The following is a 72,089-nucleotide window of genomic DNA, read 5'->3' as shown; positions in this document are numbered from 1 at the left end:
TGCGCGATAGAAAGATGCCCCGAGAGAAATCGAGATAGACCATGCACATGTTTGTGATGGAGACTAAGATTAGCTAGTCATATGCATATAGGGGGGACTGCGTGTTCCTACAATTGAGTGAGAGACCATCATACTTGGCTAGCTGGGCATGAGATTGTGTGTGTGTGTGCGTGTGAGATGGAGAGAGAACGAGGGGGAGAGATAGAGTTTTAGATGGGCCTATCAAGTGCGAGTGAGATATGCACGTGTATGTGTGACCCAGGTGGATGGAGAGTTTGAGAGAGGAGGGAAGAGCTCCGAGACGACATAGTGGTGCGTGAGAGAGTTACGGGCAAAGAGCCAAGGAATTTGTGTGCGTACGATGAGTGCACCCAAGATATCTAGCTTGGACTAGCTAGAGTATCATACATAGTGTGAGAGAGAGACCTATAGATGGTGTATATATGAATGCGAACAAGAAAGACCCCCCACACACACACAAAGAGAGGGAGAGAGAGAGAGAGAGAGAGAGAGAGAGAGAGAGAGCGAGAGAGAGAGATATGGAGAGAAAGGGAGAGGGACCAACAAGGTTTTTGTGTCGGATGCGTGCGACGGAATTGAAGATTGTCGGCAAGAGAGAGTGAGAGAGAGAGAGAGAACAGGAGTCCGGGAGAGGGGGAGGTCGCGTTTTATGCATCAAAGACTGATATAAACCATGTTTCGATATAAACTTGCATTCAAATATTTAAATTGGAGAACATATTGTTTGCAATCCACACATGAACGGATATATGCATATATCAAACAAGTTAATTAATTTGACTTTCAACATGTTCATGGAGTACTATAATATTGTACAACATGCTACTCGATTGAGGTGCTCAATTTTGGATTTAGTTCACTATTTTGACCTATTGAACGAGCTAGTTCATTGAATCGAGATATTTCATTTTGGGTTTGATTCGTGTTTTTGAGTGGGTCAACTATTTGTCATATAGTAAATCGCTAGCAACGAGCATGTAAAAACACATTACTCCCGAGCATCATCTCTCCATCTAAAAAAGAAGTGGCAAGCTAATATTTCAAATTTTGATTTGAATCGACTTGGTAAGGTAGACGTGGATGCTCATTCTCCCAAAATTGGAACGAACCGTTAAACATCCTCTCTGCTCGGTGGAATTCGCCCGAGCAAATAAATGGGAGACGCGAAATTACCGTCCTATGTGGGACACACATCAATTGGCCCGTTGTACATCGAGGGTAGGTTCATAACTTCATCCAAGTGCGCCTTCTCCTTGGCCGAAATGACATGTGCCGAATAATTCATAAACCATGGTCGGCAAAACACGCTCTCCTCGCCTGAAATAGCTCGCACCCACTATTTCAAAAACGCTCTCCTTGCCCGAAATTGCTCGCGCCCACTATAGTTCAAAACATGCCCTCCTCGCCCGAAATCGCTCCCGCCCACTATTTGGGGAGAAGCAAAGTTACTCTACTATCCCCGACCCTCAGTACACAGACCAAAGCCGAGAAACCTATAGGCAAGGGTAGAACTATAACTCCTCCTCACATTTCAGACAAATGCGTCCGTAAGACATGGTTCCACTTCATACCTCGTGGGCGCCAAATCACATTCTCCCCGGGAAGCTCCCTTATCCCGAGCCGAGAAACCTCAGCCCCACCTCCATGGTGCCCCCACCGCACCAATTTCACAGCCGCCCTCCTCCCTAATGCCGGAGACGTTGTCCAATTGCCATCGTGCACGGGGCCGTGTGCCTCTTACTCCGTGTTGCTGGTGCTGCTTCGACGACGGCCGCGTGAACCGTACCGGAGCTGACTCACCCCCACCGTTGTTCACGGCGCCGGAGCGGCTCCAACTTCGGATCTGTCCAGAGTCCTGGCGCTGCTTCTGCGTAGCCGTCGACCGTCGCGACATCGCTCTTTCCCTGCCGCCGATCGCCACCGCAACCGCGCTGGCCTCACCGACTCGGCAGCTGAACCTGCCTACTTCACCATGCCGCCAGATAGGTCGCACCCTCATCTCAAATCACTTTATTTAGGCGTCAGTTGTCTGAATTTTTATTCTGGGCCAATCGATTCCCAATGGGAAGCAGCACCCCTCGAGGCGGCGGAGCTCCTAGGCTGCTAGTTGGCTGGTGTCTAACGTAAGGGTGCGGGGCCGCAAGTTCGCCGCGGAAGCAGCTCTTAGATGGCTATCTTTTAGAGTTGCGTGGGTTGAAGGTACTGCCGCCGCCGGATCTGGATGACGGGAGTCTTTGTGGATTGGCCCGGGGGCGGCGCAACCACGGCAGTGCGGTGGGGCGGGGAGTGGGGTTTTTGCCGGGGCCACAGATGGTGGAGGCAGGCTGCTCTGCCGTTGGTCGTTGGCTCTTCGGGGAAGATTCCGAACAGTGTCAGCCGAGAGGCACAAGACGACCATCAAGCCATCCGGTATAGATCGGACAATACCAAAATAAAATAAAATCGTGTGACCCCAATTTAGTCTTCAGTCAACAGACGTGTGACCACTCTCATACCTTGCTGTTGATCTCTTAGTGTATTTCTTCAGATCAAAGAGATATGTCGTTCTTAGCATTATGCATTATCTGCATCTTCAGACACACCGTCTTACGACTCACCGCAGCTACTCCAACAAGGGAAGCATACACCAGAAGGGAGCTACAGTCCCCACTCAACAGTTCCCTGCATCGAATGCGCGTGCCCGACATGGACAGCCACAACAACTGCAGGGCCATCGACAAGTCAGCACATGATGCTCACTCCTATGGATGGCAGCCAGATAGGTTGTACCCTCATCTTACTTGTGTGCAACATTTATGGCTTTGTTATTCATCTAAGCACGGAAAATAGATCATCACATTTCAGTGTATATTCATGTTGATCGCTTACGAGTCTTGTTCAGGAATTCACGTTGTTCCATAGTTCAGCTAAGATACTTGTTCTTTAGGTAACGCTGTTCCATAGTTATCATCCATCAGCCAATGCTATCTCACAGGCTGGTGGTTATAGTATTATACCACTTCTAGCATTAGCTATGTTGTTCTTTAATACTTTTGTGTGCCATCTAGTTAATCTCAAGTACAAACGATACATATTCTGTAGCTTTCATCTGTGTTATCCCTTTAGTTTATGAGACCTGTTGTTGCTAGTTAACCCCAGTCCTACTATTTATGTCGTCTCCTACAGGCACTCATTTACATAAATCTAACTACTAGTTGTCTTCCATGCATGTCAGATATAATTGCACACACTGATATATCCACAAGAACCTCACGGAGCAATGTAAAGGCCAATAAACTTGATGTCAATGATACCCAATATGATGGAACATGTAAAGGCAGTTCTTCAGAAGACTTGCAGAAAGATGATGAATCCTCTTCACCCCACAAGGTCCTTTCTCTAACTTGGCCTGTGATATGGGTACAACATGCATATAATGTCCTGGAGTGTATCTACTCTGTTGCAATGCCATGTGCTTAGCATGCTGATCATGCATGTAAATATGTCATGCCTTCCTGTTTTTCAGTACCTATTCCATTCATGATAACATGTTTTCAAATTCAAGTACTGTCATTCTACTCTATGGCAATGCCATCTGCTTAATTTGGACATCATGCTTCTGAATATCTTATGCATTGTTATTCATCAGTATGTACTTCATCTGTCTGCCATACCATGTTTTTTTACATTGAAGTGATGTTCTAGTGCTCTGTTGCAATGTCATCTTATTTTCCCAATCATACACGTGTATGTTGCCTTAGTTATTTCTATACATATTTTGCTAGCATATAGTTTTACATTAAACTAGTGTTTTTTTTTGCTGTGTTGTCCTGTCGTATCCCTAGCTCTTACACCATACTCCCTCCATCCGGATTACATGTTGCCGAAATGGATAAAAAAGGATGTATCTAGAACTGAAATACGCCTAGACCCATCCATTTTTTTCCGGATGGAGGGAATACATGTCAATATGTCATGCCTTTCTATTCTTCAGTACCTATTCCATCTATCTGCTGTCGCATGTTTTATAATTAAAGCACCATTCTTCTACAAGGCATGCAAGGGGAAGACGACTATGTTAGAATCTGAAGGGTTACAAACAAGGCCTTTGCAAAAGATCCAAACGCCAGGAGATAATAAACCAACTCCAGTTTTTATAGATACTGCTCTAGCACAGAGACTCCTACTGATAATAAGCAGATTCCACTGGCCAAAGAACTAGTCCTCTCCAGTCCAGCAAAAATATGTCAACTCAATTCTAAGAAGCGTGTGCGTATCCTTGCATCATGAAATTTTATAGCATGCTGATCATATTTTCTACATGTTTCTTACCCATCTCTCTTTTAGAAAATAAGCTTAACAGATAGAAGAATTTCTGCAATGGTATCATTTATGAGGAAAGATTCTTGCAGGAATTCTCTGTGCTCCAATGTAGATGTAAGTACCTGTTGTATATCACTATATTTTTACATCAGCATGTATTTTGTTAATCGGCGTGAATCCAACCTTTATCCGATTTAAATTTAGTTGTAGCAAAATGTATGATTAAAGGCCACAATGTTAATTTTTGTAAGGAAAACTGTCTGGTAGTTTTGCATGATGAGCTGCATGAGTGTACTATCTCATATCAGTGGGTTTGAATACTTTGGTTCTGCAGTGGGTTTTTCAGTGTTTTTTTACTGTGTTCTCCTGTCGTATCCCTAGCTCTTACATCATACTCCCTCCGTCCGGATTAAATGTCGTAGAAATGGATAAAATTGGATGTATCTAGAACTGAAATACGCCTAGACCCGTCCATTTATTTCCGGATGGAGGGAATACATGTCAATATGTCATGCCTTTCTATTCTTCAGTACCTATTCCATCTCTGCTGTAGCATGTTTTATAACGGAATCACCATTCTTCTATATAAGGCATGCAAGGGGAAGACGGCTATGTTAGAATCTGAAGGGTTACAAACCAGGTCTTTGCAAAAGATCCAAACGCCAGGAGATAATAAACCAACTACATTTTTCATAGATACTGCTCCAGCACAGAGAAACCCAACTCCCACTGATAATAAGCATATTCCAGTGGCCAAAGAACTAGTCCGCTCCAGTCCAGCAAAAGAATGTCAACTCCATTCTAAGAAGCGTGTGCGTATTCTTGCATCATGAAATTTTATAGCATTCTGATCATATTTTCTACATGTTTCTTACCCATCTCTCTTTTCGAAAATAAGGTTAAACGATAGAAGACTTCCTCCATTGGGATCGTATTCGAGGAAAATATCTTGCGGGAATTCTCTGTGCTCCAATGCTGATGTAAGTACCTATTGTATATCACTATATTTTTACATCAACATGTATTTTGTTAATCAGCGTGAATCTAACCTTTATTTGATCTAAAATTAGTTGTAGCAAAATGTTAAAGGCGCCAATGTTGATTTTTGTAAGGAAAACTGCCTGGTAGTTTTGCATACTGAGTTGCATGAATGTACTATCTCATATCACGCACATTACTGAATTGTAGTGCTTCCCTGGTTGCCCATTCATTCATTGTGTCAATGTTGCTTTTGTGCTACCTTACCTGGCTGATGATAGCTGTGCCATATTGTGTTAATTTTGTGTAGGCTAGTTGCCCAAACGTTCATTGTGTCAATGTTGCTTTCCTATTATCTGACTTGGCCAATGATAGCAATGCTAGTGTGTTAATTTTGTGCAGGCTGCTGAAGATAAGAAGACAAACTCTGAAAACAGGAAGGCAACCCCATTGTTTCTTTCCAGTAAATCTAGTCCAGGTAATATGGCAATAACTCATGATTAATCTGTTTGGTTCCCGTCCTAATTTATGTTATGATGCAGTGGTCGAGACACTCTCCACTATCAATAATACAAGCCTGCCAAAATCACCATATGAATCTGTTCAGTATCCTCTGTCTCGAATGCAACGGAATAAATGTATGTTTGTGAACCAATTAATGGCTGAAGCAATGATGGAAATGGTGGATGAATCAGAGGTGCAGAGTCGTGCGACACAACAGCTGATCAATGTTTTCACAGACAGTGTAGCAAAGCAGAAAGAACATGCCCACATGCTTATGGGCGTCATCTGTGCTGAGGTTGCAGATTGTGACGTTGTAGATGGTTAAGTTTTGCTCATTTATTTGCACTGGCATCAATCATTGATTGCCCAGTGGATGTAATTTCCTGTAATATATGCTGGATGTGCAACGTTATTCCCTGTATGTCGTACCTTTGCTTGATCGGTTTTGGTCCTGTGCATAATTGCTCGTCGTAATGGGCTCAAATTATCTAATTTGGCCTAAAGACATGTACGAACTTTAGTGGGCCCATTAAGTTAATGGGTCGTTACTAGGCCGAAAGTTAATGGTCGGCCCTCTTACCTCCCGGGTCGTTAACAAGCCAACATCGAAGTGGGCAACAGGTGGCCCCAATTTATTTCACGGGCCGTTAACACGCCATTACTAAGTTTGGGCTACATATGGCCCAACTATACTGTAGGCCTTTAGTAGGCCGAAAGAGATAGCGGGCTTGTACTGGACCATGAAGACCATGGGCCGCTAAGAGGCCGAAAGTCAGGTCGTATTGTAAATGGCCCAACTGTGTTGTGGGCCTTTAGCAAGCCGAAATAGAAACCGGGCTGGTATTGGACCATGAAGGGCATGGGCCGTTAAAAGGCCAAAAGTAAGGTCCGACTGCAAATGGTCCAACTCATTTATGGTCCGTTAACAGGCCGAAAGGCACACAGGGCCAGGAATTGGCCCAACACTTAAATGGGTCACTAAAAGGCCAAAACTCAGGTCCGACTACAAATGGCCCAATTGATTTATGGGCCGTCAACAGGTTTGAAAGTGACACCGGGCCAGAAATTGGCCCAACACTTAAATGGGCCGCTAAAAGGCCGAAACTCATGTCCGACAACAAATGGCCCATCAGATTTATGGGCCGTCAATAGGCTGAAAGACACACCGGGCCAAAAATTAGCCCAACATTTAAATGGGTTGCTAAAAGGCCGAAAGATGTACATCCTGAAAATTGGCCCATCCATTAAATGGGCCGTTAACAGGCCGAATCTCATCGGGCCGATATTGAGCCCAAATATATAGCAGGCTGTTAACGGGCTCGAACTGACGATGGGCTGCAATGATGTCAAATCTTTAACGGGCCATTGACGGGCCGAATTGGCACATCTCGTATGGGCCGTGGGCTTAAATGGACCTAACACAAGTAGGCCTTATATGGGCTGGCCTGCTAATTTTTACTGGGCCGGCCTTTTCACAGGAATGGACCTCTGTTGGACCGTGTCACGTCTCAACGTATCATAGGCGCCTTCCGTCCAATGAGTGGATGACATCTATCCCAACGATGAGCTGACACGTGTTTCCTCCAGCCAATGATGATTTTACACGTGGAAAATCCCCATTTGTCGGGGCTGTTAACGGGTTATCGGATTCAAAACCCGACCCGATAGCTTAACGGCGTTCCGTTACGGTGGATGCCACGTGTCGGTCACCCTTGACGAAAGCACTTCTGTGACGCGCGATTTATCATCATGGAAGTGGACACTTCCGTGATGATAATTTTGGTAATGTCATGGAACACTTCTACGACAACACAGGTATGACTATCTTGATTCTGTCATGGATGTACATGCATGACAAAAAACGCGACCTACTATGACAAACACGTATCATCACGGAAGTGTATTTTTTTGTAGTGATGCTTGGCCTCGGTCAGCCGGTTTCTAAGCCGGCTGAGCGAGAGGGTGCTACCCCTGTACCAGCTGATGAAGAAGACGAAGTCATTCGAGTGGAACGACCAGGTAGACAAGACCTTCCAAGACCTCAAGCGTATGCTCTCCACCGCACCAGTCCTGGCCGCGTCGACCGACAAGGAGCCGCTGTTGCTCTACATAGCCACGACCTCGTGGGCGGTCAGCAAGGTGCTGGTGGTTGAGCGACCGTAGAAGGGCAAGATCCAAGCTGTCCAGCGCTCGGTCTACTACCTGAGCAAAGTGCTCTCCAACTCCAAGCAGAACTACCCGCATTACCAGAAGATGTGTTACGGCATGTACTTTACGGCTCCTATCAGAGAAATCATCGGGTGCCGGGATGCCTCTGGCCGGGTCACCAAGTGGGCTCTCCAGCTAGCCGGCCACACCATCCTCTACGAGCCCCACGCAACGATCAAGTCTCAGGCTCTGGCCGACTGCCTCGTCGATTGGACCAAGACCCAGTACTTGCCACCGCCCCGGCCACGACTCGACGCATTGGCGCGTGCATTTCGACGGACCCAAGATGCGACTCGGCATGGGGGCCGGCATCGTGCTGTCGTCCCCGAAGGGCGACCGACTCCGCTACGCGCTCCAAATCCACTTCGCCGCCTCCAACAGCGTCGCCGAGTACGAAGCCCTTGTGCACGGCCTCCGGCTTGCCAAGGAACTCGGCATCCAGCGCATCCTGTGCTATGGAGACTCGGACCTGGTGGTGCAGCAGTGCTCCGGCGAGTGGGACGCCCGCGACTCCAACATGGCAAGCTACCGCTTCCTCGTCCAGAAGCTGTCCGGGTCCTTTGAGGGCTGCGAGTTCCTCCATGTCCCGCGCACAGAGAACGAAGCGGCCGACACGCTCGCCAAGATCGCCTCGTCTCGATAGTCCATCCCGTTCGGCGTCTCCCTCGCGCACCTGCACAAGCCGTCCGTTAAGCCATCGCCGGACTCCGAGTCCATCCGCGTTCCAGACGACCCTGTCGCATCTCAACCCAGCCTGGGAACTGATGAACCCGGCCCGGGGGCTGCTGAACCCGGCCCGGGGGCTGCTCAGCTCAACCCGGCCGCCATCGCCCCAGACCCGGCCGTCGCCATCCCTGACCCGGGGGCTGCTCAACCCGGCTCGGGGGCTGCCGACTCGGAACCCGCCCTAGTGGCCATCTTCGTCGTGGTGATGGCTCCGCCCTGGAGAACGGGGTTCTCCCCATGGATGAGATCGAAGCCCGGCAATTGCAGCGCCGGGCGTCCGCCTATAGCATCATCAACAATGAGCTCGTCAAACGTAGCTCCACCGGCATGTTCCAGCGCTGCGTCGAGCAGGAACAGGGCATCGACATCCTCCTCAACATACACCAGGCCGAATCCGGGCACCACGCCGCGTCGCGATCCCTGGTGGCCAAGGCATTCCGCCATGGTTTCTACTGGCCCACGTCCCTCCAAGATGTCGAGTCGCTCATTCTCAAGTGTGAGGGATGCCAGCGCTTCAGCAAGCGCAGCCACCAGCCGGCGTTAGCACTCCGCACCATTCCGATCGCCTGGCCCTTCGCGGTCTTGGGACTCGACATGATGGGACCCTTCAAAACCGCTCGAGGTGGCATGACACACTTACTGGTGGCGGTGGACAAGTTCACCAAGTGGATTGAAGCACGGCCAATCAAGAAATTGGACGGGCCAACAGCCATCCGGTTCATCAAGGACATAGCGGTTCGCTACGGCATGCCGAACAGCATCATCATGGACAATGGCACCAACTTCGCCAAGGGCGCGCTCGAACAATACTGCTCCATCTCTGGCATCCGCCTCGACCTGGCCTCTATTGCACATCCGCAGTCCAACGGGCAGGTCGAGCGGGCCAACGGACTCATCCTGTCCGGCATCAAGCCACAACTTGTTGAGCCATGTCATCCGCTCACTCGGCAGCTGGTTTGATGAGTTGCCGGCCGTTCTCTGGAGCCTCCGAACCACGCCGAATTGGTCGACCGGGTTCACCCCATTCTTCCTCGTCTATGGAGCCGAAGCCATCATCTTGATCGACGTCGAGTTCGACTCGCCGTGCGTCACGATGTACATCAAAGCCGAAGCTAGAGAAGCCTGCGAAGACGGCGTCGACCTACTCAAAGAAGCCCGCCTCCTGGCCCTCAGCCGTTCGGCCATCGACTAGCAAGGCCTGAGGCACTACCACAGCAAGAATATCAAGCCCCTCGCGTTCCACGAGGATGACCTCGTCCTCCGACTGTTCCAAGAGCAAGCCGGCCAGCACAAGTTGTCTCCTCCATGGGAGGGCCCATTCATCGTGAGCAGGGCCTTGCGCGATCACAATGCCTACTACCTCATCGACGCACGCAAGTCAAACAAGCGCAAGAGAGACACCGGCGGTGAAGAAACGACCCGGCCGTGGAACGCGGAACTCCTGCCAGAAAAGCGAACAATATCAGGAAAAAGACAACAAGGACGAAAGGCCGGATCCCGACCCGGCAAAACACAAGAAAAGCACTTACTGGAGAAGGACTCTTCCAGGTGCTGAGCTTCGAGCAACGTACCATGCCGCTCCCGGTCAATGGAGCGCCTTCTCCAGATCGACCGTCTTGGCAAGGACTGCCTTCAACTCGGCGTCCTTGTCATCGACCGCCTTCTCGGCCGCCTTGAGATGACGGGCCTCGTCCTGATGGGCCCCCTCAGCCGTGGCAGCCTGCCCCCGCAGGTGCTCCACCTCGGCCTAGAGCTGGCCCTTGTCGTCGGCCAGCCTGCCGCGCTGCTGGTCCGCCTCAACCAGGGCCTGCTGCGCCTCCACCACCTTGGTGGCCACCTCCTTAAGGAGCTCCACCTCGGCCTTGAGGCGGCTCTTGTGACCCGCCAGCTGCTCCTGCAGCTGGTTGGCCTTGTCAAGCGACCGCCGGGCCGCGGCTGCCTCCGCCCTCGCCTGCGCCACCTCGGCGCCAAGACGGTCGGTGTCGGCGACAAGCCGGTCATAGTGATGACCAGCCCGGAGCAACCGGGTCTGCCGGGACAGCACCTCGGCTACAAAAAATAAGATTCAGGGAAGAAGAAAGCAAGACTTAAGATTTGGCCCAACTGTTACACAGTTGGCCCGAATCTCGGGGGCTACACCCAGTGGGTGCGCTAGCGCGCCCCCACTAGAAAAGAGCATGAACATACCTGCTGCAATGCAGAGCTCCTCCTCCTTGGTGGCGAGCTGCTCCTTGAGCTCCCGGTATTTGCCCAGGAGATGGTTGAAGGTGCCGACCCGGTAGGTGCCGACCCGGTAGGCGCCGAGTTACTGAAGAAAGTAGAAATCAGGAAAAAGAAGCATTCTAAAGATTCGACCCAACTACTACATAGTTGGCCCGAACCTCGGGGGCTACACCCAGTGGGTGCGCTGGCGCGCCCCCACAAAGAAGAAGTTGCAGAAAGAAGCACACCAACACGGCGTGCTCCAGGTCCCGCATCCGCTCCACCTCGGCCTGGGCGAAGGCCTCGAGCCGGTCCGTCCGGCTGCGCAGACGGCGGCTGACGGCGTCCATCGATGCCTCCTCCTGGGTCTGAGGTCCGAAGACCACGGCGCCCCCGCTCCGCGCCGGCTACGGCGCGGTGGCCCGACGCCCTCCCTGCCGGGGCACCAAGGCATGCTCCTCGCTGACCGCTCCTGACGCGGCCAGCACCTCCTCCAACGCCCTCTCCAGTGCCGTCGACGACCCGGATGCCAGGACGTCCTACATCGCTGCCACCGGTCCGGACATCAGGACGGCCTGCTGTGCCACCACCGGCCCTGCTACCGGGGCGGCCTCCGGCACCGCTGCCCGTGGTGCCTCCTCCAACACCGGCGGCATCTCGCATGCCGCCGCTCGCAGCTCCGCCTCCAAGACGGCGCCACCACTGCCCCCATGGGCCCCCGCCCGCTCAACAACGTCGACCCGTGGCGGGTTATCGTCCTCCACCTCCACGACCTCCTGGTCGAGGATCACCACCTCAGCATGGCCTTGACGGCCGCGCTCCCTCACCAATGATGGCTCGAAGACCGTCGCCTCCACCACCGAGCCCTCCGGCATCTCGCGCCAGGCCGGCTCCGCACCGGCTCGCGCCCATGCCACGGCCGCATCGGTCCAAGCCCGTATCGACGCCGCCTCCAGCTCCGCCTTGGCCTTATTCCTGTCCCGCCAAGCCAGGCCCTCGGCGTCGGTCGGGTCCAGGCCGAGGTCCGGGTCGACCCGCCCCTCCTCCTCGACCCGGTTGACAGGGTCGGACCGGCTCCTACGGAACGTGGCCCCCTCGGCGGTCGCGGCGTCCACCGCCGCCGCCCTTGCCAGCATGATCGGCGACCTGAAGAAGAAGAAGACAGAATGAGCAAAAAACAAGGCTAGCTCGACAGTCCGGACGCATCCAGGAGAACAAGCTTACCCTGTCAGGACCGGGACGGGGGCTGGCCTCCCATGCCCAGCGCCACGCTTCTTCTTGGCCGGCCTCCCGCTCCCGGTCGGGACTGCCGCGCGCTTCGGGGCCTGAGGCCGTGGCACGACGCTGTCTTTTCCGTGCTGGCGGCTCGGCGCCGCCCCACGCGACGACCTGGCTTCGCCCGCGTCGCCGCCTCCATCGCCCAACGCCACTACACCACCAACTGGCGTCAGCACCACCCGTGTCGTGCCGCGGTTAACAATTCAAGAAACACAAAGAGAAAGACAAGACTTACCCGCGCGACACCCAGCGCTGGCGTCGGCCTCAGCTTCCTCCTCCCTGCCGTGGGCCGCGGGCCCCTCCGGAGCCACCGGCACCACCTGCGATGGAGCCCGGGCGTAAGGATGCCGGATCGCATTCAGAAGCACCTCCCACGTTGCATCAGGACGGGCAAGGAGATGCGCAGCAGCAAAGTAAGGCGACCAGACACTCACCTGTGGCGCCGGATTTGACTCGCTGTACGGCACCTTGCCGAACCGCCAATCCTCCCCAAGATTGGCCTTGGAGATGTCGTTCACTCGGCGCGCGATCTGCTCCGCCGTCAAGCGCGTTGCTCACATGCGGTTAGGATCTTGAAGACCGTCCATCTCGCCGATGAGGCAGGAGCGCCTCTGTAGCGGGAGAACCCGGCGCATGATGAACACAGCGATGAGGTCATTGTTGGTGAGACCCTCCCATGTCCTCATCACTATCACCCGCTCGCAGAGGTTGAGTATCTCCTGCGATGTGCGCCTGCGGGAGTAGCCCCGGTTCATCTTCGCCCGCGATGGCGTGATGGCGAAGGCCGGAAGATTGATGCGGTCCGCACCCAAGTTGCAGATGTAGAAGAAGGAGTTCTGCCATTTCTTGACGGAATCCTCCAGCGGGATCTTGGGGCAGTCTGCCCCCGACCGCTTCGAGATGACGGCGGCGCCGCAGTCGGCGAACTCTCCAGCCGTCGGGCCCTACTGCTTCAGGGAGAAGAAGCGTGCCCAGAGGTCGATTGTAGGCTCGACCCCCAGATACCCCTCGTAGAGGGCGACGAAGCCCGAGAGCTGGACGACGGCGCCGGCGCTGAGATGGTGCGGCTGGAGCCCAAAGAACTCCAGGAACATGCGGAAGAAGGTGCTCGCCGGCAGCCCAAATCCACGCTCAAAGTGCGTGAGGAATACCACACGCTCCGACTCCTCGGGTTGTGGCCTCTGCTCGCCGTGCCGCAGACGGACGGCGACATCTGTCTCCTGCGGCAAGCGCCGCGACGCGTGAAGATGAGCGATGTCCTCGATGGTGACATTCGAGCCCATCCAAGAGCCCGACGGCAGCGCCATCGATGAAAGCAGGAAAGGGAGAAAGAAGATGGACGACGACGAAGTTCTGCTCGGGGCAACGGGCGTCGCAGTGCGTCGGTTGCAAGAAGCAGAGCAAGAGCAAAGGGGCAGGAGGGCGCGAGCGAGAATAATGTCCGCCGCCCCCCTTGCTCCCAATTTATAACCTCGGTTTGAATGTGGGGGAGTGGGATCATCTGCACTCCCCCTTTCCACTACCCCGCAATAAGTGCGCACATACACACGCAATAACTGCCCGGGGAAGAGCAATTGACCCTCGGAGGCTGCAATAAATCTGCGCGCGTGGGCCAAGGGCGCGCGGCAGCGGGCCCCAGCACGTCGTCCAGTCCCGTCATGCGCGTGGCCTTTCAGGCCCCTCCAACTTCCGGGCACCACGTGGCGCCCGTGCGAAGCCCGAGGGATCGCCCCAAAGATTCGATGGACTCCTCGGTTCCCGCCCCCGCCGGGACGCTGCGATCCGGTTTCTGAAAAAACCGGCACACAGTGGGTGTTGCCAGAACCGGCGCTCGCAGAACCCGCCTTGCTTAAGGGGAAAATTGCGAAGGCCCACTCATTCGAAGACGGCGGACCTTCACAGCTTCGGGGGCTGCTGTCGGGGGGATGAACCCCGGGCAGGCAACGGAACCCGGATCCTTTTCAAAAACAACGGGGCCAGCATCGCCCCTCAAGCCGGCACATGCTTGGCTGGGTCGCTCGACCCGGCCAAACCCCGCAACCCGACCGAGCTCTCCGACCCGGCAAGACGCGTCGACTCGGCCTCAACAACTAGCACAAGACAGCCGAACCCGGCACAACCAAGGCTTCCTCAACAAGCCGGCTCCACCTGTGGCGTGCTCCGCAATCCAGCCACGGGCCAGCTCCCGTCCCATCCAGGTCGTACAATGGGACGAGTCTTCAGCCACTGATGACCAAGACAGTGCCCCGCCCATGCCTCTGGCCAGCCGAAGCGTGGCCACAGTGCCCCTCACCTACCCGCTGACCAGGGCTGGCGTGGCTACAGTGCCCCCGCCATCACCGCTGATGACAGCAAGCGGCGACCTGACGGAGCGCCACTGTACACGACTCGACTCGGCCACGCCCTAATGATCGACAAGACGGCGCACAGTCCCCCTAGGCACACGGGGCCCGCACCTAGGGGAACCCGGTGAACCACAGGCCACCAGCGGTCCCAGCCTGGGTCCCCGAACATCGACAACCCAGACCCACTAGCTTGTTACATTACCATTGTACCCCTGGGGGGTTGGCCTATAAAACCCCCCAGGAGCCCACGCATACACGGGCAAGTGAAGTAGAGAGCGAGAGACAAATAACGTAGACAGCAACATCCACCCGGGGAGAAGGAGCAGCCTAAGCCTTGGCCAGCTTTCCTTCCTCCTCCACACAGCTCTAGGAGCAACCTTGTACTATCAAACATCAAACTACACTCGGTAGGACTAGGGGTGTTATCTCTCTGGAGAGACCCGAACATGGGTATGTCTGGCGTCCCGCGCTCGCTCATACCAACCCCGCCTCTGGAGCCCACCAGTGCCCTCGAGCCTCCTCCTCTCTTTAGCCATCCCATGGCATCTGCCGTGCGCCCACCACAACACTTCTTATACCTTTAATGTCCTTGGGACACGACATCTTTTCAATAGAATCAACCTTAGCTTTATCAACTTCAATACCTCTTTCAGAAATTTTATGCCCCAAGACAATACCTTCATTAACCATAAAGTGGCACTTCTCCCAATTCAAGACGAGACTAGTATCTTCACATCTCTGCAAAACTCGCTCAAGGTTGCTCAAGCAATCATCAAAAGAAGACCCATAAATGGAGAAATCATCCATGGAAACCTCACAAATCTTTTCACAAAATTCAGATAATATAGCCATCATGCATCTTTGAAAGGTAGCAGGTGCATTACATAAACCAAAAGGCATACATCTATAAGAAAAAGTACCGAAAGGGCAAGTAAAAGTGGTCTTTTCTTGATCCTCTGCTGACACAGGTATTTGAGAAAAACCAGAGTAACCATCTAGAAAGCAAAAATGTGTATGTTTAGATAATCTTTCTAGCATTTGATCAATAAAAGGTAGAGGGTAATGATCCTTTTTAGTAGCTTTATTTAACTTACGGAAATCAATTACCATCCTATAACCTGTAATAATTCTTTGCAGGGTCAATTCATCTTTATCATTAGGAACAACAGTAATACCTCGCTTCTTAGGGACACAATCGACAGGGCTTACCCACTGACTATCAGCAACGGGATATATTATACTTGCCTCCAGGAGCTTTAGTATTTCCTTTCTTACCACTTCTTTCATCTTAGGATTTCACCGTCGTTGGTGATCAATAACTGGTTTGACATCTTTCTCCAAATTTATCTTGTGTTGACATAAAGTGGGACTAATGCCCTTAAGATCATCAAGAGTATATCCAATAGCAACATGGTGCTTCTTCAGAGTTTTCAATAATCTTTCCATTTACTGCTCTGAAAGGTTAGCACTAATAATAACAGGATATATCTTCTTTTCATCAAGATAAGCATATTTGAGAGTATCAGGTAATGGTTTAAGCTCAAACACGGGATCGCCCTTGGGTGGAGGAGGATCCCCTAGAATTTCAACATGCAAGTTGTGTTTCAAAATAGGTCCCTGTTTAAAGAATACTTCATCTATCTCCCTTCTTTCATTCATAAACATATCATTTTCATGGTCTAGCAAATATTGTTCTAAAGGATCATTAGGAGGCACAGCAATAGAAGCAAGACCAATAATTTCATCCTTACTAGGCAATTCTTTATCATGGGGTTGTCTATGAAATTTAGCAAAATTAAACTCATGAGACATATCCCCTAAGCCAATCATAACAACATCCTTTTCGCAGTCTATCTTAGCATTAACAGTGTTCAAGAAGGGTCTACCAAATATAATGGGACAAAAGTCATCTTGTGGGGAACCAAGAACAAGAAAATCAGCAGGATATTAAACTTCCCCACATAATACTTCAATATCTCTAACAATCCCAATTGGTGAAATAGTATCACTATTGGCAAGCTTAATTGTAACATCTATTTCTTCTATCTCAGCAGGTGCAATATCATGCATAATTTCTTTGTATAAGGAATGAGGTATTGCACTAGCACTAGCACCCATATCACATAAGCCATGATAACAATGATCTCCTATTTTTACAAAAATCACAGGCATGCCTACAACAGGTCTATGTTTCTTAGCATCGGGTCTAGCAATTCTAGCAGCTGCATCACAGAAATAAATAACATGCCCATCAATATTATCAGCCAAGATATCTTTAACCATAGCAATACTAGGTTTAACTTTAATTTGCTCAGGTGGTGTATATGTTCTAGTATTACTCTTACGAACCACAGTTGAAGCCTTAGCATGATCCTTTATCCTAACATGGAAAGGTGGTTTCTCAATATAAGTAGTAGGAATAATGAGATCATTATAAGTGATAGTCTTTTATTCAACTTTAATAGGTGCTACTACTTTTACTTCAGTGGGAGGATTATATTTAAACCACTTCTCCTTACGGAAGTCAACATGAGTAGCAAATGATTCACAGAAGGAAGCTACTATCTCAGAGTCAAGTCCATATTTAGTGCTAAATCCATGAAAATCATCGGTATCCATAAAAGATTTAACACAATCAAACTTAGGTGTCATACCTGACTCCTTACCTTCGTCGATATCCCAATCTTCAGAGTTGCATTTAATTCTTTCCAATAAATCCCATTTGAATTCAATAGTCTTCATCATAAAAGAACCAACACAAGAAGTATCTAGCATGGAGCGATTGTTGAGAGAAAACCGAGCATAAAATTTTTGAATAATCGTTTCTCTTGAGAGATCATGATTGGGGCATGAATATAACATTGAATTAAGCCTCCCCCAAGCTTGAGCGATGCTTTCTCCTTCGCGAGGCCAAAAATTATATATATAATTACGATCACGATGAACAAGATGCATAGGATAAAACTTCTGATGAAATTCCAATTTCAATCGTTTATAGTTCCATGATCCCATATCATCACATTGCCTATACCATGTCAATGCCTCTCCCTTCAAAGATAAAGGGAAGACCTTCTTCTTGATAACATCATCGGGCATACCTGCAAGCTTAAATAATCCACAAACTTCATCCACATAGATTAGGTGTAAATCGGGATGCAATGTTCCATCTCCTATAAAGGGATTAGCTAGCAGTTTCTCTACCATACCCGAAGGAATTTCAAAGTAAACATTTTCAATAGGTTCAATAGGTTGAGGAGCAACTCTTTGCTCTTTTGGTCGGGGTGAAGATACCCCAAACAAGCCCCTAAAAGGGTTATGTTCCATACTAACAAGTGACAGTAAATTTCAGCACACTACATAAATTTTTCCTTACCAAGTTCCACTTACCAAAGGCGCTTCACTCCCCGGCAACGGCGCCAGAAAAGAGTCCTGATGACCCAAAAGTGTAGGGGATCTATCGTAGTCCTTTCGATAAGTAAGAGTGTCGAACCCAACAAGGAGCAGAAGGAAATGACAAGCGGTTTTCAGTAAGGTATTCTCTGCAAGCACTGAAATTATCGGTAATAGATAGTTTTGTGATAAGGTAATTTGTAACGGGTAATAAGCAATGAAAGTAAATAAGGTGCAGCAAGATGGCCCAATACTTTTTGTAGCAAAGGACAAGCCTGGAGAAGTTCTTATATAGAGAAAAGCGCTCCCAAGGACACATGGGAATTATCGTCAAACTAGTTTTCATCACGTTCATATGATTTGCGTTCGTTACTTTGATAATTTGATATGTGGGTGGACCGGTGCTTGGGTACTGCCCTTTCTTGGACAAGCATCCCACTTATGATTAACCCCTATTACGAGCATCTGCAACTACAAAATAAGTATTAAGGTAAACCTAGCCATAGCATGAAACATATGGATCCAAATCAGCCCCTTACGGAGCAACACATAAACTAGGGTTTAAGCTTCTGTCACTCTAGCAACCCATCATCTACTTATTACTTTCCAATGCCTTCCTCTAGGCCCAAATAATGGTGAAGTGTCATGTAGTTGACATTCACATAACACCACCAGAGGAGAGACAACATACATCTCATCAAAATACCGAACGAATACCAAATTCACATGACTACTTATAGCAAGACTTCACCCATGTCCTCAGGAACAAACATAACTACTCACAAAGCATATTCATGTTCATGATCAGAGGGGTATTAATATGCATTAAGGATCTGAACAAATGATCTTCCACGGAATAAACCAACTAGCATCAACTACAAGGAGTAATCAACACTACTAGCAACCCACAGGTACCAATCTGAGGTTTGGGGACAAAGATTAGATACAAGAGATGAAGTAGGGTTTGAGAGGAGATGGTGCTGGTGAAGATGTTGATGGAGCTTGACCCCCTCCCGATGAGAGGATCGTTGGTGATGACGATGGCGATGATTTCCCCCTCCCGGAGGGAAGTTTCCCCGGCAGAACAGCTCCGCCGGAGCCCTAGATTGGTTCTGCCAAGGTTCTGCCTCGTGGCTATGGAGTTTCGTCCCGAAAGCTTGCTTATGATTTTTTCCAGGGTAAAAGACTTCATATAGCAGAAGATGGGTACCGGAGGGCTGCAGGTGTCCCACGAGGCAGGGGGGCGCCCAGGGGGTAGGGCACGCCCCCACCCTCGTGGCCAGGGTGTGGGCCCCCTTTGGTATTTCTTCCACTCAGTATTTTTTATTAAATCCAAAAATAACTTTCGTGGAGTTTCAGGACTTTTGGAGCTGTGCAGAATAGGTCTCTAATATTTGCTCCTTTTCCAGCCTAGAATCCCAGCTGCCGGCATTCTCCCTCTTCATGTAAACCTTGTAAAATAAGAGAGAATAGCCATAAGTATTGTGACATAGCGTGTAATAACAGCCCATAATGCAATAAATATCGATATAAAAGCATGATGCAAAATGGACGTATCACTCCCCCCCCCCCACCGGGAGCCTTGTCCCCCAAGGCAAAGGGGGTATCTGCCCTAGGGGAGCGCCCCCACCCCTTCTGGTTACGTGGGAAAGGGTGCTGGGAGCGCACAACCCCTTAGTAGGATGGTTGCCCCCTCCCCTTGGCCCATGGGGCCCCCCAACACTTGTCGGGGCCCCCCGAAACCCCTTTCGGTGATGCTGGTCATCATCCGGTACCACCGGAACAATTTCGGACTCCAATAGCCTTCATCCAATATATCAATCTTCACCTCCGGACCATTTTGAAGTTCCTCGTCACGTCCGAGATCTCATCCGGGACTCCAAACAACCTTCGGTAACCACCATAACGATTGAACTATACTTATATCGTCACCAAACGTTAAGTGTGTAGACCCTGCGGGTTCGAGAACTATGCAGACATGGCCGAGACACCTCTACGGCCAATAACCAATAGCGGGACATGGATGCCCATAGTGGTTCCTACATATTCTACGAAGATCTTATCGGACGAACCTCGATGTCAAGGATTCACCTAATCCTGTATGTAGTTCCCTTTGTCTATCGGTATGTTACTTGTCCGAGATTCTATCGTCGGTATCCCCATACCTAGTTCAATCTCGTTACAGGAAAGTCTCTTTACTCATCCGTAATGTAAGATCTTGTGGCTAACCCATTAGTCACATTGCTTGCAAGCTTACTATGATGTTGTATTACCTGTTGGGTTCTATGGTAGGGTGCGTCGACTGCAAATTAAAATTTCCTACGCGCAGAACAACCAAGAACATGCTACGGGAGATGGATCACAGATTGGTACCACTAGACGCGCAGTGCCGTGCAGCGGAAGTAGAGTTGAGGCAGCACGTTTCCGGAGTCACCTCGCGTCCTTAGAGTCGTCTCCTCCTTGCCGGTCTCCCACGTAGCAGAACGGATCCCGTGAACAGGTTCGCCGGAGCGGCGCAAGTGCACCGCCTCTAACGGTATCCGCGCGTGCAGGAGGAACATTGTGCAGCGGATTGCTAGGTCCGATCACACAACCGGCAGCGAGTGGAGGTGGCTATTCACAACACATGCAAACCCTAGTGACAGCGTTGAAGCGATCAACCTCATGAGTGTGCTGCACCTCCACTTTATATAGGCATCCGTCGTGGGCTCAACACTTGGGCCTCGCATGGACCCTAAAGCCCACAAGTCTACTCGGCTACAATCCGAATACAGCTCGGATCACATCCGACCAGTGTCCTTGGATCCAACCTCGTAGGTTCCTTCCCTTAAGCGCGCGACCCCTTAGGTTCAAGTCGGCTTGGTCGTAGTTCGGATCACCTCCGAACTGCACAGTTGGTAGCGGCCTCTAGCAAGGCATGCCGAACACCAAGCAGACTATGAAGCTAGTCAGGCAAACCTGTACAACATGTCACACTTCTGTTCCTTTGCCTCATGATATATGTTGTCGGGCTCAAGGCGAGATTGTCATCCTTGTGCTAGCCTGACCTCTTTCTCGTTCCAGTGATTCCGACCACAAACCGGATTATCTCATAATCCTTACCGCATGGCCATGCTTATCCTGGTCAGATCACATGAGGGGCCTAGAGTATATCTCTCCTTATCGGAGGGGCAAATCCCATCTTGATCGACCACGTCTCGCAGCATGGGACTGGACAAACCCGAAACCTACCTTTGTAACTACCCAGTCATGGAGTAGCATTTGGTTGGCCCAAAGCAAGTCTGTCACCATCTCGAGTACATGCGCCAGCTCAGGTCTTAGGACATTGAACGTATGTTGTACTAGAGACTCACAGATGACATATCGCTGCGTCTCATAGTTGGGTCTGTCCGACTCGGACCTTATCTCGACTCGGATTCGACTACGTCGAATCTGACCAGATCCTTCCGAGTCCATATTATCCGGTAAGCATCCAATGCTCCATGGCTAGTGATACCGAGCCATCCACTGTGTCATATGCTAGTCTAGTCCGACGTGTGCCCACACGTCACTTGCGACTAGGGACAATTTAGGATGTATCATACAAAACAAGTTCTCACAGACAAGTCACGTACTTGCCAACAAGTATCATTGATTACATCCAAGGACTATCTTTATTCATAAACACATAGGAAATATCATCATACATGATTGCCTCTAGGGCGTATCTCCAACATTACTGAGTGGGCCCTGCGATACCTCTCCATCATACGGAGTGACAAATGCCAGTCTTGATCCATGCCAACTCAACAGACACCCTCGGAGATACCTATAGAGCACCTTTATAGTCACCCAGTTACATTGCCATGTTTGGTACACACAAGGTATTCCTCCGGTGTCAGTAAGTTGCATGATCTCATGGTCATAGGAACATATACTTGACATGCATAAAACGATAGCAATAAACTTGGCATGATCATATGCTACGTTTATAGTTTGGGCCTCGTCCATCACATCATTCTCCTAATGATGTGATCCCGTTATCAAATGAAAACTCATGTCTATGGTTAGGAAACCTTAACCATCTTTGATCAACGAGCTAGTCTAGTAGAGGCTCACTAGGGACACAGTGTTGTCTATGTATCTATACATGTATCTGAGTTTCCGATCAATACAATTCTAGCATGGGTATCATGAATAGGGAAATATGATAATAACCAATTTATTATTGCCTCTAGGGCATATTTCCAACAGGATCAACACGAGTACATGGACGCCCGGCCTCCTGCACGATGATGGAGACAAGAGGCGCACCGCGTACAATAATGACCGAATGACACAAGAATCACACTTGGCAGCGAAGGGCGGGTGGTTGGGTCCCAGTGAGGCCTCCCTACTAGTTCCGCCAACTAGAATGCTCGATGTCTCGTCCTGACCCACCACCGACTTACTTCAGTGAAGACGTGGCAGGTTGTTGGATTGCCCTATGTGGGTTCTTGGCGGCTCCCACGACTTTATTTCTGCAGGCTACGTCCAAACACTTGGACGCCTTGGGGCAGCTGGCTGGCCTTTTAGATGGGCTCTTTGCAGCCTTGGCGACCTTGTTGATACCCGCGAGCATGCTCTGATTTGCTCCTCGTATACACATCATGTTTGATTGCATGGTGATGACCATGTCAAGACTCTAAACGTGTACAACTATGAGGCGAGATGATCTAGCTTACAACAGTGTCTTCTTCATTGAAAGTGGGAGCGGCGGTACATGATGACTCAAGTTTGGTGGTGCTATTCGGCACAAGGTCTCGAACTCCGGAGTGAAAACTCAAGGTCTGACCTGCATAGGTTTTAGTTGTCAATGGTGGTGCTATACATCATACCCTTGTTGGAGGCATTGGTTGGAGCTTGCTGAGACTCTCGGGGTGAAAACCCAAGATCTAACCTTCATGGGTGGATATGGCGACAACGACACTTGTGTGTCGTTTCCTTCCTGAAGGCGTCGTTTTTGAAGCACTATTCTCAAAGTTCAGGTGATGTCATCGGTGGTGGTTGATGTTGATGGTGGTGGTGTATGCGTAAGTTTGCTTCGATAGGACTTTTAAGGGTTGTGTTTTTTTGTCTTTGTGTGTGCGTGTGTTGGTGTTGGCTGTATGCATCCTAGTCATGCAGAGGCCGGGCATGTGCTCATAGTGGTTGTATTCTCTTGATGCAACATTATAAGTCAATAAAATCCGCTCTTTATCAGGAAAAAAATCAAAAATCAGAATCCCACATTGACCTTTGATAAATTTCAAGTGAAAAGAACATGTATTACAAGATAAGGCAATGACTCTTGTGAATAAAACTGGGCCAGATTGGAGTCCAATCTGAGTCACAGAAACCTCCATATGGCATCACACATGTCATTATCCATCCATCGCTCCTTCTCCATCAACCGAGAGGAGAAGAAAAAATAGAGACGAGTGAGGCAGGAAAACAACCCCTGACCTCCATTCTTTATGCAGAAGGAGATGTAGCTAGCGTTCACACTCTGTTGGAAATATGAGCAATTTACCGAGTGATTTTACTAACAGAAATACTAGATAAAGCATGACTAGTGTAGCAGTGATAGAACAAGCCATGCGATTTGACAAAGAGAAGGTAAACAACATCTTCATATATGAACCGTAACCAAACATATCTTGAGCAGACAGTATAGCAAGTTGCATATATGAAATAGAGTCTAACATATCTAGGGAAAATACTAGAACAAGAAACTGTAGCAGAACCTCCAATAGAAAGGGGAGAAACACGTACGTGACAGCAGCAGGAGCAGAGGCACTGGACTTGGGGTCGGTGTCCTCCATGTCGTCGAGGAGGTTGTCGACGTCGGGGAAGTAGTCGTCGGAGTCCGGGGCGTCCGTGACGTAGAAGTCAGTAGTCGCGCAGAGCGCTCCCCAAAAACCTTATCACCCTTCTCCCATATAGGACTCAAAAGGTGCGGTTTCGGAGGCGTACTGTCCCGACTCGCGGTGCACGCCGCAAGCCGGGATGAGGAAGACAGCAGCAGCGCAAAGATTGGAACCGGTGGCAAGAGGAAGGAGAAGTTCTGGTGCGTCTCTCTGAGAGGAGCGACGTCCCTTTTATAGGCGCAAGAGAAGGAGGGGAGAGGCTGCGCTGGGAGCTGAAGAGAACAAGGGAGATGAAACGAACAGGCAGCAGGCGAAGAGGTGCGTCGTTTGTATTTAATCTCCACTACAGCAAAACGTTTCAGCTTTCGTGTGACCTTTCGTATACCCGTAGTGCGTGGCAAAAATTTGCATCGGCTCGGATCATTCCCGCAACCCGCGGCATGTCATGACGAGGCGTGGCGTGGCGAGGCGGGCGACGGAGGAGGAGCGCGCGTGGATGTCCCTCTTGTTCTCATGCTCATACAAGTGGGGAAGGAGCCTCCCTTATAAAGAGGTCCAACTCCCTCTAAACTAGCAATGTGGGACTAAACTTTAGTTCCACCTCTTGCCTTGCACGAATGGGCTGTGTGGGCCTCTAGGATTTATTAGGAATTTCTGAAACTGCTATTGGGCTAGGCCCAAAATAGACAAAATTCCAGCAATCCCCCACCAGATCCCAGAGGCACACAAAATTTGCCTTTGGTTCCAAAACACTGTTTTATATACCGGTACTGCAGTGGAGACTGTTAAGTTGAACTTCCAACTAGAACTCTATGCTACACTAGTAAGCAACTTGAACAGTGGACTGGGCCTTGAACTGCAAGTTTTTTGCGAATCTAGCTTCACATAAAGCCTTGACCGATACGTGGCTACAATGGGTCTTCCCCGCGGGTGGAGCTTATGCGTCATACTCCGAGACCTTTCATGAGTTTACTAGAGAGAACCCTACTCACATAGATTGCGACGTTTAACAATCAGACTCATATAAGTGCGTTCTTCAAAAGATGTTCTGCAGGACAACATCTCTGCTTCAAAGAGCCACTTAGAACACATTAAGATATACATCAACCTGCCATGCAGATTAGGAGAGTATTGCATCTTCATGGAGTGGTATTTTTAATAGTAAGGGTACTCTCCTCTCAGTTGACCAACAACTTGTCTTCCACATCTAATTCACGGGATCTCCAATCACAAAGAATAGGTTACCACTGTGAACAACTCATATTGTGGGTCTCATACCCATCTCCCTCGATGCATTATCTATCACATTACGTGATAGACCCTTAGTGAAAGGATCTGCCAGATTTTTAGATGTTTGGATATAATCCAATGCAATAACTCCGGAGTTTCTCATTTTTCTGACAGACTTTAACCTTCTCTAAATATGTCTTGATGACTTCATGTTATCCTTTGAGCTGTTCACTTTCGTGATCACAGTTTGATTGTCGCAGTTCATAAGGATACCCGGTACAGGTTTCTCAACAACCGGCAAGTCATTCAAGAGCCGGCGAAGCCAATCTGCTTTGACCGTAGCTGTATCTAGTGCTGTGAGTTTTGCTTCCATTGTTGACCTCGTTAAGATGGTCTGCTTGCAAGACTTCCAAGAAACAGCGCCACCTCCATGAGTGAATACATATCCGCTCGTGCCCTTTATCTCATCAGCATCTGAGATCCAGTTTGAGTCACTATACCCTTCAAGCACCTTTGGGTGCCCGATGTAGTGAATTCCATAATTCGCAGTGCCTTTCAAATAACGCAAAACTCTCTCTAGAGCTTTCCAATGCACATCTCCTGGTTTTGAGACAAACCGACTCAGTTTGCTAACAGCAAAAGAGATGTCAGGTCTTGTGGCACTGGCTAAGTACATAAGCGAGCCAATAATCTGAGAGTACTTTAATTGATCTCTAGCAATTCTTCGATTCTTTCGAAGCAGCACGCTAGCATCATATGGTGTTGGAGAGGGCTTGCAGTCACTATAGCCAAAGCGACTCAAGATCTTTTCCACATAGTGAGATTGAAGCAATGTAATCCCACCATCATCATCTCTCAACAACTTGATGTTCAGAATGACATCAGCCACTCCTAAATCCTTCATCTCAAAGCAGCGAGATAAGAAATCCTTGACCTCCTTAATAACATTCAGATTTGTTTCGAAAATCAGTATGTCATCAACATACAAGCAAAGCATAACTCCCTCACCCCCACCATGGCGATAGTACACACATTTGATTCACTATTGTTGCAAATATGATTAACAACTTTATTGCAAACGTCTGATAAGGATAAACGAAATAGGCCTCCTGACTCATAGCCTTTACCAACAAAGGTTCCATACTTGGAGATTACAAATGTACTCGACTCAAAGACAAGCTTGTAGCCATCTCTACACAGAAGAGATCCGCTAACAAGATTTTTATTGACGGAGGGGACATAATGCACGTTCTTCAGCCGCACGATCTTCCCCGAAGTAAACTTCAGATCGACCGTGCCAACACCACGAACAGAAGCACTTGAACCGTTTCCCATCAGCACGGTTGAAGTCCCTGCGGTCTGACAAGACGAAAACATGGAAATATCACCGCATACATGCACATTAGCACCCGTGTTAATCAACCAATCAGGAGAATGACATACTGAAAGAATAGTGGGAAATATACCATACCCAGCATCCTTCATGCCAGTGTCTCCAATGACAACATTAGCGGTCTTGCCGCCTTTCCGAGGATGATGCTTGTCATAGCGATTGGGGCAACTAGGAACCCAATGATCAGGATCTCCACACACATGACAAGCACCTTTCTTCTTATCACTCTTCTTCTTGAAGTTCATGTGTTGTACAGCCTTGTTCTTCCCATCAAACTTTGCTTTACCATCAAGCTTGCCCTTGTTCTTGAACTTGTGGGACTGAAAGTTTTTCTTCTGTACCAGATTGGCACTAGATCCTCCCTCAATACCTCGAGCACGTGTATCCTTTGCTCTCGCCTTTTCTTCCACATCAAGAGTACCAATGAGATCCGGAATGGAAAACTCCTGTCTCTTATGCTTCAGTAAGGTAGCAAAGTTCCTCCATGAAGGAGGAAGCTTAGTGATGATACCCCCGGCAACAAACTTGTCCGGTAGAATGCAATTGAAGTGCTCAAGTTCTCTAGCAAATGATTGTATCTCATGAGCCTGCTCAACCACGGAGCGCTCTTCAGTCATCCTATAATCATAGAATTGCTCCATGATGTACAGCTCAGTGCCGGCATCCGAGACCCCAAACTTGGCCTCAAGTGCGTCCCACATATCTTTTCCATTGTCAATTGACGCATAAGCATCAACTATGTTCTCACCAAGAACACTCAAGAGAGCAGCCTTAAACAAGGTATCCATTTTCTGAAAAGCTTGTGCCTGTTGGGCATCTTGCTCTCCTTCAGGTTTGCCAAGGGTGGCCTCATAGCAGCTCATGGTCTGAAACCATAAGACTGCTCTCACGCACCACCTCTTATACTGGATACCCTCAAACATAGGAGGTCTCATGGAAGCAACAAAACCACTTGGGGTAAATTGCCTATAATAAGGTTTTTGGATTGTTGGAAATATGAGCAATTTACCGAGTGATTTTACTAACAGAAATACTAGATAAAGCATGACTAGTGTAGCAGTGATAGAACAAGCCATGCGATTTGACAAAGAGAAGGTAAACAACATCTTCATATATGAACCGTAACCAAACATATCTTGAGCAGACAGTATAGCAAGTTGCATATATGAAATAGAGTCTAACATATCTAGGGCAAATACTAGAACAAGGAACTGTAGCAGAACCTCCAATAGAAAGGGGAGAAACACGTACGTGACAGCAGCAGGAGCAGAGGCACTGGACTTGGGGTCGGTGTCCTCCATGTCATCGAGGAGGTTGTCGACGTCGGGGAAGTAGTCGTCGGAGTCCGGGGCGTCCGTGACGTAGAAGTCAGTAGTCGCGCAGAGCGCTCCCCAAAAATCTTATCACCCTTCTCCCGTACAGGACTCAAGGTGCGGTTTTGGAGGCCTACTGTCCCGACTCGCGGTGCAGGCCGCAAGCCGGGATGAGGAAGACAGCAGCAGCGCAGAGATTGGAACCGGTGGCAAGAGGAAGGAGAAGTTCCGGTGCGTCTCTTTGAGAGGAGCGACCTTCCTTTTATAGGCGCAAGAGAAGGAGGCGAGAGGCTGCACTGGGAGCTGAAGAGAACGAGGGAGACGAAACGAACAGGCAGCAGACGAAGAGGTGCGTCGTTCGTATTCAATTTCCACTACAACAAAACATTTTAGCTTTCGCGTGACCTTTCGTATACCCGTAGTGCGTGACAAAAATTTACATCGGCTCATTCCCGCAACCCGCGGTGCGCGTCGTGGCGAGGTGAGGCGGGCGACGGAGGAGGAGCGTGTGTGGATGTCCCTCTTGTTCTCATGCTCATACAAGTGGGGGAAGAGCCTCCCTTATAAAGAGGTCCAACTTCCTCTAAACTAGCAATGTGAGACTAAACTTTAGTTACACCTCTTGCCTTGCACGAATGGGCTGCGTGGGCCTCTAGGATTTATTAGGAATTTCTGAAACTGCTATTGGGCTAGGCCCAAAATAGACAAAATTCCAGCACACTCACCAGCCTCTCTCAACTTTGTATAGATAATTGCACGTTGTGTGATTCACATAGAGTTTTCTTTGTTGGAAGATTATGTAGGCTAAAGTGGAATGTATTATGCAGTACTACATGCTCTTCTTTCACTTGGGCCCTCACAAGTTGCATAGTTGTTGAGTTGTTTCTTGTGGCTGAAACCAAAAGGTGCACCCGGTGCAAAAAAGTAATTTCCCTTACAACACAAAATTCTAAAACATATTCGGTATGTAAACATCTGAATCATGTATATTTTTCTGGAGAAGGGAAAAAATTTGCACCCTTTGTAAGAAGCCAAAAATTGCACTTTTTTAGAGCAGTGGAATTTACATTTCCTCTGTGGGCATAAAATTGTTCTTCTACAAAAGCTTGCAAACTCAGAGTAGACACGAACATTTATATGTGTACTTTTGTTTGGAAGTTTTGTACTCCCTCCGATCCATATTAATTTTCGCTGATTTAGTATAAAATGGATTAGAGGGGGTATCTTTTTATGTACTCCAAATTGAGCATGGGTGTACAGGTCTCTCAACATGGGCCAGATGCACTCCAAATTCGTTGAACAAGTGAGTAACTCTATTAGAGCATCTTTAGCAGATTAACCACGGTGCCGCAAATTTCATTTACAGGATACTGTAAACCGAATTAGCGATACCGCGGACAGCACGAAAGATCAGATCCGGTAAACATATACCACATAATTTAAACTACTAATTCGCGCCACATACATTGCCGGAGTTCAACAGGGTTCATACGACAAACTTAAAACATACATACTAGCTCAATAAAAACCCTAAATATACTCATCATCAGCACCCTTCTTGACGTGGAGGTGGTACTCCATCAAGGAGTTGGAGAGGACGAGCGCCAGGTCGTACTCCTTCATCGCCTCCACCCACGCCGTGGCACCTTCTTCTCCGGCGCTGGCCCCCTCCTTCGCCTCGTACCACGTGCGCTCCGCCTCCCGGAGGCGCTTGAGCGCGGGACAGAAGATCTTGTCGAGGCGGTCGAAGTTGCGCCACACCCGCGAGCCACCATTGCGGGAGTGCGCCCGCGCTCCCGCACCTACACTTTGTGCCACTCCTCCACCGGCGGGCGGTGGGAGGAGCTCCCGCGTCATCGTCATGGCGGCGCTTGTGCGGCGGCGAGCCGCCACGGCCCCCTCTACCAACCCTCCAGCGACCAACGCTCGACATTGGGGCGAGCTTTGGGTGCCTGTGCACGCGGCAAACTGCGGCCGAAGGAAGGAGGATTTCTCGCCGGAGCTAACGATTTGCGCCTGAGGGGGAAAGGGGAAATAGCGGATGGGAACTCTAAATCGCGTCTGCTTTGGTATATATAGCGAAAATGCGGGCGTTTTACGGACCCCGCATAAAGCGGGTCGGGCTGTTTTTTGGGTATCTGAACGGGCCGGTTTTTTCACGCGTCCTGTATATCCGTCGGATTAACGGGCCGGTGAGCTTTTAAGGGATCTGCTAGAGATGTTCTTAGTTATGTATGTTAATAAACTAGCCTCATAAAAAAATTATGCCCCCTGTTTAGCCAAGAAGGTACTTAAGCCTAACTGGCGAGCTCTTTGCAGTTTGCACTCGGGAGCCTACACAATGGATTCGTAGTTAATATATCTAAGATAATTCTTGAATTGTTTATCCCAGCCAGTCAATCCAGTGATTATCGTTGGATGTTTTCATTCTAGTGTTTTTTCCTTGGATATTTTACCCCACATAGACAAAATGCAGTGATATTTTTCCTGGGATTACTGTCTTTTTCTTCTTCAAAAGAGGGCATGGCCTGTTGAGAGAAGAAAATGGTATGACTTGTTCCTTTTTCGCAAGTTGCATAGTTGTTGAGTTGTTTCTTGTGGCTGAAACCAATAGGTGCACTCGGTGCAAAAAGTGATTTCCCTTATGACACAAAATTGTAAAACATATTCGGTATGTAAATATCTGAATCATGTATATTTTCTTGGAGAAGGGATAAATTTTGCACCCTTTGCAAAAAGCCAAAATTTGCACTTTTTTAGAGCAGTGGAATTTACTTTTCCTCTGTGGGCATAAAAATGTTCTTCCGTTTATATGTGTACTTTTGTTTGGAAGTTTGTACTCCCTCACTGTTCATCACTGGGGTGGGTCACTTCTTTCGTAGTCTTAAATACTTAGGAACATATGATCTCTACGTAATTTTTACAAAAAGTGGATTCATTCCATTTTTGCTGTTGTTCTTAACTAATAGGGGCAGGCCCCAAATTGAGCATGCGTGTACGGGTCTCTCAACATGGGTGAGATGCATTCCAAATTTGTTGTGCATAAGTGAGTAAATAGATAACTCTATTAGTCAAGTATGTTGATAAACTAGCCACATAAAAAGGTTTGTGCCCCCTGTTTAGCCAAGAAGGTACTTAAGCCTATCTGGTGAGCTCTTTGTAGTTTGCACCCTGGTAACCTAGTAGTCACACAATCGACTCATAGTTAATATATCTGAAATAATTATTGAGTTATTAGCCCAGCCAGTCAATCCAGTGATCATCGTTGGATGTTTTCATTTTAGTGTTTTTTCCTTGGATTTTTTAGCCCACATAGTCGATATATATTTTTCCTGGGAAGACTGTTCTTTTCTTCATCAAAGGAAGGCATGGCCTGTTGAGAGATGAAAATGGTATGACTTTGGCATGCAGTCATACTACTCCAGATGAAGAAAAATATATTTCATACTGTTACTTTGCAACTTCTCCAGATTATTTCACATGTTGACCCAAGTAAGAACAGTTTGTAAACACCTTTTCGCCGTGGTGAATTTCTGTACTTTGTACTACTCCCTCCGTTCCTAAATATTTGTCTTTTTAAAAGATTTCAAATGGACTATCACATACGGATGTACATAGACATATTTTAGAGTATAGATTCACTCATTTTGCTCCGTATGTACTTCCTCCGTTCCAAATTACTTGTCGCACGTATGGATGTATCTAGATGTATTTTAGTTTTAGATACATCCATTTCAGCGACGAGTAATTTGGAACGGAGGGAGTAGTTACTTGTTGAAATCTCTAGAAAGACAAATATTTAGGAACGGAGAAAGTACTAACTAGCCTTTTGCAACACCCAATATGGAAAATGCTACAGCTAAAGCCATCACTGTTCACCAAAGACTTTGACCAGGTGAGCAGAAGAGAACTAGTGAAGTGTTGAACTTTCAAAATTCCATGCGATGTAATAAAAGTATACAAGAGATCCCACGGTATGGTATGTCGGCAATAGACTACTACCAGTATGTATGCATCGACCAAACGTTAAGAAATATTCTATTCACACTACATTGGTTGGTGATGGTCGCGAATCATTTTTTGGGGGCCAAATGAGGATTAATCACTACTCTTCTGGATGATATTGCACCTTTTCCCCCTCTTTCTTAGCGCATTCCTGTCCACACACCCGTTGCACATAACAATTCTACGCACAAAATGTCATTTCATTCATGATAATGCTATTCAATTAAGAACTCACAACCCATGTTGGCCGGTATCTACCGGAAATATATATATTTTGAAGCGGCCAGCATTGCCTGCATTTCATTGATTTAAGCAGAAGGAGAGTGACAAGGGTGATCAAGTGATCAAGAAGGGGAAAATTACAACTGCCCCGCAAGTGGAAGGGGACTGCTGGGCCAAGGTCGTAGGGCAATATTTTCACGTCACTTTCCCGAAGGGTAGCTCAATGCACTTTGCCCCAGCCATTCTCCATTGCTCCATGTCGCGCTTGCAGGCTTCAATGACGTGCTTTGCGTTTGGCTGCTTCCCTCTGAAAGTGCAAGCATTGCGTTCTAATCATATGTGCCAGGATATGAGTGCTACAACAGTTTTTACACCCTTCCTGTGGCCTGGGGCGGCTGCCGCTATAATCCTTTGTACTCGGTCCGCTGTTGTTGTTCCATTGCGCGAGAAGGCCTGATTCAGAGAGGCACAGCCGTTCCAGGTTGCCCCCGCTTGCCAGACTTGCAACGCAACCAGGCACTCCCAGCATAGATGAACTGAGGTCTCGAGGCTGCGCATGCACATCGGGCAAAAGTATCCATTGTCCCAACCTCTCCTTTGCAGACGATCATTGCACCATAGTCTATCCAGGTGCAGCAACCAGAGGAATATCTTGATCTTGCCTGGCGCCCAGACTTTCGAGATGATGGATTTGAAGGAGGTAACCTGTCTATTGCTGAATTGGGCATTGTACGCTGAGCTTGTTGTGTAGCAGCCTGAGGCGCTGAGCTTCCAGGTAATAGAGTCTTGGGTGCCTAGGGTTTGCGTGAGGGCAGCCTGCCTGATCTCCCTCGCATGCTGCACCACCTGCAGTGCAATGGCATTCGGGTCACCTCGCCTCAAGTCCAGGATCCACCTATCGTCGTGCAGCACGTCCTTGACCAAACGGTTCTTCCTGGTTGATCTTGCAAAAAGAGTGGGGAAGGCTTGGCAGAGTTGTCGTCCACCTAGCCATGAGCAGAACCAGAAGGACGCCGTCGCTCCGTCGCGATGGTCACCACTATGGATGCAGCAAACAGGGCCCTGTCCGAGGCATCACAGGGCGTGCCCATTCCGACCCAGGGCCTTTCTGGGTTCTTCCAGGATTGCCATAGCCAGCGCAGATGTAGAGCCCTGGCGAAACTAGGAAGATCGTGAATGCCGAGACCATCATACTGCTCCGGCGTGGTCACCATGCTCCAGACCACCTTGCACTTTCCACCGGACACCTCCTCATCTCCCGCCCAGAGGAAACACCGTCGTGATTTGTCTACATCTTTATAAAATTTCTTTGGCACTCGAAGGGCAGTGAGTGCAAAGGTGGGCATGGCCAAAAGTACGCAATGTACTAGTACCCGCCGACCAGTCAACGGCATTAGTTTGCCTTTCCAGCCGGCGAGGCGAGCTCGGATCCTGTCCAGAATGGCCTGAACATGTGCTAGTCTAATACGCCCCGTCGTGATTGGGAGGCCTAGATATCTAGTCGGGAACGCCATCGTAATGCCACCAAAGTTTTGAAGAACATCAGCGATGTCTATGTCTTCGCACCTAATGGGGGCCGCGAGAGATTTTGCAAGGTTGACCCGGAGTCCCGCAGCGTCGCCAAAAACCCCAGCAGCTCAACAAGACTATCTACTTCTTGACGCGCAGGGTTGATGAAGATGACGGCGTCGTCAGCGTATAAGCTCGTGCGCATCCTTGCCGCCGTACCCGGGATGGGATTCAGCACGCCCGCCCTAGTGGCCGCATTCAGGAGGCGATGAAGTGGATCTATGCAAAGGATGAAGAGAAGCGGCGAGAGGGGATCCCCCTGTCGGAGCCCACAAAGATGGACGACAATGTCACCTAGGTCGCTATTGAGAATGCAGGACAAGGTGGAGGAAGATAGCAGCAGGGCGATCCAATCCCTCCATCGGGCCGAGAAACCCAGCCTCTGAAGCAGTTCTAACAGGTATTCCCATGATATGCTATCGAAGGCCCTAGCTACGTCTAGCTTAAGAAGGAGTGCTGGGGTTTTGTTTCTATGAAGAGATCAGACAGAATTCTGCACGTAAAGGTAGCTGTCGTGGATGCATCGCCCGCGCTGAAAGGCCGTTTGGGAAGGCGAGATAATCTTGTCCATGACAGCTGCCAGTCCCATGGATAGCACTTTAGTGATCAGCTTGGCAATGGAGTGTATCAGGCTTATCGGTTTGTAGTCGTTCATTCTAGTGGCCCCGTCCTTCTTGGGAATGAGGGCGATCATTCCTGAGTTGATTTCAGCAAAATTGCCATCAACTAGGTTATAGAAGTGATCGAAAACTTCCATGACGTCATTCTTTATGGTGCCCCAGCAAGCTCTGAAGAAGGTTCCTAAGAAACCGTCGGGGTCTGGCGCTTTCTCTGATGGAGATGCCATGATAGCAGCCCAAATTTCAGGTTCCGAGAAAGGATTGTCCAGCCCCTCGTTTTGTATACTTGGCATATCCAACTCCTCCCAGTTGATGGAGCAACACCTTTCCTCATTTTTCCCCAGCAGATTTGCAAAGTGAACGTGGGCAATTGCTTTCTTCTCCTCGTGTGCAGTGGCTGTCCTCGTTTCTGTTTGCAAGGAGTGTATAAAGTTCTTCCTCCTTCTGGAATTGATCCTTGCTTGGAAAAAGGCCGTTCTTGCATCTCCCGCCTTGAGCCAGGTTATCCTTGATGCCTGTCTTTTCCTTGATCTTTCCACTGCACTAGTCCAAGGGTACGAAGTTTCAGTTGCTTCCTTAGCCAGAATTCCTGTTGTGTCAGGCCTCTTTTTTCTTGAGCTATATCAAGTCTCAAGATTACTTCACACGCCAGGTGGAACTGAACCATTGCATCGCTAAAAAGAGTCTTTGCCCAAATTTTGAGATCATGCGCTGTCCTCTGCATCTTCTTCTTGATCCTGATGATTGGGTAGGTGTGGTTAACTGGGCGCTGCTAAGCTCTTTCAACTGTTTCCTAAAAGTGAGGGAAACGTGGCCAAAAAGACTCAAAGCGGAATGTTGCTCTCTTGCGTGGTGCCGCAGTGTTTGCAAGTAGCAGTGGGCAGTGATCTGAACATGCTGTTGCCGTGGCCATCAGCATGAACGAAGGGAAGAGGACGTCCCATTCGGAGTTGCAGAACACTTTGTCAATGCTGATCATCGTTGGGTTTTGGCTCTCATTTGTCCATGTGAACCTTCTATTTTTGCATTTGATCTCTCTTAAGCCTGCTTTGCCGATCGCTGTTCTGAACATGCCCATGGTCCTTCTGTTCAGATTGAGATTGTTTTTGTCACGGGCTTCATATATGATGTTGAAATCTCCATTTAACAGCCAGGGTTCTCCTTGTGGTGGTGCAGCATGAGCCATTTCAGCAAGGAAGTCATCTTTTCTCGTGTCGTCCACTGGCCCATAGACAGTTGTGAGCCAGAAATCAAGTATGTCCAGGATCAGGGACACTTTTCCGGTGATTGAGAAATTTCCGACTGCGTGTGTCACAAAACTGACCGTACTCTTGTCCCAAAGAACAACAATGCCTCCTCTAGTGCCAATCGCTGGTAGGACGGTACACCCTTCCAATTTGGTTCCTCCCAGCTCTCTAACAACACTAGGCGTCCAAGATTCTAGCTTAGTCTCCTGCAGACAGAGAATGCTTGCCCGCTGCGCTTCTGCTATCTGTCGCACAGCAGTTCGCCTGGCTGGCATGTTCAGACCCTTGATGTTCCAACTTAAAATTGCACAGTTTGTACTACCCATCAGGAACATATAACATCTCTAGGAATAGCAGCACCATCGACGAGTTCCGACAGCTAAACTCATTAAGAGGAATGGAGATACAACTGATACACAACCATTCTAGCTTGGGGGCATCGTCGACCACCAATATGCCCCGAATTTCGACGACGAAAGCTAAACCACCTACCACTACTGATACAGAGATGGACTAAACCCAGCTTGAGCCGGCCTATTGCCGGCCGTTGTCGAAGACTACTACAGAGGAAGAGGAGTGACACTCCAGCCTTCTCGGTTTTAGCTTCACGCCCAGCCATGCCCACAGCCACGCGCAACGCCTCCTTGTTGAGCCTGGTGAGCTTGGCGATGACATTGATGTCATCGTCGGAGAGCGGTTCGTCGAACCTGCGGATGAGGGCTTCAGCCGCCTTGGCAATCATCTTCTCCTTTGGACCCAGCAGACCTAGTCCCTTCACCAGGCGTAGCGTGGCACGCTCGGCAACAGGTGTGGTGTTGTTCTGAGCAGCCTGACGAGCACTCTGGCGCGGGGGCAGCATGGAAGTTGCTCTGGACTTGGCCGGGACCGAGTATCTCCTGGACGATGGCAGCGGTAGCAGGGTTGGTGCGAGGCTGGTGAAGAGATCTCGAGCAGCAGAGCCAGGGTCTTGAATCTCCATGTGGCACACTTGCTCGGTTATTTCTCTGAGCTACATCTGAACTGTTGTTGCAGCTGTGGCTGTTTTGCAGTTGAAGCTTGCAGGGTTGTGGGATGGCCCGGACAACGTTGGCCCGAAATGATCTGGACCATCCCTCTAGGCTTCTTCATGCTGCTCTTCTTCTTTGTCAGCGAACTCCAGCGGCGCGGCCAACACCGCTTCAATCTCTGCCTCGAGGTGGGCAGAGTCAGCCTTGGCCGGTTCCATGGCGATGATCGGCTTCTTTGCTTGGGCGAAGAACTACTCTAGGTCGTCGTTGAGGGCTTCGGAGCTGAGGTGAGCGGGTGGAGCCGGGGCGGCCGTGGGCACGTCCTGTCTTGCACTCTTCTTGGGCCCGTGGCTGCTGGTCTTGCGCCCGTAGCCGTTGGTCTTGCGGCCCTGTCCCTTGGAACTACTATTGCGGTGACGCGTCGACGGCGAGCGACTGCGGACACGGTGCTCCCTGGACGAGACCTCAGCCTGAGCTTGGTGGCCGCGCCCGTGGCCCAGAAGCGTGTCCTTCCAGGACCTTCTGCCGGCCCCGTCGTTGTCGGGGTCACGCCTAGAGCCGCTGAGGGGCAGGCCCCAGCATCCGGTGTCCACCACCGGGGCACGGGCCTGGCGCCTGTGCGGCTCCTCGTGCTGGCCATCCTCGACGTGCATGGTCCAGGTGCCGGGGAAGGTGCACGGCAGCGCGTCGTCGTTGTTGGTGCCGAAGGATGGCAGCCCGCTCTGCGCGGAGTGGGAGGAGCGAGGGGAGCGTGACGACCAGTCTTCGATGAGGTCTACGCAGATGAGGAGGTCGAACCGCGTCGCGCCCGAAGGAGGCGCCACCCTGCGGTCTGGCGGCGAGAAACCAACCATCTCCTCCACCCGACCGGCGCCCCGCGGAAGCTTCCAGTAGGTGTGCCTGGTGGGGATGAAGGACATGTCCCACACCCAGACCCAGCAGGCAAAGGTCTTGGTGTGGGCGCGCTCCAGCGTGCGGCTATCGAGCCGGTCGACGCACACCTTGTCGCCAAACACCTCCTGCGCCCCCTCGATGGACCAGTACTACATGGGCATGTGCTCGATGACGCAACGGACATGCAGGTTGAAGGTGGCGAAGCCTGCATGATCGTCCTCGCGCCATGGCTGGATGGCGAGGTTGATGCCGTCGACGCGCAGAGTGCCATGACGCACTGTGTTGGCATGGTGCGCCGGCTGGGTGAAGACGACGAGGAAGTCTTCAGGCTGGTGAGCTGTGACCCGCAGCTGATGGGGCGGGACACAGAGCTGGGCCTCGAAGGCCCTCCTGACGGCCATCGAGGATGTGGTCGCCACCCCGTCCAAAGCGCGCTGCATGACCGCATGCTGCGTGAGGAAGAAGACGGCCCGCTCCACTTCCACCGAGGATACCCCCACCTTGTGGCTGGTGCGGGGGCGGCGTGCAGGGTCAGCCAGGCTCAGCTCAGCCATCGCAGAAACGGGCGGATGTGCGAGGGGCGGCTGGCGCGGTCACGGAGGCGAGGGAGGTGGTGGTGGCAGAGGGGGAAAGTGAAGGCGGGAGTGCACCGGGGGACGAGGAGCAAGCGGACCTAGCCTAGCAGAAGCAGGGCCACCCGGGCCATTGCGAGGATTTTGTGGACACTCACGACCAAAATGCCCCGGGCGCTCGCAGATGATGCAATGGGGCGGATCTCTACAGTCTTTCCGGCGGTGGAGTTTGCACTTTGGCTCATAGGTGTATATGCACACATTGTCTAAATACATATTTTAAATAGTTAAAAAAATCAAGAAAAAACCCCGCATGTAAATCTGGACATTATATGTGTGCACACCAAGTTTCGATGAAAAACGACATTTTTTATGGTTTGTGTAAAAAGACAATTTTCGATGTTTGATTATAGCTATTCACGAGGCATTTTTTTCTTTTTATATGTGCCACAAAAAATATCCCTTTTCGCTGAAATTTTCTGTGCGGACATAGGATGACTGGATGTATACGCGGGATTTTTTTCTCATTTTTTTACCATTTTGAAATGTGTTTTTTATACATATTTCATAATAGGTGTATGTACACCTAGGAGCCAAAACGCCACTCTCGATATCTACGTACATAATAATCGATAGCAGTTAACTTCGACCAGACAAAAGTGGCACTAATACAGTGATAGAGACGCGCTCCCCAGCTCGCTCCCGCGGGCGGCCAGGGAGCGAACCCTAGCCGCTGCTGCTCAGTCTCGGCTGTCCACCCCTCCCCTTGCCGCTGCCGGCGGATGTCACCGGGCAAAGCCCGCGCGGCTCGGCGGCGGCGGGGTCTTCCCCACCTCCAGCTTGGGCGGGGGCGGCGCGGGCCATCTGCTTCGGCAGGAGCTCGACGCAGAGCTCGCGCGGATCTGGCGGGGGTGGCCGCGGTCGGGGGTGACGCGGTGTGGACGCGCAAGGCTCGGCGTGCGGCGGGGTTCTTCTCCTCGTCTGGCGGCAGCCGCTCGAGGTGGGGGAGGCTCGATCCCCTTTCTGCTGCATCTCGGCGGCTCCAGGTGGGACGGTGGCCTCGGCTGCAGCGCCGGTAGGCCTTTGGGGCACGTCCCCGTGGCTCTTCTCCGGTTTGTCGGCCTGTAGCAGCGTCTCTCGCGGGTGGCAGTCGCGGTTTGCTTCGTCGGTGGGCTCTGGTTCTTCGGCCGGACGCCCATCTCCGGCGAGTCAGGGCGGGCGCGTCCCTCCCCTTCCTGCTATAAGGGGCTTGTCTTCGCAATGGGTGGCAGCGTGCCGGCCTTTGAAGGTCTCTGTGGTGTTGCAGCGGCGGTGGGATGCCAGATCTGGCCATTTTCTGCTGGATCGGGCTCGGCTGCGTCTTTCTGCCCGTCGGCGAGGTATGTGGTGGCTTCTACTTAGTCATGGCGCAATGGCTTCGTGGAGGCGTGCGGGTGAGTGGTGCAGTGCTTCGCGTGCGGGTGTGGTGTTGGAAGGTGCTTCGGGCGAAAGCTTATCGGATCTTGCCGCCTAGCGGTGTCGGCGTCCGCGGACGTCGTGTCACCTCCTTGGAGGCGCCGCCATGGAGTCCACCCCCTGCACACCCTCGGTTCCAGCTCTTCGGGTGGAAGCCTAAGGCCGAGTCAGGTCAGATGACGGCGTCGACATCGTCGCTTCCTTCTTTGGGGCGTCGTCTTGAAGAGCTTTGGATCCCATCTGCGCGCTCCATGGGCTGGACGCTTGCGGCATTGCGGCCGGCAAGTGTGCGTCCAACAATGGTGTTGTGGCGCGACTTCTTTTGTGGCAATGATGGCGGCTTCGGGTGGAGTTGGGCTGCTGCTGAGCTTTGGTAGTCGGTCTCATCCGGCGTGTTCGAGGGGTTGCCGAGCCTCACTTGTCTTCCTAAAGTCGGAGCTGCAGAGGAAGTGCTTCCGCAGTGATGATGACACGAGACAGGTGGTCGGTTTCGGCGCTGGCTCGATGCAAGTCCAGCGCTTTCCCCTTGTAATGCTCGTCGCCAGAGTCGGAGCTGCTTGGTCTTCGGCGCGTGCGGTGGACTGTTTGGCGTTGTCCGGCGCAGGCCTCGACGCTAGTTTATGGAGGGGGCTTGTTCGGTGGTCATTGATGGCGGACTCAAAGTCGCCCTGGCGATGGTGTGATGACGATGACACCGGATTGCTACCTCGACGATGCTTCCCTCCTCGATGGCGTGTGTGCGTTCTTGTGTGGGTTGCCAGGTCGCCCTATGTGTCCTGCGTGGGCATGTTGTAACGGTTTTCATCCAGTTTTTCATTAATAACTGGGCAATTATCTTCTTCTTTATTAATGAGATGAGGCAAAACTTTTGCCTTCGTTTGAAAAAAATAAAATAATCGATAGCAGTTAGAGCAACTCCAACGCGCCGACCCAAACGGACGGTGCTTTTGTCCGTTTGGGTCGGCCATCCGCTCGGCGTCCGCCCTCTTTAAAATTTAGGTCGGCAGTACACCCAACGCGTCGTCTCATATTTGCCGGCGTGGCCGGCTGACGCCCTTTCTAAAAACATGCACGCATTTTTACATTATTTCACAAGCAAACATATAGTTTCATGACCAAATACATAGCATACTTTCACAAACAAATAAATTAGGCATAGCTTTACAAGCCGAATAAAAATAAAATAGTCTCACATAGTTTTGAAAGCCGAATAAAAAAGATACATCCATTGGTTGCCAGCATGAGCCCACATATGCTCAACCAAATCATTTTGCAATTGCATGTGAATTTTCCAATCACGCATGTCATGATGAAATTGGGTGAACCGTTGAAACTTTGCCGCTCCTCCATGCTCAGACACAATGTTTCTGGCCCTGAAATTAAAACCCTTGATCATAGATACGTTTCGGGCGCTCATCTTCTACGATCATATTGCGCATGATCACACAAGCAGTCATCACCTCCCACAACTTCTTCGTGCTCCAAGTCCTAGTAGGATACCGAACGATGCCCCATTGAGATTGCAAAACACCAAAGGCACGCTCGACGTCCTTCCTAGCACTCTCTTACTCTTGGGAAAATCTTTTCCTCTTCTCTCCGACAGAGTTGGGGATTGTCTTCACAATAATGGTCCACTGAGGATAGATACCATCACTTAGGTAGTATCCTTTGTCGTAGTTGTGGCCGTTGATGGTAACATTCACCGGTGGGATGTTGCCTTCGGCAAGCCTAGCAAATACCGACGAGTTTTGAAGCACATTGATATCATTATGTGATCCGGCCATGCCAAAGAAAGAGTGCCAGATCCAGAGATCTTGTGAGGCCGCGGCCTCAAGTATGACAGTGCAAGCCCTGACATGGCCCTTATACTGCCCTTGCCAAGCAGAAGGGTAGTTCTTCCACTACCAGTGCATGCAGACCATGCTGCCAAGCATCCCTGGGAAGCCTCTGCTGGCATTCATCGCCAACAAGCGGGGCTGTATCTTCAGTAGTTGGCTCTCTCAAGTACTCAGGGCCAAACACAACAATCATAGCCTTGTAGAACTTGTACATGGAGTCTAGACATGTAGACTCGCTCATACAGACGTACTCATCAACGAGATCATCGGGCACTCCGTATGCAAGCATTCGGACGGCTGCAATGCATTTCTGATAAGATGATAAGCCAATCTTTCCAACGGCATCCTCTTTGCACTCAAAATAGTCATCTTATCCGACTACCCCCTCTCTAATAAGGTTGAAAAGATGCCTACTTATACGGAAACGCCTCTGAAACTTCTGATGGTTGAACAGCGGGTTGGCTGAGTCAAAATAGTCCTTCCAAAGAAGAAAATGGCCGCTCTCTCGGTTGTGATTCAACGCCGGAAGGTGCCCTGGGATGGATCCACGGAACAACGACCACTGACTATTAAGGTGGTGATGGACCAACACGGCAGCCAAGATCTCCTCCTCATCATCGGGCGAGAAATCGTTGGAGTCGCAAAAGAAATTGTGAAAAAAGAACTCGTCGACGGAGTGCATTTTGTACCTTCGAACAGCTTGTGGGCATCGACGAAGAAGCCGACCAGAAGAGGCGCCCGCCTCCCTTATACCTGGTGGCTGGCCTGCCGGTGTCCGACGAGTGTGCCTTAAACATTGAATAAAGCAGCAACGTTCCCCTCAAAAAAAAAAATGCACAATCTGTTTCCAGCTATCCACAACCCACTTATGGCAAGCCAAGCATAGAAAAATGGTGGGAAAGAACAAGAAAGGGAAAAATGAGAGAGAGAGGGGACCGAACACTAAAAAAGACTTGGCCTTTTCTATTCCAAGTCTCTCTTCCCCCATCTCTGCTTCTCTTCTTCTCCTGCACAGTCCACACTGTTCATCTCCTCTTCGATCCCCAAATCCCAAGCTGACCAACCAAGACCCCGCCCCGCATGGAGTGGACGGCCCCGAAGTCCACCCCGCTCTCCCCGCCCCACCTCCTCTGGGACTGGGGCGACGCCGCCGCGCCGGGCTCCTCCGGCGAGGCGGCGGGGAGGCGCGGGAAGGAGAAGCGGGCCAGGGGGGAGGGGGCCGGCGGAGGAGGAGGAGGAGGAGGAGGGGGCGTGAGGTGCCAGGTGGAGGGCTGCGGGGTCGAGCTCCGCGACGCGAAGGAGTACCACCGGAAGCACCGGGTCTGCGAGGCCCACACCAAGTCCCCCCGCGTCGTCGTCGCCGGCCAGGAGCGCCGCTTCTGCCAGCAGTGCAGCCGGTGGGTGTTTCTTGACCCTCCCAGATTGTTCGCCCGAGTTTTGTTCTTGCACCCTGTTTGCTCGCCCGAGCCGTGCTTTTCTTTGACTTCTGCGATTGCTCTCTGCAGAGCTGCAAGCTCGACCTTTCTGCGATTGCTTTTTTCTTTTCTTTTCTTTTTCTGCGATTGCTCTTACTCTACTCCCTGCTCGTTATTCGTTCTTGGAACTCCGGGAAGCAGGAGATTCAACGGGCCCCGTCTTTCCGACTGCGAACTCTGCACTTCCTTAGAGCACGTTGCGTCGCGCCGCGCTATAATTCCGTTCGTCGTCAGTTGATTAATCCGGGAGCCTTGTGTGCCCGGAAACTGTGGTTATCCTGTGCGAGTACGGCTTGTTTCCCGATTTGGGAGGCGAAGATGCCTTTTCCCCACAATTATAGTACTGTCGACCTGTGGAGAATCGTGCTGCATGGCATGGCTGAACGGCTGTGCAATACCACCTGTTTCCAGTTTTGGACTTTTGGCAGGGCACTTGTCCCTGTGCTGTGTATGTGCACTTTTGGGCTGAAATTCTGTTGTGATGTGGCTACTGTGATTCAGTTACTGTGTCGAGATTTCTCTTCTGTGTATGCATACTCTTAGATCTTAGTTGGTACATACTCTCCATAAGTAGTCTATATATGTAGTACTGTCTGTGGTTTTGCTGATTACCTGGCTTTTGGTGATCAAGGTTCCATGGGCTGTCGGAGTTCGACCAGAAGAAGAGGAGCTGCCGGAGGCGACTGTCCGATCACAATGCTCGGCGCCGGAAGCCACAGCCGGACGCATTCTCCTTTGCACCGGCAAGGCTCCCGTCGTCATTGATGTTTGGTAATATGTCCATACTTTAAGTGGGTAATTATGCAGGATTTATATTCTCCCTTGCTCTCCACACCACATTGTACTGAAACTACTGCTCTTAAGCTTATAATTGGCTAGTTGTGAGTTGAACTTCTTCAGTAAATTGTGTTTGAGCTAGGTATGAGTTTCAGCTTTCGCTAATGCCATGATTGGTCAGAAATTATCTTCAATAGTTGATATATGAGATGATAGCTAGTCGGTTGATTTTTTTTTACTTTCTTATGGTACCTTTGTACCGATAATAAATGCTTTTGCCATTGATGTTACAGATGATAGACGGCAAATAAGTTTTGTCTGGAATAAAGATCCACTTAGTCATGGAAGGCCTTTCCCATGTTCTCCATGGGACAGCCCATCTGACTTCAAGCTCCCGCAAGTGAAGGAAATAAGAGAAGTATCAATCAATGGGCAAGTTCATTTTGATAAATCTCATCTACCCAATGCTGTTCCAGCACTGAGTCATGACATACCTGAGCTGCTACCAATGAAAGGTATGATTTGTCAGTCATTTTGTATCCATCGCAGTTCACATTGATGAAAAAAAAAGCTGCATGCTATCTTCTTTCCTAGGTGGTCTGGCACATTTATTACGGGCAAAAAATGTTACATCTTTGTAATGTAGGCCTCTTTGATTCGTGGGATTCCAAAAACATCAGAGCAGGGAAAAGTTGGATTGTAATACCATGCCATCTTGAATCCCACAGGATTGAAAGATTTTTGGTTGTACATAGAAAATAATACCTTTTCAATTGTTATTTTCAAAAACATAGAAAATAATAATATAGGAATCATCCCAACTGGTTTGAGTCAATTGATTATTTTAGTCAATTGATTATTTTAGAATGGAGTACAGAAGACCTGTAGGAAAAATTCCTACTGGTTACAATCCTACAAATTGAACAACCAGCATGGGAAAAAATCTTGAGGATGACAAACGTATAAAAATTCCTATGAAAATCCTTGAATCGGAGAGAGCAAAGTCTGGTTCTCTGTTCGGAAAAGTCGGCACTGTAAAAATGTGGTTCCACTTCCACTCCACCCACTCAGACTGAGGGGGATGCTTTTTTGGCCTTCACTCAATCTCTAACATATGTGAATCTTACACTACAAAGCTTACTTTGAACTAGCTAGGCGCTGTTTAGGTTTCCGCCCGGTTTTCCTTGATAAGCCGAGCAGCCCGCGTTTTCACTTCTTTTTTGGAATCGCCTTTATGCGGTGCATTCCTCCTGGCATGTTCTTGTAAGGCCCCTTTCTAATCGATAGATTTGGCAGCTCTCCTGCCAACATTCAATTTTTTTTTACTTTGAACTCCTGCTGTTCACAAGCATTTATAGTTCCCAACAAGTGGAAATGTTTCCCCATGAAAAAAATTGTCATCATTGATGTATATACTCCCTCTGTTCGCAAATGTAAAACGTTTTGGCAGTTTAAACTGCAAAAATGTCTTACATCTGTGAACAGAGGGAGTAGTTGTTAGTCTTTGCTCTTTGGTTCCAAAGCCCTGATGGCTCTACATTTAGGAATCAGGAAAAAAAAATCGTTGTAGATTAAATGAACTGGACTGTTAGAGAAAAAGGAGGTTTTATGCTAGATTGTGTGGCAAAATTTATGTTTTGTGTAGTTTTTCAGCCTGAGGTGATTTGACTCAAGTTGTTTTTCAGTATTGAGATATATGACTAGTTTTCCTGCACCTACATAGAAACGCTAGTATGCAACACTTGGATATATGTAGTTATTATCAAATGTTCTACTTACAACATGATTAATCAGTTAATCACTGCTATGAATTTCCGTTGGAACAGCTTGCACCTACATTGCACTGGATTAATTGGGCTTCAGGTATAGCTGAAATAGCAATTATAATGATACCAAGTTTTGATAAAAACCAACATCACACATTTAGAACTACAATCAATAGTGATCTTGTGGTTAGAATGGTGTCATGGCAATGCTTTTGGTAATATGCATAAGTAAGCTTATTAGGAACTCCCAATTCACTTTGGTATGTCCATTCATTAAAGTCCTTAATAGTGAATAATAGACTGTTGAGTTTCATGCCTCAAAACAGTTAAAACCAAAAGGTTAAGCGGACGAGGAGAGGTGGGCAATATACTCATAATTCAACATGAAGGACTAGTTATATATAACCAGATATACTGCAGTTTGCTTGTCAGCAATACTGCTCAATTGTTTTTGATCGGAATATATCTCGAATGCATATGAGCCACATGATGTTCATTCACCTTTGCAGATATCTCTGCTCCCAACACTTTGGATGTTCTTGAGTGTCCATACTTTGGTGAGGGAATCCTTTTGATTGACCGATTGATGAACTCCTGTAGGTCCTGACGCATCTGTAACCGCTTCGAAATTAGGTGGAGCACCGGATCTTCAGCGTGCTCTCTCTCTTCTGTCAGCTAGTTCTTGTGGATTACCTGATCCTGTACAGCAAGCATCTTGTCTCGTCCAATTCACTGGTGCTAGCCAAAACAGCCGGGGCCCTTCACCACATGGAGGTAGCCCTCCGTCGGTGTCCTGTGCCGAAGGACAGCCCATGGCGCCATCGCCTCAGTTTGTCCGTTTCACCATGGACGGCGCCAGCAGTGGCTATGAATCCACTTTCTTCGGCGTAAACCGGATGAATTGATGCGCGAGACACACAAGCTTCTGTACGATTTTGGATCTACAGCCAGGAAGAGCTTATGCAAGAACTGCTCCTGTCAAGAAAATCTCACTGTTCATGTTACCTACATACTCATTGGTCACCTTGTTATTTTTCCATTGTACAACCCTGCTGCCATTTGTTGGCTCTTTTGAAACCATTGTTGATGAATCTGGACATGATTTGTTTCATGAAGTGATGACTTGTATATTTCTTCTCCCTGACAAGCCATTGCACTAGTAATCTCCATTACTGATTCGCGGCGATCTTTTTTACCATTTGCTACACCAGAAGAGGGGTATTATAGACGATATGATTTCATATTTGTTATGCAGATAACACTAATTTGTTTCATTGCGCAGGCAGAAGGGAACAGTCTAATTTGACTTGTCCACAATTTAAATTATAATTTTGTTCTGTAGAACGTGCACACACATACATCAAAGAACAGACTATAATCATATAATTCCAGGTAAAGAAAGCGATCCTGTCTCCTCAAAGCAAACCATCCAAACAGCTCGCGTTAGGACACACAAGATGTAGAACCGGGTCACCATCACGGCTGTCTTCAATATAATTCAGCCTGAATCAGGCCAGTATGTGGCTGATACTGAGGCAGAACAGCCACTAAAATATACAGCTCAACAAGTTGTGATTTTCAAAATGAAATCACCAGCTGGATTGTTCATATGTTGAAGTGTCACCATGATTAGCATAACCTTTGGATCAAGTGACAGTGATTGATCCAATTGACAGGTTACCAACCAAGCAAGAATTGGTGCAAAAAAAAGCAAACATATTATGAACCGCAATATAGTGTCCAGGCAACCGACACCACAGAAATCAACATAATGATGAACAAGAGCACGCAAATGCGAAGCACAAACTTGCACAAGTACAAGAGCAAGCGGATATTATTAACACGGAAAAGCTCCATTAGGTCCTTGTTAGCATACAAGGCAACATCTATACGACATTACTTTTACTTGAGGTGTGCAACTTACACAAGACAGAATGCGCACTGGTAAAGGCACACAGACCCCACGCACCGACAACGATGAACACAATGGCATTGCCTCTTTTCTTCATCCTTACCTGTTTTCTTCCCTAATGCCCGCTGCGATAGTCTAACCTGCTTTAGTTTCAGTCGGTGGTCATGGGTTCAGCGACGCAGCAGCGGAAGCGTGCTTTACGGACATGGCTCACGACCTCCATCTCGGCGTTCTCAAGCATGCAGACGATCTCGGTGAATGGTGGGCGAACTTCAGGGTTTGCATCCCAACAGCGCGTCATGATGTGGGTTAGGGAAGGCAGGCAGTCATGTGGGATTGCTGGACGAGCACCCTTATTTACAACAGCAAAAGCCGCCTGAACAGCTGTCATGTTTGTGAAAGGAAGCATGCCAGTTATAAGCTCCCACAAAACGATCCCGAAGCTATAGACATCAACTTTATGATCATAAGGCCTGTGCTGGATCATTTCCCTGCACACACAAAAAGACCAACCACTACATCATCAATTATATACAAAGCATAACGCTGAAATTTTGGCGAGAGAGGAACAAATAGAAGCAGCTTGTTACTATGTGACAATCGAAGTGAAACGCTTCTCTACCATTTCTCCATGTATGCAAAGAGAATTTAATATATGCAAACAGAAAAGGGAACATTATCTGTTAGTTATGTTACTGGTATAATAGCCCGCCAGTACCCTACTACTCTACTGTTGAGAAAATAGTTGCCAACTCTGCAATATTTCAATTTGGATTACGATGGACCATGCTTTGTATGGACAAAAAGTTGGAACTGTGGTATAATAGACTTGCTTCGTTAATAATTATAAGGTTAGTCCAACCTTCAATCGTTTCAGGGGTGCAGCAGAAGGCTGTTAATCAGATGCAAAATTAAGATGGCACTAGGTGGATGATACTTCTGTCTAACACAAGGCAACAACATGTACAGTTTGAGTTATATGCGAACCTGGTGCATACAATCTCTATGTACAGTTTGTAAATAACACTCTACAGTAATAGATTACTGACAAGCAGTTGAATTTTCTACGGTGAAGGTTTGGCAACTGTATGAGCGGATACAGGATTTGGCATGTGCAAATAAATTAAATGACAAACACCATAGATTTCAAATGTTGAAGATAGCTATCTACATACAAAACCAAACATCAATTGAACTTACGGTGCCATCCAGCGGTAGGTTCCTGTCTCTGGTGTCATCCCCTCTGTTTTCACTTCAATTCGAGCAACACCAAAGTCAGCAATCTTAATGGATCTGTCTGCTGCAATTAGAAGATTATCCGACTTCAGGTCCCTGTGGATAAATCCCAAAGCATGCACATACGCCATTCCCCTCGCTACATCCAATGCTTGTTTGACAGCCAGCCTCAAAGGTACCGACTTGTTCTGCCTTTTTGCCAGGAACTGCCTGACTGAGCCACCTTTTGCATACTCAGTAATAATGCACCACACAATTGACTTCCTGCAAGCCCCTATAAATCTTACTATATTTGGGTGCCTTAGGGTAGATAACATCATAACTTCTTGCACAAACTGCTGTTCCAACGATTGTGCTCTCTCCATATCATTCTCAGGCTTCTCCAGCAGCTTAATGGCAACATCTTCTCCAATATATGTTCCCCGGTACAGCTTCCCAAAGGCTCCCTGTGCAAAGGGAACCCCCATATCCAACCTCCCCAGATCAATGGCCCACTGCTGGTACTTGCTAAGTATCTCTGTTGGATGATTCGGGTCCATCAGAACCCTGGCCAATGCATCTTCATTTAGGGTGTGCGCAGCCACACGGTTGGGACGAAAGACACTGTTGCCAACCGAATAGCTTGCGGTTGGGGCATCACGGAGGCCCGGGTGCTTTAGTATGACGGTACGGGACTCGTTCGAGCCCACGCTGCTGTTGTCCACTGACATGGTAACGGAGCCACCGGCGAGGTTGTAGTTGTCAGTGCTGTCGACAGACATGTGGGAGCCCTCCCCAATTTTCTGATAGTAGGGCATGCTGAAGAAGCCATTGAACTCGTTCTCTTGCATCCCCTTGCCGCCACCGCCAACCATGCCATGAAACCTTGCCCCTTCAGCCATGTCAGAAGAACCAAATGCTACAATTCGAGCTGCTGCAGATTAACTGTACATCCTCAACTAAGAAATGCCCTCTTCCGTACACCCACCAGACCTACAGTTATAGCAAGCTGAACATTAGAAATGAGCTATCAAGCATACACAACACGTAATTTTAGTTTGAAAATACCAAAATTGCTTATCTTACAACCAAGAACATTTTCTGTAAATGACAGACATAATTTTTTTGTGCTCATTTTCTGTAAATACCAAAATTACATCTATACTACACGTCTACACACGAACTTTAAGCCCCTCAACCTAGAAAACAAGAAAAAAAAAATCTCCAGACCCTTCCCAGCTCAATCGTCCATCCCTCCAAAATCCGTCAACCAGGCGCAACAACCCAGCAGACGGTGACGCGCAGACGACCCATCCGCCTCCAAATCGCGCGAAAAAACAGCAATCGATCACCCGAAAAACCAACAACCGCGCGATTGGGGACCGAATTAGGCGTGAGGAGAGGCGGAACTTCTTACCCCGGCAGGAAGCAGGCCGATCGGGCAGGCGGCGAGGGGCGGGATCGCGGGGCTGGAGGGGAGGAGAAGGATTCCGAATTGGCGTGTGGGGCTTGCTGCTCGGCGCTGGCTTTGCTTTTCTCCGGAGACCGGAGCAGAGACGACGACTCCAGAGTGGGAAAGTGGGGGGAGGGGTGGAGAGAGAGGGGGCGGAGGAAGGAAGTCGTTAGTGTGGCTGCCGTTTATGGTTTACACCCCGAGCTTCCGGGTTTTCTTGGTTCAGTCCTTCCCTCACCCCCTTTGCTGCAAAATAGAAAAAAAAAAGAATAGAACGTAGGCCGTTGGATCTGGGATGGATAACCTGGATTTGTCATGTGGGAGCCACCGGAAGGGCCTGCTTTCAATATAGGTGTTAGCCAGGCGGCTTTCGACAAAACGATCGAAACTGTTCGACTGCTCTCCCGCCCGAATCTGGTTCATCCGTCCGAGATCCGATGGTCCATGTTGATTTTTTTCTGCTTTTGCACCCTAAGAGATGCTTGTATTGTAGTATCCTCCTTTGTTCTTCAACTCAATGGCGCGAAAAGTTAAATTTGCACCAATATACGACATGACGAAACTTAGAGCAAGAATGGCGATGTATTGGTGGGAGGTTCCTCTTCTTTCTTCTTCTGGAATACACGAGCGTTTCACTCATCGTTTTGTAGTTGCATGGATGGTATGTTCACCCTTTCTTAGAATACACCGGCTGTGGTGTTTGAAGTTGCATTGATGGTATGTTCATCTTTTTCCCCTTGGAGAATGCAGGAGCTTCGTGTGTCCTATCGTTAAGAAATGTAGAATCGATTATAAGAAAGCGTGATTGGGGGTGACCATCCGCAGTCCGCGCCACATTGCCATCGAAGACCGACACGGACTACTCGCACTTGGCTGTTAGACTCCCTACCCTACATGTTTATTGCCACACCACAAGCCTTAGTGTCCACTCATGACAAATGTGCTTGATAACCGTGAAAGTCGATGAAGTGACGTTGTTGAAGGTGTGTTGACTCCATTCCCGCCAAATGAAGTTCATGGTGAGGATGGTGAGAGAATTTAGCTCTTTATGCTTCATACCACCAGCGGAGGCGCTAACGACTATCCATCTATTGACCAAGTTCATCAAAGGAGTGGGCTATTTCTTCCAATCCATGCGGTTGAAGAACCTAAGAATAGACCGTCGGTGAGAAAGAACACTCGACCATGAGTTGGTTAGTATATTTCGGCTTATGAAGGCAAATCTAGCAGGTCGATTGGTGTAGCATACACCCCATGCTTGGAGACCATTTAAAGTCCAACCCTGATTTTTGAGGAACAACCAATCAAATAAATTCAATCTAGGAGGTACCCGAGAAGACTATAGTTCTCTGCACCTAACATCCACATCGATCTCAGAGAGAAGGCATAATCTATCGACTCCATTATGTATTGCGTAGGTCCGTTTGAATCCGTCTGAGGAGCGAGGGATGGACTACCGTTGAGCGCCCACAACCATCAATGGCATGGATAACTTGTGAGTAGGAATTTGCTAAACAACACATTTTACTTGTAGTGGCATTGTGTGGTTCGTTTCATCATTATTTTTGTCGGAATATGTAAGAGCTCGATGCGCCATTTTGTACTTACATTGAGACCCGTTCATTGTGTCTTCCCTAGAATAAGCAAGATCTTTGTTGGCATTGGTAGATGCAGATATGATCCATTCACCCTTTCATCGGATACACAAGGGCTTTGTGCAACGTTCATTAGGAAATGCATAATTAGTTACAAAAAACAATGATTAGGGGGTGACTACTCTAGTCTATGCCACATTGCCACCAGAGAACCACTTGGACTACTCACGCTCGTCTAGTAGAGAACCTACCCTATGTTTTTGTTGCCACACCACAAGCCATAGTCTCCACTTATTACAAAGACGACTGGTAACCATGAAGGTTGACGAATATATGTTCTTGAATGTGCATTGATTCCATTCATGCCAAATGCAATTCATTGTGAAAATGGTGAGAGGATTTAGCTCTTTGCACTTCACGCCACCAGTCAAGGTGATGATGTGTGTCCACCAGTCTCAACATGTTCCCCAATCCAAGTGGTTGAAGACCTGAAACCATATTGTCCTTGAGCACTGGACAATGAGGCGGTGAATGCATTTGGGCTCCTAAAGGCAAAGCGAGTAGGCCCGTGGTGCGACATTCCCCATGATTGAAGACGATATGAAGTCCAACACCGAAATGTGAGGACTAGCCAACCGAAGAACATCAGTCTGGGAACTGCCCAAGAAGACCATAGTTGCTCCGCACCTGACAACCGCATTGATCTTGCAAAGAGAGAAAGATATTTGGGCGACGGAATCAGACCATGCTAGGAATGGCACGCAGCATGCTCAAGGCCAACCCGATGTCGAGCACGTATTGGGGGAAGGTCATGCTCATGATCGTAATTATCCTCAACCGCCACAAGGAGTGTCGAATGCTAGATGCCTTACGAGTCGTGGTACATGAAGAAGCTAGACGTGCGCTCCCTCCGATTCTTCGGGTGCGTTGGGCATGTCAAGATGACACACCACACCTGAATAAGCTCAGTGACCGAAGCAACCCAATGGTGTTCTTTGGATATGAGACAGGCTCCAAGGCATATAAGATGTATGACCTCGTCCCAAAGCGCGTGCACATCTCCCGTTATGTTGTCTTTGATGAGGAGGCACTTTGGAGCTGGGAGGTGCCGGGAGAGGCGCCAGTGAGCAGCTCCTTCACTGTGGAGTACATTATGCGACCAACATTAGTGCTCAGGAAGCAACCCCGAGCACAACAGCGGCCCCGGGTAAAGCAACTCCGAGCACTGCGACCCCAAGCCTAGTGGTTCGGAGCACAGTGGGCACAATAGCCCCACGCTTAGCGACCCCGGACACACCAAGTGAGGTCGAGCCAGTTCACTTCACAACTCCACTGATCGCGAGGTCAGACTTGAGCGATGCCGTCCACAGCACCGGTGCCTAACACCAGTACCGAAGCATCGATGGCCTTCTCACCGAGCTGCCATAGTTGGCGGAGAGCCTTGATGACAATGAGGTGTTGCATTTGATGATGGCCACCAAGGAGCCAACCACATTCATTGAGGGAGAGCGTGAGGACTATTGGCACCACGTGATGTTGGATGAGCTGTCATCAATCAACGACAAAGCCACTTGGACACTCACCACATTGCTTCCAGGGCATGAGCTATTGGGCTCAAGTGGGTGTTCATGGTGAAGAAGAACGAGGACGGCACCATCATCAAGCACAAAGCCCAACTTGTAGAAAAAGGGTATGTACAACACGCGAGGGTGGACTTTGAGGAAGTCTTTGCACCCGTGGAAAGGCTCGAGGCCGTGCAACTGATCCTTGCCTTGGCGGCACATCGGGTCTGGAAGGTCCATCACAAGTAAGTCTAGTTGGTGTTCCTCAACAACAACCTCAAGGAGAAGGTCAACGTGCCCCAGCCGTATAGCTTCATAGCTGATGGACGCAAGCACTGAGTATACAGGCTACACAAGGCACTATATGGACTCCGGCAAGCACCAAGGGCGTGGAATGCCAAGAAGGACACAAGCTTGACATCACTTGGCTTCACCCATAGCGCCTCCGAGAATGGTGTGTATGCACATGGAATTGGGGACATGATGCTCATCATTGGCATCTATGTCGACGACCTCTTCATCACCGGAGCCGAGCCGCACGAGGTGCGCTACTTCAAGGAAGATATGAAAAATGCTCTTTAACAAGAGCGATCTTGGGCTGCTCTTGTACTACTCAGACTGGAGGTGAACCAGGAGCATGGTCGTACCACGATCACTCAAGTGACCTAAACATCCAAGCTGCTCAAGGAAGCGGGCATGGCGGACTGCCACATCATGCACTCCCAATTAGGCATAGTGCAAGCTCATCAAGGAGAAGCCGGTGGACGCTACCTTCTATTGGAGCGTCATTGGAAACCTAATGTATCTCATGCACACTCGGCCGGAGATCTCGTTCATCGTCAGGTTCCTGAGCAGGCTCCAGCCAAACGATGATTCTTGAGTTGTCAAACCCATGGTCCACTACATCATCGGCACACTCACGCACGAATGTGTGTAACACTGTGGCAATGGCAAGACCTTGGTCGGCTACAGTGACTCTGACCACACCGTCGACGTGGACTCTAGGAAAAGCACCTCGAGCATGTTTTTCCCTTGGAAGCAGTCCAATCAGCCGACAATCACTGAAGCAAAATATTGTCACCACCTCTTCGTGCAAGGTGGAGTACATCACAATGGCAACAATAGTGTGTCAGGGGATCTGGATGGCTCGGCTTCTTAGCAAGATGCCGAATAAAGATGTCTCCCCTGTGATCCCCTACGTCGACAACAAGTCCGCGATCTAATTCTGCAAGAATCCGATTCTTCACAATCGCAACAAGCACATCGATCTCCGCTACCACTTCATACATGATTGCATCGAGAAGGGCACGATGACCGTGGAGTTCATTGGGACATGCGAGCAGAACACAGACATCTTGACCAAGCCCCTTGGTCGTGTTCGCTTCCAGGAGGTGCATAGCAGGGTGGGGATCAACAATGTCAAACCTCTTCGACGGGGTTGAGGGGAGATTGTTGGGATTAAACTCTGTCTAGATAAATTCACAGCTAGTGTGAACAAGCTATAGCACAAGTCAAAAAGGGATTCAAGGGATAGCCTGCAACCGACAAGGATAAGATAATTGTTCATGGCAGGATATGACATGATAGGATAAGATAACCTGATCATAGCAGGATAGGATAGGATAAGATAACCTGCTCATGGTAGGATATGATATGATAAGATAACATGCATTTAATGAGCATGTCAGGTCAATTAGTACATAGGTAAGCAATGAGGTCATCCTCATGTATTCGATTTGTTTTGTCCTATAAAAGGGACTTGTAGCCTAAGTAGTAAAGAACCAATGCAAAGCAAAAGCATTCAACCTTCATAAGGCCTAGTACTACTTTGTACGTGTGTGTGCGCGCGCGTGTGTGTGCCTGCGTATGTGTGTGTGTGTCGATACACTCTTATCATAGAACTCCTAGCATCCATAGCTCAACCCTTGGCACTCATAGTAGTTTGGGGCTAAAAGTGAAATCATGACCTTAATCATATTTTTATGTTGATGACAATATACATATAGGGGACTAATCATGTTTGTCAAGTATATCTCAGGTTTAGTCCCCAAGGAATGATGTGTGGATCATGACTACCAAGTGTGTATTGTTCAAGAACAAAGATATAAGACAAATAGCTTAGGCCTTTTCTATTGGCTCATGAGTATAGGGATCTCGCAATATTAAGAGGGGATCATCGATACTCATGATTGACTTGCTCCAAAACCCATAGATATCTCATTCTTCACAAATAATACTGCCCTAAACTCTCCATCATACTGTCCCCTAGGGTTTGTTTCGCTTTGTCTTTGGTTCAATGGACGACTTGTAGTTACCGGACGTCTGGCGTCCGGTAACCCTCCGGAAATCCGGTATCTCACCACAGAACCAAATTGACGGATTTCCGGTCTAGGTCGGACATCCGGTCTATCCCTGCAGAGTCAAAATGTCAGATGTACGGTCCCAAGCGGATGTTCAGTCCCCCCTTCCAAGGGACGACCGGCTCCGTCTGGAAATCTGGTTTGTCTCCCAACATAACCTTATTATCGGATTTCCGGTACTCATTAGTCGTCTGGTGCCTCTCGAGACACCGGATGACAGGCAAGTACCAGACGTCCAGCAATACCCCATTTGTGGAATCTTTGCACTCCACCCTTGTGTGTGCATGTTCTAGCAGTCGTAACCGGTAGCTCTGTCAGACGTCTGATGCTTTTTTGCCTCTAGACGTCTAGTAAGATCTCAAGTTAAGTGACTCAACTGCCATTTTAGCACTTCCACTATAAATAGCTTCCTTCCATTCGGGGAGAAGGTTGACAATTCACTTTGAGATAAACCTAGTACACACTCTACACTCTCTCACATCCTCATACACCAAATCTTTGATCTTGGAGGGATTTGTGAGAGATCTTCAGAGCTTCTCCAACCAAGTGATAGATCCACTTCTTCCCCTTCTCTCGACCAAAGGAATTTGTGATTTGAGCAAGTCTTGAGTGAGGGAGTCCTAGACTAGGGGGTGTCTGGATAGCCAAACTATCATCTTTGGCCGGACTCCAAGACTATGAAGATACAAGATTGAAGACTCCGTCCCGTGTCCGGATGGGACTTTCCTTGGCGTGGAAGGCAAGCTTGGCGATACGAATATGAAGATCTCCTACCGTTGTAACCGACTCTGTGTAACCCTAGCCCTCTCCGGTGTCTATATAAACCGGAGGGTTTTAGTCCGTAGGACGAACAACAATCATACCATAGGCTAGCTTCTAGGGTTTAGCCTCCTTGATTTCGTGGTAGATCTACTCTTGTACTACCCATATCATCAATATTAATCAAGCAGGAGTAGGGTTTTACCTCCACCGAGAGGGCCCGAACCTGGGTAAAAACATCGTGTCCCTTGTCTCCTGTTACCATCCGCCTAGACGCACAGTTTGGGACCCCCTACCCGAGATCCGCCAGTTTTGACACCGACATTGGTGCTTTCATTGAGAGTTCCTCTGTGTCGTCACCTATAGGCCCGATGGCTCCTTGGATCATCAACAACAACACGGTCCAGGGTGAGACTTTCCTCCCCGGACAGATCTTCGTATTCGGTGGCTTTGCACTGCGGGCCAATTCACTTGGCCATCTGGAGCAGATCGAAAGCTACGCCCCTGGCCATCAGGTCAGATTTGGAAGTTTGAACTATACGGCTAACATCCGTGGAGACTTGATCTTCGACGGATTCGAGCCACAGCCGAGCGCGCCGCACTGTCACGATGGGCATGATTTAGCTCTGCTGCCGGACAGTTCCCTGGAGTCCGCACAAGAGTCCGCTCCGACCCTTAGCTCGGAGCTGACTGCGCTGATCGATGATGGGTGGCTGGACACCGCCTCGGGGGCTGCTACCTCTACGACGATAGAGCCGAATACCGACCCTGTCCTTTGTGAAGCTCGTGACTCCAAGGTGCTGGAATCCTTTCCGGACCCCGAACCTTCCGCGCCCCTGCCAATCGAATCCGATTGGGCGCCGATCATGGAGTTCACCGCTGCGGACATCTTTCAGCACTCGCCTTTTGGCGACATCCTGAATTCGCTAAAGTGAATCTCTTTATCAGGAGAGCCCTGGCCGGACTATGGTCAGGTAGGTTGGGATGCGGACGACGAAGAAATTCAACGCCCACCCACCACCCACTTTGTAGCCACTGTCGATGACTTAACCAATATGCTAGACTTTGACTCCGAAGACATCGACGGTATGGACGACGATGTCGGAGACGACCAAGAACCAGCGCCTACAGGGCACTGGAAGGCCATCTCAACTCATGATGTATACATGGTGGATACACCTAAAGGAAGCGATAACGAGGAACAACGGGACACTGTGAAGGATAATTCCCTCGAAAAACAGTCAAAACGGCGACGTAAGCGCCGCTCGAAGTCCCGCCTCGACAACGACAGCACCCATACAGACCCAGCCATAGAGCAGGGAGAACCGGTGGACGACGAACATGCCCTCGAGCAACCATCCGAACAGGATAACTTGGATAAACAATCTGTCCCCAGCGAAAACAACAGTCCGGACAATCTCACCCCTGACACATCGTTGGAGCAGAAGAACCTCCACAAAAGGCTCGTCGCCACTGCACGAAGTCTGAAGAAGCAGAAGCGGAAGCTCAAAACAGCGGAAGACATACTCAGAATGAGATGGAGCAAAGTACTCAAGACCGCAGACAAATACGGCGATAGTCACCAAACAAAGAGCTACCCGAAGCGCAAACTACTGCCCGAATTCGATGAAGAGGCCGTAGAGCCCCCACAATCAAAGAACAAAGAGGCCGCCCGGTCGGATAGACGACCACATGACAAACAAAGAGCGGCAAGCGACGCCGCACACAAGCTGGCACGCGATCCGCATAAGGATCCTCACCAAAAGGATGGCCCGGTCAGGACCATCTATGGGCCAAGAAAGCAAGCTCTAGAAAGCAATACAACACGTCGAGTATTCGAACATCACGGCACACCCAAATACAGGGGTGTCGCACACCCCCTATGTTTCACCGATGAGGTGCTGGATCATGAATTTCCAGCGGGATTCAAACCCGTAAACATAGATGCATATGACGGAACAACAGACCCTGGAGTCTGGATTGAGGATTACATCCTGCACATACATATGGCTAGAGGAGATGACCTCCACGCCATAAAATACTTACCCCTCAAGCTCAAAGGGCCAGCCCGGCATTGGCTCAAAAGCCTCCCAGAAAATACCATTGGAAGTTGGGAAGAGCTCGAGGATGCGTTTCGGGCAAATTTTCAGGGGACTTATGTCCGCCCCCCTGATGCAGACGATTTAAGTCACATAACTCAACAGCCCGGAGAGTCAGCCCGCAAATTCTGGAACAGGTTCCTCACCAAAAAGAACCAAATAGTCGACTGTCCGGACGCCGAAGCCTTAGCAGCCTTCAAACATAACGTCCGAGACGAATGGCTCGCCAGACACCTCGGCCAGGAAAAGCCAAGAACAATGGCCGCACTAACAAGCCTCATGACCCGCTTTTGCGCGGGAGAGGATAGCTAGCTGGCAAGATGCAGCATCAGCGACCCAAGTACATCCGAGGTCAGGGATGGAAGTGGGAAACCACGACACAACAAGGACCAGCGCCGGACTAAGGGGAATGGTCCAAAGAGCACGGCAGTCAACGCCGGATTCAAAAGCTCTCGGTGGAACAACAAAAAACTGCCTCTCAAGGACAACAGCGACGAGCTATCCAACCTAAACAAAATCTTGGACAAGATATGCCAAATCCACAGTACCTCCGGGAAGCCTGCAAACAACACCCACAGAGATTGTTGGGTCTTCAAACAGTCCGGCCGACTTAATGCCGAACACAAGGGGCTCAACACACCAAGTGAGGACGATGCCGAACCCCACAAGCAGAGCACCGGAAAACAAAGGAATTTCCCACAAGAGGTCAAAACAGTAAACTCACTTCAAGTGACAACAGGAAAAAATAGAGCGGCGCCCATTAAAGTACGCGCCGCACGGTCCACCCCAGCGGAGTCCCGACACTGGATGTCAAAACCAGTCACTTTCGACCATCAGGATTACTCCGGAAGTATCCGGAATGCAGGATGGACTACTTTGATATTAGATCCTATAATCGACGGACTACAATTTACACAAGTCCTAATGGACGGCGGCAGTGATCTAAACCTGCTATATCAGGATACAATCCGCAGAATGGGGATAGACCCAACCAAAATGCGCCATAGCAACACTTCCTTTAAAGGAGTGATGCCAGGCCCATATGCCCATTGTACGGGCTCTCTACCACTAGAAGTCGTGTTCGGCTCATCCGACAACTTCCGTCGCGAAAAGTTAATCTTCCACATCGCCCCATTCAAAAGTAGCTATCAAGCACTATTGGGACGCGAAGCTTTCGCCCGCTTTAACGAAATACCGCATTATGCATCTCTTACACTTAAAATGCCCGGTCCACGCGGCATCATCTTATTAAAGGGAAACTTCGAGTGTTCCTTGAATACAGAAGAAAGTGAGACTGCCTTGACAGCCACACACTAATCCGGCTTTGCTGATCAAAGCACCTAAACAGGTCATTCAGATCCCGGACACGGTTAGCCGAGTCCGGCATAAATAAACAAGGGGCTTACTAGCCGCGTACCCCCTTACAAGGGGCTGCACGCATGTACAATAAGAGACAATAAAGCTCAATTTTATTCATTTTTTGAATTATACTCTGTTTATACATTTTTCGCACGATCCTTTTTTCCAACTAAGTTCTTCTCTTTTATAGATGAACACCGTGCTACACCCGTCCAGGATACAGCACAACGGAGACACAGGCGCAGACGTGCAGTACGGACCCGTTGCAAGGATTCTTTTTAGATTAAGACCCTGCGTAAACCTTTCTTACTGTCTCTTGTTGATACACATCCCCCGGTTTCTTACTATAACCAAGGAGGAGGCTGGCGTTTTGGCATCGGCCGCGTCAGAAATTTTTGTGCGTACCTGGACATTAGGGGCTTAGGGCATTGTTCTGCCCGTTTTCATAAAGACCGAATACCTTAGGGAGTGTTCGGCGTCTCGAGTTAGGCCTTATATGCATCATCTCTTAATCATGTCTTTGGTCAAATGTTGGGTTTGCCCGGCTCCTGTGTTTTGCTGCCTTACGTTCCGCTCTATTGGCTAACGCGGCACCAGGAGAACTACTGTGATTGTGCCCCGGTCCTGGACTAGGGGGTGTCCGGATAGCCGAACTATCATATTTGGCCGGACTCCAAGACTATGAAGATACAAGATTGAAGACTCCGTCCTGTGTCCGGATGGGACTTTCCTTGGCGTGGAAGGCAAGCTTGGCGATATGGATATGAAGATCTCCTACCATTGTAACCGACTCTGTGTAACCCTAGCCCTCTCCGGTGTCTATATAAATCGGAGGGTTTTAGTCCGTTGGACGAACAACAATCATACCATAGGCTAGCTTCTAGGGTTTAGCCTCCTTGATCTCATGGTATATCTACTCTTGTACTACCCATATCATCAATATTAATCAAGCAGGAGTAGGGTTTTACCTCCACCGAGAGGGCCCGAACATGGGTAAAAACATCGTGTCCCTTGTCTCCTGTTACCATCCGCCTAGACGCACAGTTCGGGACCCCCTACCCGAGATCCGCCGGTTTTGACACCGACATTGAGTGTTTCCCCTTGCTCTTATTACTCTTGGAGGTTGGAGACCCTAGGCAGTAAGAGTTCTTCAGTGAGGAATCAAGGATTGTGATTACCCCCAGAAAGTTTGTGAAGGTCTAGAGACCACCTCAAGGTCTACCACTAGTGGTTGAGAAATGCGTTCGTGGTGTTGTCTCAAAGGGAGAATGGGGTGAGCCTTCGCGGTGTTCATGTGCCTTCGTGGTAACATCCACCTCTCTAATAGTGACTAGCTTCCCTCCAAGGAAGTGAACATCAACATACATCCTCGTCTCTCGGAGTTGCGGTTATCTCGAACCATAGCTTCCTACTTGTGGTCACCTGTGTCTTACCTTTACTTTCATCCTATTGTTCATGCTTACCTTACTCTTGTTGTAGTTGCTTAGCACTAGAATCATCTTCATAGTTGTTAGATTCACTTTCATATTCTGCAATATTGCCTAAAATTGCTAAGCAATAATTAAAATTTGTAATTGTTACCCGGCATGGTGTGACCCGGCCATAAGCCTGGTTGTTCTGACCCAGCGTTAGGAGTTGCACACAATCCAAGCCTCAAGGGAGTTTGCCAAATGAAAAAGGGACATGGGCCTAGGAAGGAGACCTGAACCATGGCCATCAGCTTACAAATGGTTGTGCAGGGCCTGCTCCCAGAAAGACCCGAAGATGACTTGGGCGATAAGAAAAGTTAGTAAGAGTTAGAGTATGGCACGAGTGTGAGCACGACCCAGAATCATGTGTAACCCAGGAGCCCAACCTATTATATAAGGGGGGGGGGGGTTTCCTGGGATGTCAAAGTAAAGGTTGAGAACTCTCGAAAGCTAGGTAGCGAAAGAAGATCATTGTAATCAAGATAATCATCAATATCAATCAAGTACGAGTAGGTCTTTACCTCCACCGCGAGGGGCCGAACCTGGCTAAACTTGCGTCCCTCGCTTCCGATCAACCCCGTTCAAGTCACCACCTGTTGCGATGGCCTCATCACTTAGTTTTCTCGCAAGGACATCTGCCATGATAAAACCACGACACATACCAAACAAATTCCAAATGTGCAAAAAAAATTGACAATTTTTTATGGACCAAGAGAGACCCTGGAAGCTTCGGGGGGAGTCCAGACGACAGATGATGAGACGGCAAGGCAGCACGGCGTGCCCAGATGATTGAAATATTGAAGTAAAACTATAAAAAGTAAAAGGCAGAAAGAAAGAAAGAAAGAGTGGAATGTCCAGCTCAGGTATGAATGTCATACAAGTTATAAGATGTAGAGGAAGTTGGTCAAGTAAGTGTAGTTCTTGGGAATGATGATTAAATTGCTGATCACTAATTTTTCCGGTATTGTAGTTAAAATTTAATCACAAGGATACCGACTTGATTGCATGTTGTTGCAAATCAATGCAAGAACTACCGCGGCCTAAATGACAAATAAATTATGAGGTTGAAATACATAATGCAAAATTTGTGAAAGTTATAATACTTCCCATCAGTGTATTACTTCTATGTTTATTTTCATAATTCATTAGAGTTTTTTATACACTAGCCTATTGCACACGCATTGCAAAAGGGTTGTTCATAAGAGATTTTTTCGTTGTTATGAATGACTAAAAGGTCATACTTCTATTGTGAATAGAATGTATGTTATGAATATTGATGATAAAATTAAACATCTATAAACACTTATGGTAAATGCCGCTAGACTAAAAGAATACCACATATGTGTGGCATTGCATTTAGTCATATTGGAGAAACCCGCATGGAGAACTTCCAAAGTAATGGATTATGAAGCCATATGATTATGAATCATCTAACATTTCCAACGTTCGTCAAAATTGTGAAGTAACTAAAATACCGTTCACATGTCATAAAGAAAGAGCAACAAAATAATTGGAAACATGCATATTGATGTGTGTAGAGCAATAAGTGGTGCAAGCAATGGATTTATATATATTTAAAGATGACTCAAGTAGATATCCATAATTAATGAGACATAAATCTGGATATTTTTAAATATTTCAAAAGGTTTTCAGAATGAAGTAGAATTTACTGTAACAAAAATTGTGTTTCTGTAGTTGATTGTAGAAAGAAATATTTGAGTTACAAATTTAGCGAATGTCCGCTGAGCTGTGTAAAGAATTTTATAGCTTGCACTTCCCAGAACATTACTAAATAGAATGTTTTGAGTAGATGACATGGTGAGATCAAAGGTGACATTAATCAATTTGCCAAATACTTTTTGATGTAATGCTTTAGAGACTATGGCTTTTACACTAAAAAGGAGCGCAATTAAATCTGCTGAAATGACACCATATAAGATATGGAAGGGTATGCACTAGTGGGAATTTTTGATTATAGAACTTGGCTTATATATTCCAATGATGGGCTTCCTCAAATTGCCCTAGGTCTTCGTGAGCAAGCAAGTTGGATGCACACCCACTTAGTTTTATTTTGAGATTTCATAAACTTATAGCTCTAGTGCATCTGTTGCATGGCAATCCCTACTCACTCACATTCATATCTATTGATGGGCATCTCCATAGCCCGTTGATACACCTAGTTGATGTGAGGCTATCTCCCTCTTTTTTTGTCTTCTCCACAACCACCATATTCTATTCCACCTATAGTGCTATGTCCATGGCTCACGCTCATGTATTGCGTGAAAGTTGAAAAAGTTTGAGAACACAAAAAGTATGAAACAATTGCTTGGCTTGTCATCGACGTTGTGCATGATTTGAATATTTTGTGTGATGAAGATGGAGCATAGCCAGACTATATGATTTTGTAGGGATAACTTTCTTTGGCCATGCTATTTTGAGAAGACATAATTGCCTTGTTAGTATGCTTGAAGTATTATTGTTTTTATGTGAATATTAAACTTTTGTTCCATGCTATTATATTATCTATTTTGGATATTTTATATGCATTAATATGCTATTTTATATTATTTTTGGGACTAACCTATTAACCTAGAGCCTAGTTCCAGTTCCTGTTTTCCCCTGTTTTTGAGTTTCACAGAAAAGGAATACCAAAGCAGTCCAAATGGAATGAAACCTTCGCGATGATTTTTCTTGGACTAGAAGACAATCAGGAGACTTGGAGATGAAGTCGGAGGAGCCACGAGGCGGCCACCAGGACGAAGGGCGCGTCCAAGGGGGGTAGGGCACGCCCCCACCCTTGTAGGCCCCTCGTGCACCTGCTGACCTAATTCTTTCGCCTACATATTCCCACATATCCCCAAACCGACAGAGGCATCCACGAAAACACTTTTCCGCTGCCGCAACCTTCTGTACCCATGAGATCCCATCTAGGGACCATTTTCGGCGTCCTGCCGGAGGGGGATTCGATCACGGAGGGCTCCTACATCAACACCATTGCCCTTCTGATGAAGCGTGAGTAGTTTACTACAGACCTACGGGTCCATAGCTAGTAGCTAGATGGCTTCTTCTCTCTCTTTGATTCTCAATACCATGTTATTCTAGATGTTCTTGGAGATCTATTCGATGTAAAACTTTTTTGCGGTGTGTTTGTCGAGATCCGATGAATTGTGGATTTATGATCAGCTTATTTTTGAATATTATTTGAATCTTCTCTGAATTCTTATATGCATTATTTGATATCTTTGCAAGTCTCTTCGAACTATCGGTTTGGTTTGGCCAACTAGATTGGTTTTTCTTGCAATGGGAGAAGTGCTTAGCTTTGGGTTCAATCTTGCAGTGTCCTTTCCCAGTGACAGTAGGGGCAGCAAGGCTAGTATTGTATTGTTGCCATCAAGGATAAAAAGATGGGGTTTTCATCATATTGCTTGAGTTAATTCCTCTACATCATGTCATCTTACTTAATGCATTACTCCGTTCTTTATGAACTTAGTACTCTATATGCTTGTTGGATAGCGGTCGATGTGTGGAGTAATAGTAGTAGATGCATAATCATTTCGGTCTACTTGATACGGACGTGATGCCTATATTCATGATCATTGCCTTAGATATTGTCATAACTTTGCGCTTTTATATCAATTGCTCGACAGTAATTTGTTCACCCACTGTATTATTTTCTATCTTGAGAGAAGCATCTAGTGAAACATGTGGCCCCTGAGTCTATTTTCCATCATATAAGTATTTGATCTACAATTTTAGTTTCCGATATACTATTCTTGCAATCTTTTACTTTCCGATCTATAAACCAAAAATACCAAAAATATTTACTTTATCGTTTATCTATCTCTAATAGATCTCATTTTTGCAAGTAACCGTGAAGGGATTGAGAACCCCTTTATCGCATTGGATGCAAGTTTGTTTGATTCTTTGTGCAGGTATTCGATAATTTATGTGTTGTCTCCTACTGGATTGATACCTTGGTTCTCAAACTGAGGGAAATACTTATCTCTACTTTGCTGCATCACTCTTTCCTCTTCAAGGGAAAAACCAACGCAAACTCAAGAAGTAGCAACATCACTGTCCAATCGGGCGTGATCACCAAAATCTCCATGACCAGGTTAATAACTACAGGGACCCCAATTTCAGTCAAATCGGAGGGACCGACTACCTACGGGGGCTCTTCGGTGAAAGGGTCTTCTTTCACCATCGGGGAATGAAGACGCTCGAGGAACATGTTGCTGGGTATGAACTGCCGAGTGGAGCCGATCTTTGCCAGATCGTCAGCTGCTTGGTTCTTGGTTCAAGGGATGTGATGAAGCTCCAGGCCCTCAAATTTCTTCTCCAACTTTCTCACGGTGTTGCAATATCCCGTCATGGCAAGGCTTCTGATGTCCCATTCTTTCATCACTTGATTCACAATGAGATCCAAATCACCGTAGACCATCAAGCGATGGACACCGAGTGAGATGGCCATACGTAATCCATAGAGGAGTGCTTCATACTCGGCCTCATTGTTGGATGCATAGAAGTGGATCTATAGGACATAACTAAGCCGATCTCCTTTTGGAGACACCAAGACTACTCCAGCACCTGAACCATTCAGCATCTTGGAACCGTCAATGAACATGGTCTAGTGTTCCGGGTGACTTTGAGTCGGTTGCTGCTGCTTTGTCCATTCGGCCAGGAAATCTGCTAATGCTTGGGACTTGATTGCTTTTTTGCCTCGAATTTTTTATGGCTAGGGGCAAGAGCTCGATAGCCCACTTCGCCACTCGACCAGTTGCATCCCGATTGTTCATGATCTCAGACAGTGAGGCATCACTGATGACTGATACAGTGTGCTCTTGGAAGTAACGAGCTATTTCCTTCGCAGGCAGGTAGATAACATAGACGAGCTTCTGGTAATGAGGATATCTCTACTTGGGCGGAGCCAGAACTTCAGTAATGTAGTAAACTGGACACTGAACTTTGTAAGCTTTGCCCTCTTCTTCCCGCTCCACGGTGAGGACGATGCTGACAACTTGACTTGTGGCCACAATTTGCAAGAGAAATGGTTGTTTGCTGTTCGGAGCAGCAAGCACTAGCTGGGTGGAAAACAGGGCTTTGAGTTCAACAAACACTGCCTGGACTTTAAGAGTCCACTCAAACGAATCATACTTCTTCATCAATCATACAGGGGCAGTGCCTTCTCACCGAGGCGGGAGATGAACTGACTCAAGGCTGCAAGGCAACCTGTGAGCTTCTGCACGTCATTGATAGGTCTCCAACGTATCTATAATTTTTGATTGTTCCATGTTGTTATATTATCATTCTGGGATGTTTGTTTTACAATCATTTTATAGCAACTCATATCATTTTTTGGGACTAACCTATTGACATAGTGCCTAGTGCCAGTTGTTGTTTTTTGCTTGTTTTTTCAGAATATCAGTACCAAATGAAGTCCAAATGCCACAAAACTTTTGGGTGATTTTTTGGACCAGAAGAAAACTTGGAAGCCAAAAGGAAGTACCAGGGGAGGCCCGTGGGCCCCACCACCCACCAGGGCGTGCCAGAGGCCCCTGACGCGCCTAGATGGGTGGTGGGGCCCACGGGAATCTCCTCCACCGTCTCTCAGCTCTATAAATCCCCAAATATTCCAGAAACCCTAGGGGAGTCAACAAAACACAATTCCAGCCGCCGCAAGTTCCAGAACCATGAGATCCAATCTAGAGCCCTATTCCGGCACCTTCCCGGAGGGGAACACGATCACAGAGGGTTCATCATCCTCATTGGTGCTCTTTCGATGATGCGTGAGTAGTTCACCACAGACCTACGGGTTTGTAGGCAGTAGCTACATGGATTCTTCTCTCTTTTTGATTCTCAATACAATGTTCTCCTCGATGTTCTTGGAGATCTATTTGATGTAATGAATTTTTGCGGTGTGTTTGTTGGGATCCGATGAATTGTGAGTTTATGATCAGATCTATCCATGAATATTATTTGAGTCTTCTTTGATCTCTTATATGCATGATTATTATAGCCTCATATTTCCTGTCCGAAACTTTGGTTTGGTTTGGCCAACTAGATTGATTTTTCTTGCAATGGGAATAGGTGCTTTGTGATGGGTTCGATCTTGCGGTGTCCTCACCTAGTGACAGAAGGGGTAGCGAGGCACACATGTATCATTGCTATTAAGGATAACAAGATGGGGTCTATTCCTATATGAATAGATCCTGTCTACATAATGTCATCATTCTTATTGCATTACTCTGTTTCTCCATGAACTTAATACACTAGATGCATGCTGGATAGTGGTTGATGTGTGGAGTAATAGTAGTAGATGCCGGCAGGAGTCGGTCTACTAATCTTGGACGTGATGCCTATGTACACGATCATTGCCTTGGATATCATCATAATTATTTGCTCTTCTATCAATTGCCCAATAGTAGTTTGTTTACCCACCGTTTGCTATTTCTTGAGAGAAGCCACTAGTGAAACCTATGGCCCCTAGTCTATTTTTTATCATATTTTTTCAGAGCAATTATTCCAAAAAAACAAAAATACCTTTCTGCACTTTTTATTTATTTATTTTATTTTGTGTTTTTGCAAGATCTATTTATCCAATCTTATACAATTTAATCTATCTTTTTTACTGTGGAGGGATTGACAACCTCTCTTATCCATTGGGTTGCAAGTATTTGTTCTTTGTGTGTAGGTACCATTTACATTGTGTTGCTTGGTTCTCCTACTGGATTGATAATCTTGGTTTCATAATTGATGAAATTCTTACCGTTGTTGTGCTGCATCACCCTTTCCTATTCTAGGGAAAACCCAACACAGATACAAGCAATCAGTCATGAAGGCATGCGGGACGCTTCATTCGGACTATCGCGATAATCTTTTCAGGGTTGGCATCTATTCCCTGTTCAAAAATTAGGAATCCGAGTAATTTACCCCCCCCCCCAACACCTCGAAAGTGCACTTCGTTGGATTCATCTTGATGTCTTATCGCCGCAGGTTTGTGAAAGTCTCGGCGAGGTCAGTCAACAGGTCAGAACCTTTCTTGGACCTGATCACCACTAGAAAAAAAGACACATCCATGACATTTTGGGCCGAACGAATTTTTTTCGTGTCATGCTTATGACACTTCTATGACGATAATAGTGACAAAACCCGATATCATCATAGATGTGGTGGCCTCCTACTTTTGTGACAAAAAATCATGATAGAAAATGGGCTTTTCGTCATGGGCGGGCCGGAGACGCACCTGCATGGCATTCCTTGGGCCATCCATGACGGAAAAAATCATGGTAGAAGCGAGGGTGAGGAAAATTTCGGGGAGTTCGCGGTTACGGTGGGTGGTCGGGGCCGAGCGATGCATGGAGGATTGTGCATTTCTCTCGTACACGTGCGCACATGTGTGCGAGGTGTTGCACTCTAACTGAACCCGAGCGAGGCGTTGGGCTCTAATTTAACCCGAGCGATTGCACTAGCTATGTTACTGAACCCTGATCGATCCCTTGCTGTTAACTGAACCTGAGTGATTCCTTAGCTACTGCTGCTAACTGAAGCCGGTCGAAGCTGCCTCTTGATGAACAGTTCCCGGTGGGGGTTGGATGAACAGTTCCCGGTGGGGGTTGGATAAACAGGATCCTGTGGTAGTAGAGGCCGTTGCCGCTGTATGAACAGGACCCCGATCGAGGAGGTGGGGGTGGATGAACAGTAGCCGGTGGAGGGACCCCGTGGAGGGCTGGTTGAATAGGACCCTGTGGAGGGCTGGATGAATAGTAGCCAGTGGAGGCTGGATGAACTAGATCCTGTGCATGAACGTTAGCTGGTGGAGGCTGGAGGAAGTCAATGGTGGATGAACAGTAATAGGTGGAGGTTGGAGGAAGTCGACGGTGGAAGAACAATAGCCCGTGGAGTCCCATTTTGCGGTACGCGACACCCCTCCCAATGAACATGACCCCGTTTCGACCGTAGGCGCTCCAACACAAGTCCGTTTTATCTGTTTTGCGGTATGCCACACCCCTCCCGATCAACAGCACCCCGTTTTGACCGTAGGCACTCGAACAGAAGTCTGTTTCCTCCGTTTTGCGGTACGCCAGACCCTTCCCGATGAACATGACCCCGTATCGATCGTATACGGCCGAACAGAAGGCCGTTTTCTCTGTTCTGCGGTATGCCATACCTCGTTTCGGCTGTTTCGTCCAAGCTGGTTGGCTCCCGATTGAACACGCGACACTGTTTACTCTGTTCCAACCCAGCCGGTTGGCTGCCGATGAACATGATTAGTCGTTGTACGCGTTAGAGACCCCGCCCATACGTACGTACGTAGCCGTATTTACTATCTTGAAGTGTGGCCGTACGTATGTGTACACGATATAGACGAGACTGCATGACATGCTACGTCGGCGCCTCTACTTCAACACGTGCTGCTCCTTACTCGACCATGGTACATCGCTGTAGAGAGACCAATCGATTGCTATGTACATACACGTTCGTGGCCGAACAGATAACGCTACCTTCGCTTCAACCTGGTGGGTCCTAGTTGTCAGGGGGTAAGAAGGCAGTTCCTTCCATCCGAAGATAAAGCGATGGGTCCTAGCTGTCAGGGGGGAACTTTTTTTCGCGAAATACAGATGCCCTTCCGGTAGGTCCGAGGTGTCAGGTGGAGGAATCAATATTTTGCATGTAATAAGGAGGCACTTCCTCGCATGCGGCCATGGACCCAGCTATCAGCCTCTCCACTTGCAGTCCTCTTCTGATGGTTGTCGTTCGTTGACCGCATTGAAAACGCCGTACTGCCCAAGAGCACCAAGGCGGTGGACGGTGGCACAACCTAGGAAGGGAACGACCCAGAGTCGGGGAATACACAACAATGGATGCCCACACGGAGGGGAGTACGAGGGTTGACTGCTTTGACTGCGGTTTGAGGCTGTCGTGTCCGGAGAATAACAGGGGGTGTGGGTGAGTAGAGGGAAGGCTTGGCCAGCGGTGGGAACAGGGTGGGGCGGTGAGGCCTGCGTGGCAGCACAGCCGGACACGGGAGGCAGGAGCAGGCGGCACGGCCGGCGTTGGTTTGAGCGGTAGGAGCAAGAAGACGAGAGGTTGAAGAAGCACGATGACCGTTGGATGGACATCGTATGGTCACCGTAACTAGAATTGTTTATATTAACTAAGTTGACAAAGCCCTGCGTCTGCGTCAACTAAGTAGGCCCACAAGTCAGCCTCCAAATATGGTGGGACCGACCTAGCAGCGGGGCTATTCATTATTTTTATGCGTAATAGCTGGTGGATCCGAGCTGTCAGCGGGGAGAATGTTTTTTGTTCATGAAAGACAGAGGCCCTTCCGGTGGGTCCCAGTTGTCAGGAGGAGGAATCATTATTTTGCGCATAATAAGGAGGCACTTCCTACGCGCAAAAAAAGGAGGCACTTCCTTGCGTGCGGCCATGGACCCAGCTGTCAGCCTCTCCACATACAGTGCTCTTCCGTTGGATGTTGTTCGTTGACCATGCCGTGCCGAGAGCACCAAGGCGGTGGACGACGGTGAGGCCAAGTAAGGGAACGACCCGGAGCCGAGGAAGACTCGGCAGTTGTTTCCCACGCGGAGTGGGTACGAGGGTTTACTTGTTCGGCCGCAGTGTGAGGCTGCTGTCGCCGGAGAATAATAGGAGGTTTGGGTGAGTAGAGGGATAGCCAGGTCAGGGATGCGAGTATGGTGGGGCCATGAGGCCTTCCCGGCAACACAATCATCTATTCAACCAAAACAAAGTACTTCAAAGAGTGCCCCAAAGTTTCTACCGGAGATTCAAGACGAAAACGTGTGCCAACCCCTATGCATAGGTTCATGGGCGGAACCCACAAGTTGATCACCAAAACATACATCAAGTGGATCACGTGATATCCCATTCTCACCACAGATAAGCCCGGCAAGACATACATCAAGTGTTCTCAAATCCTTAAAGACTCAATCCGATAAGATCCAACTATAATAGCAAAGCTCGCGATACATCAAGATCGTGCCATAGAGAGAACACGAGAGGGAGAGAGATCAAACACATAGGTATTGGTACATACCCTCAGCCCCGAGGGTGAACTACTCCCTCCTCGTCATGGAGAGCGCCGGGATGATGAAGATGGCCACCGGTGAGGGATCCCCCCCTCCGGCAGGGTGCCGGAACGGGCTCCCAAGAGGTTTTTGGTGGCTACAGAGGCTTGCGGCGGTGGAACTCCCGATCTATCTTGTTCTTCGATGGTTTTAGGGTATATGGGAATATATAGGCGAAAGAAGTCGGTCGGGGGAGCCTCGAGGGGCCCACGAGACACAGAGCACACCCAGTAGGGGGGGCGCCCCCACCCTCGTGGCCACCTCGAAGCTTCCTTGCCTTCAACTCAAAGTCTTCTGGATCACATTCGTTCCAAAAATCACGCTCCCGAAGGTTTCATTCCGTTTGGACTCCGTTTGATATTCCTTTTCTTCGAAACACTGAAATAGGCAAGAAAACAACAATATGGGCTGGTGAGGGAGTCCTGGATTAGGGGGTATATGGACAGTCAGACTATATACTTCGGCCGGTGTCGGTGTCAAAACCGGCGGATCTTGGGTAGGGGGTCCCGATCTGTGCGTCTTAGGCTGATGGTAACAGGAGGCAAGGGACACAATTTTTACCCAGGTTCGGGCCCTCTCGATGGAGGTAAAACCCTACTTTCTACTTGATTGATATTGATGATGTGAGTAATACAAGAGTTGATCTACCACGAGATCGTAGAGGCTAAACCCTAGAAGCTAGCCTATGATGATTATGATTGTGATCGTCCCTCTAAGGACCAACCTCTCCGGTTTATATAGACACCAGAGAGGGCTAGGGTTTACATGGAGTCGGTTACAAAGAAGGAAATATAATATCCGGATCGCCAAGCTTGCCTTCCATGCAAAGGAGAGTCCCATCCGAACACGGGACAGAGTCTTGAGTCTTGTTTCTTCACGCTCCAACAGTCCGGACAAAATGTATAGTTTGGCTGTTCGGATACCCCCTAATCCAGGACTCCCTCAGTATCCCCTGAACCAGGCTTCAATGATGATGAGTCCGACATGCAGTTTTGCCTTCGGCATTGCAAGGCG

The 72,089-nt window shown here is 48.5% G+C and overlaps 2 protein-coding genes across 2 annotated transcripts; one reads left to right on the top strand and one right to left on the bottom strand.

Annotated features, from left to right (window-relative positions):
• Positions 1 to 42,112: 42,112 nt before the first annotated feature.
• Positions 42,113 to 46,376, top strand: LOC119324332 (squamosa promoter-binding-like protein 4). The gene is made up of 4 exons (XM_037598120.1): positions 42,113 to 42,583; positions 43,293 to 43,432; positions 43,732 to 43,953; positions 45,805 to 46,376. Exons 1-4 carry the CDS (start codon positions 42,267 to 42,269, stop codon positions 46,107 to 46,109), a joined length of 984 nt encoding a protein of 327 aa, XP_037454017.1. The 5' UTR covers positions 42,113 to 42,266; the 3' UTR covers positions 46,110 to 46,376.
• A 619-nt stretch (positions 46,377 to 46,995) lies between these two features.
• LOC119324395 (serine/threonine-protein kinase STY13-like) lies at positions 46,996 to 49,933 on the bottom strand. Its single transcript, XM_037598182.1, has 3 exons — positions 49,749 to 49,933; positions 48,317 to 49,324; positions 46,996 to 47,607 (listed from the first exon to the last, which is right to left on the bottom strand). The coding sequence occupies exons 2-3, from the start codon at positions 49,231 to 49,233 to the stop codon at positions 47,268 to 47,270; spliced, it is 1,257 nt and encodes a 418-aa protein (XP_037454079.1). The 5' UTR covers positions 49,234 to 49,324; positions 49,749 to 49,933; the 3' UTR covers positions 46,996 to 47,267.
• Positions 49,934 to 72,089: the final 22,156 nt, after the last annotated feature.

Source organism: Triticum dicoccoides, chromosome 6B (assembly GCF_002162155.2).
Source record: "Triticum dicoccoides isolate Atlit2015 ecotype Zavitan chromosome 6B, WEW_v2.0, whole genome shotgun sequence".
Classification (NCBI taxonomy): Eukaryota; Viridiplantae; Streptophyta; class Magnoliopsida; order Poales; family Poaceae; genus Triticum; species Triticum dicoccoides.
This window is presented reverse-complemented; position numbering and strand designations above follow the sequence as displayed.

Excerpts from the sequence above, each read along its gene's own strand:
- LOC119324395 (XM_037598182.1), bottom strand. The coding sequence starts at position 49,233 with ATGGCTGAAGGGGCAAGGTTTCATGGCATGGTTGGCGGTGGCGGCAAG. Across the intron at positions 47,608-48,316 it reads ACCTACCGCTGGATGGCACC|GGAAATGATCCAGCACAGGC; the intron begins GTAAGTTCAATT and ends TTGTGTGTGCAG.
- LOC119324332 (XM_037598120.1), top strand. The coding sequence starts at position 42,267 with ATGGAGTGGACGGCCCCGAAGTCCACCCCGCTCTCCCCGCCCCACCTC. Across the intron at positions 43,433-43,731 it reads CCCGTCGTCATTGATGTTTG|ATGATAGACGGCAAATAAGT; the intron begins GTAATATGTCCA and ends TTGATGTTACAG. Across the intron at positions 43,954-45,804 it reads TGAGCTGCTACCAATGAAAG|GTCCTGACGCATCTGTAACC; the intron begins GTATGATTTGTC and ends GAACTCCTGTAG.